This window comes from Oncorhynchus gorbuscha, unplaced genomic scaffold (assembly GCF_021184085.1).
Source record: "Oncorhynchus gorbuscha isolate QuinsamMale2020 ecotype Even-year unplaced genomic scaffold, OgorEven_v1.0 Un_scaffold_1047, whole genome shotgun sequence".
Taxonomy (NCBI): domain Eukaryota; kingdom Metazoa; phylum Chordata; class Actinopteri; order Salmoniformes; family Salmonidae; genus Oncorhynchus; species Oncorhynchus gorbuscha.
Window position 1 is genome coordinate 91,626 of NW_025745948.1, and position 71,919 is coordinate 163,544.

The 71,919-nt window shown below is 48.2% G+C and overlaps 2 protein-coding genes and 1 long non-coding RNA gene across 4 annotated transcripts; 1 reads left to right on the top strand and 2 right to left on the bottom strand.

Moving 5' to 3' along the window:
- Window positions 1-9,109: 9,109 nt before the first annotated feature.
- Window positions 9,110-42,335, top strand: LOC124021093 (epsin-2-like; the record flags this gene model as incomplete). The annotated part of the gene is made up of 10 exons (XM_046336420.1): window positions 9,110-9,461; window positions 17,661-18,253; window positions 19,506-19,671; window positions 24,730-24,900; window positions 30,911-31,023; window positions 31,994-32,110; window positions 33,782-33,896; window positions 35,486-35,623; window positions 37,058-37,237; window positions 41,851-42,335. Coding segments are annotated over exons 2-10 (1,743 nt in total), but the record flags the coding sequence as incomplete, so codon positions are not given.
- Window positions 42,336-54,892: 12,557 nt separating this feature from the next.
- LOC124021095 lies at window positions 54,893-55,566 on the bottom strand. Its single transcript, XR_006836193.1, has 3 exons — window positions 55,435-55,566; window positions 55,106-55,229; window positions 54,893-54,959 (listed from the first exon to the last, which is right to left on the bottom strand). It is a non-coding gene; the product is annotated as an uncharacterized LOC124021095 (long non-coding RNA).
- Window positions 55,567-64,213: 8,647 nt separating this feature from the next.
- b9d1 (B9 protein domain 1) lies at window positions 64,214-69,988 on the bottom strand. 2 transcript variants are annotated; one of them, XM_046336421.1, is made up of 5 exons: window positions 69,746-69,988; window positions 66,061-66,129; window positions 65,600-65,711; window positions 65,357-65,453; window positions 64,214-64,317 (listed from the first exon to the last, which is right to left on the bottom strand). In XM_046336421.1, exons 1-5 carry the CDS (start codon window positions 69,806-69,808, stop codon window positions 64,251-64,253), a joined length of 408 nt encoding a protein of 135 aa, XP_046192377.1. In that variant the 5' UTR covers window positions 69,809-69,988; the 3' UTR covers window positions 64,214-64,250. The 2 variants fall into 2 exon arrangements, with proteins under 2 accessions (XP_046192377.1, XP_046192378.1); XM_046336422.1 differs by lacking the exon at window positions 66,061-66,129.
- Window positions 69,989-71,919: the final 1,931 nt, after the last annotated feature.

Genomic DNA, 71,919 nt, shown 5'->3' on the forward strand with positions numbered 1-71,919 from the left:
GTTTCAACATGACAATTGCTCTCGTGCGCAAAGTGAGGTCCATACAGAAACGGTTTAGTGCCAAACACATGTACTGATCTTTCTGATTTCTTTCAGATACAGGACAGAACTTCCTTTTGATTTTTTTGGGGGGCTATCTGTTTTTCCAAGTAGTGAATCTGTTATTCAATGTATCTGCATGAGTTTAATAACAATGAGATGTTTTATTTTTTAAAGATACTTCAAGTGGTCTTAAATAAAATAGCTAATGACCATTGCTATGACTTTCTTAAAACAATTCCATATTGCTATAATCTTCTTAAATCAATTCCATATAGCTATGACCTTCTTAAATCAATTTCATATAGCTATGACCTTCTTAAATCAATTCCATATAGCTATGACCTTCTCAAAACAATTCCATATAGCTATGACCTTCTTTTAAAAAATCCATATAGCTATGGCTTTCTTAAAACAATTCCATATAGCTATTACTTGCTTAAAACAATTCTATATAGCTATGACCTTTTAAAAACAATTCCATATAGCTTAGTAGAACCCTCCCCCGACACAAAAGCTGTATCCGTACCCCATTGGATGCAGTGATCACAATATAGTGGCTATATCCAGGAAAGACAAAGTTCCAAAAGCTGGGCCTAAAACAGTGTATATAAAAGATTTAGCTGTGACTCTTAGTCGGATGATGTTAAACAAAAAAAGATTGTTGGTCTGATGTGATTAATGGGGAGTATCCAGACGCTGCACTTGATTAATTTATGAAAATTGCTTCTTCCAATTATTGATAAACATTCGCCTGTTAATTAAGAAACTGTCTGTTAGAACTGTTAAAGCTCCATGGGATTGATGAGGAATTGAAAAACTGTATTGGTTGAAAGAGATTGTTACGATTCTCGTCCTCGTCTGATGACGAGGAATATGAAAGATCGGACCAAAACGCAGCGTGGTAAGTGTTCATCGTAAATTTAATAAAGAATACACTGAACACTGGAAGACCAAAACAACACCAGAGAATGAACGAGACCGAAACAGTTCTGTCTGGTAAGGATACAAAGACCGAAAACAACTACCCACAACCCATAGTGGGAAAACAGGCTGCCTAAGTGTGGTTCTCAATCAGAGACTGATTGACACCTGCCTCTGATTGGGAACCATACCAGGCCAAACACCTACAAATACAAAACATAGAACGAACACATAGAATGCCCAACCCAACTCACGCCCTGACCAAACTAAAATAGAGACATAAAAAAGGAACTAAGGTCAGGATGTGACACAGATGGGGCAACAGAAAGTGGCTAATCAGTCTGGCTGCACATCTGATTGGCTAACTAACTGTTAGAACCTGTATCATGAAGATCAATGCTATAAAGAACAGCATGTTGTGTTTGCTAATCCAAGTTTATCATTTTTAAAAGGCTAATTGATCAATAGAAAACCCGTTTTAAATTATATTAGCACAGCTGAAAACTGTTGTTCTGATTAAAGAAGCAATAAAACTGGCCTTCTTTAAACTAGTTGAGTATCTGGAGCATCAGCATTTTGTGGGTTCGATTACAGGTTCAAAATGGCCAGAAACAAAGGCCTTTCTTCTGAAACTCGTCAGCCTATTCATGTTCTGAGAAATGAAGGCTATTCCATGTGAGAAATTGCCAAGATCTCGTACAGCGCTGTGTACTACTCTCTTCACAGAACAGCGTGAACTGGCTCTAACCAGAATAGAAAGAGGAGTGGGAGGCCCCGGTGCACCACTGAGCAAGAGGATAAGTACATTAGAGTGTCTAGTTTGAGAAACAGACGCCTCACAAGTCCTCAACTGGCAGCTTCATTAAATAATACCCGCAAAACACCAGTCTCAACGTCAACAGAATCTCTGCCTTCTAGACACAGAGACTCCAATGCTGTCGAAGAGGCGACTCTGGGACTCTGAGAGATGCTGTCTCAGGTCTGAATCTCTGCCTTCTAGACAGAGAGACTCAAATGCTGTCTCAGGTCTGAATCTCTGCCTTCTAGACACAGAGACTCCAATGCTGTCTCAGGTCTGAATCTCTGCCTTCTAGACACAGAGACTCCAATGCTGTCTCAGAATCTCTGTCTGAATCAGGTCTGCCTTCTAGACACAGAGACTCCAATGCTGTCTCAGGTCTGAATCTCTGCCTTCTAGACACAGAGACTCCAATGCTGTCTCAGGTCTGAATCTCTGCCTTCTAGACACAGAGACTCCAATGCTGTCTCAGGTCTGAATCTCTGCCTTCTAGACACAGAGACTCCAATGCTGTCTCAGGTCTGAATCTCTGCCTTCTAGACACAGAGACTCCAATGCTGTCTCAGGTCTGAATCTCTGTCCTTCTAGACACAGAGACTCCAATGCTGTCTCAGGTCTGAATCTCTGCCTTCTAGACACAGAGACTCCAATGCTGTCTCAGGTCTGAATCTCTGCCTTCTAGAACAGAGACTCCAATGCTGTCTCAGGTCTGAATCTCTGCCTTCTAGACACAGAGACTCCAATGCTGTCTCAGGTCTGAATCTCTGCCTTCTAGACATGCTGTTGCAAAGACACAGAGACTCCAAAAAATGCTGCAGGTCTATCTCAGACTGGCCAAGAGACTCCAATGCTAGAAAAGCCTTCTAGACACAGAGGCGTATCTCAGTCTGGCCAATAGAAAAGGGCGTATCTCAGTCTGGCCAATAGAAAAGGGCGTATCTCAGACTGGCCAATAGAAAAGGGTCTGTATCTCAGACACTGGCCAATGCTGTCTCAGTCTGGCCAATATCTCAGACTGGCCAATAGAAAAGGGCGTATCTCAGTCTGGCCAATAGAAAAGGGCGTATCTCAGACTGGCCAATAGAAAAGGCCGTATCTCAGACTGGCCAATAGAAAAGGCCGTATCTCAGACTGACTGCATCACTTCTTATTTTTATAAGAAACATTAATGTGTTGAAAAATCCCAAATTGTTTTGCATAGTCAACTTCCACACAGCTCTGACACACACATGTACCCCACCAGACATGCCACCAGGGGTCTTTTCACAGTCCCCAAATCCAGAACAAATTCAAGATAAACGTACAGTATTATATAGAGCCCTTATTGCATGGATCTTCCTTCCATCTAATATTGCTCAAATAAACAGTAAACCTGGTCTCAGAAAACAGATAAAGCAAAACCTCACGACACAACGCCTCTCCCCTGTTGGACCTACAGTAGATAGTTTGTGTGTATTGATATGTAGGTTACATGTCTCTTTAAAACGGTATGTAGTTCTGTCCTTGAGCTGTTCTTGTCTATTGATGTCCTGTATTATGTTCTGTGTTCTGTGTTCTGTGTTCTGTATTATGTTCTGTGTTCTGTGTTCTGTATTATGTTCTGTGTTCTGTGTTCTGTATTATGTTCTGTGTTCTGATAGTTTGTGATGTAGTTCTGTCCTTGAGCTGTTCTTGTCTACTAATGTTCTGCATTATGTTCTGTGTTCTGTGTTCTGTGTTCTGTGTTCTGCATTATGTTCTGTGTTCTGTATTATGTTTTATGTTTTGCCAGGAAGAGTAGTTGCTGCTTTCGCAACAGCTAATGGGGATCCTAATGACATACTAAATACCCCCCAGCTTAGAATGTAAAAGCATTTTAACTTGTCATAACTAGTGTTATATTAAATACACAATACCAGTCAAATGTTTCGACCTAATCATTTAAGGGCTATTATTTATTTTAAAGACATAAAATCTATAAAATTAACACGTGTCAAAGTCACGCCCTGACCTTAGAGAGACGTTTTATTTCTCTATTTGGTTAGGTCAGGGTGTGTTGTGGGTGGGTGGGTATGCTTGTTTTGGCTTGTCTAGGGTTTTGTATATCTAGGTTTTTATTTGTCTATGGTAAATGTAGGTCTATGGTGGCCTGATTTGGTTAGGTCAGGGTGTGGTGTGGGTGGGTGGGTATGCTTGTATTGGTTAGGTCAGGGTGTGTTGTGGGTGGGTATGCTTGTTTTGTCTTGTCTAGGGTTTTGTATATCTAGTTTTTATTTGTAAGTCTAGGTAAATGTAGGTCTATGGTGGCCTGAATTGGTTAGGTCAGGGTGTGGTGTGGGGTGGGTATGCTTGTTTTGACTTGTCTAGGGTTTTGTATATCTAGGTTTGTAAGTCTAGGTAAATGTAGGTCATGGTGGCCTGATTTGGTTCCCAATCAGAGGCCGCTGTTTATCGTTGTCTCTGATTGGGGAATCCTATTTAGGCAGCCATTATCCCTTTTGGTTTTGTGGGTTCTTGTCTGTGTGTAGTTGCCTATCAGCACTCGTTTATATAGCGTCACGGTTAGTTTTTGTTGTTTTTGTTAGTTTGTTCAGTGTTCATTCGTCTAATAAAAGAGATTGTACGAATGCCACGCTGTGCCTTGGTCTCCTCCATACAACAACCGTGACAATGGAATCATTACCAACAAAAGTGTTAAACAAATCAAAATATATTTTATAAATATATAAATATAAATATATAATATAAATATGTTTTATATTTGAGATTCTTCAAATGACCACCTTTTCACAGATAAACATCTTTGCACACTCTTAGCATTCTCTCAACCAGCTTCATGAGGTAGTCACCTGGAATGCATTTCAATTGACAGGTGTGCCTTCTTAAAAGTTAATTTGTGGAATTTCTTTCCTTCTTAACCTCTTGCTCCCATCTAGACATCTGGAAATTCAAATGCGCTACGGTAAATGCTAATAGCACTCGTTAAAACTCAAACGTTCATTAAAATACACATGCAGGGTATTGAATTAAAGCTACACTCGTTGTGAATCCAGGCAACAAGTCAGATTTTTAAAATGCTTTTCGGTGAAAGCATGAGAAGCTATTATCTGATAGCATGTAACACCCCAAAAGACCCGCAGGGAACGTAAACAAAATAATTAGCATAGTCGGCACTACACAAACCGCACAAATAAAATATAAAACATTCATTACCTTTGACCATCTTCTTTGTTGGCACTCCTAGATGTCCCATAATCACTATTGGGTCTTTTTTTTCCGATTAAATCGGTCCATCTATAGCCTAGATATCGATCTATGAAGACTGTGTGATCAACGGAAAAAAATAGCGTCTTATAACGTAATGTCATTTTTTTAAATTAAAAAAGTCGACGATAAACTTTCACAAAACACTTCGAAATACTTTTGTAATGCAACTTTAGGTAATAGTAAACGTTAATAAGCGATCAAATTGATCACGAGGCGATGTGTATTCTATAGCTGTACGTCTGGAAATAATGTCCGGGTAAATCTCAACCAAAATATCCGGTCGGAGACCTGAAGAAATGGGCTGTCTCTTCTTCGTTTGACCAAGAAACAAAGCCTAGGCAAATGACAAGACTGTTGACATCGTGTGGAAGCTGTAGGAATTGCAATCTCGGCTAGGTAATTTGCTTTCCCATGGACAATACATGCAAGTGGCGCATTGATATATTTTCCAATTTTCAGTGATCAGATTTTCCTGCGCTTTCTCGATGAAACGCACATTCTGTTATAGTCACAGCCGTGATTTAACCAGTTTTATAAACGTCTGAGTGTTTTCTATCCACACATACTAATCATATGCATATACTATATTCCTGGCATGAGAAGCAGGGCGCTGAAATGTTGCGCGATTTTTAACAGAATGTTCGAAAAAGTAGAGGGTCGACTTAAGAGGTTAATGCATTTTTGAGCCAATCAGTTTTTGTTAAAAGACCAAGTTCATATTATGGCAAGAACAGCTCAAATAAGCAAAGAGAAATGACAGTCCATCATTACTTTACGACATGAAGGTCAGTCAATTCGGAAAATTTCAAGAACTTTGAATATTTCTTCAGGTGCAGAGAATAAATTAATTAGAGTTACATTTTGATTTAATAATTATTATTATTTTACATTTTGCCGCCCAAATAAATAAATGCTTCACAGAGTTCAAGTAACACATCTCAACATCAGCTGAGACATTCACGACTGCGTGAATCAGGCCTTCATGGTCAAATTGCTGCAAGTAAACCCCAACTAAAGGACACCAATAAGAAGAAGAGACTTGCTTGGGCCAAGAAATACGAGCAATGGACATTAGACCGGTGGAAATCTGTCCTTTCCCAATTTGAGATTTTTTGGTTCCAACAGTGTCTTTGTGAGACGTAGAGTAGGTGAACGGATGATCTCTGCATGTGTGGTTCCCACCGTGAAGCATGGAGGAGGAGGTGTGATGGTGTGGGGGTGCTTTGCTGGTGACACTGTCAGTGATTTATTTGGAATTCAAGGCACACTTAACCAACATGGCTACCACAGCATTCTGCAGTGATACGCCATCCCATCTGGTTTGTTGGGACTATCATTTGTTTTTCAGGTTGTGTAAGGGCTATTTGAATAAGAAGGAGAGTGATGGAGTGCTGCATCAGATGACCTGGCCTCCAAAATCACCCCACCCCAACCCAGTTGAGATGGTTTGGGATGAGCTGGACAGCAGAGTCAAGGAAAATCAGCCAACATAAAATATATTTTGATTTTTTTTAAAAAAAAAATTGGTTACTACATGATTCCATATGTGTTATTTCATAGTTTTGATGTCTTCACTGTTATTCTACAATGTAGAAAATAGTTTTAATAAATAAAGAAGGTGTGGTGTGTTCAAACTTTTGACTGGTACTGTATGTATGTATGTATGTATGTATGTATGTATGTATGTATGTATGTATGTATGTATGTATGTATGTATGTATGTATGTATGTATGTATGTATGTATGTATGTATGTATGTATGTATGTATGTATGTATGTATGTATGTATGTATGTATGTATGTATGTATGTATGTATGTATGTATGTATATGTATGTATGTATGTATGTATGTATGTATGTATGTATGTATGTATGTATGTATAAAACTAAAAATCCAAGCCATGAGGTCGAAGGAATTGTCCGTAGAGCTCAGAGACAGGATTGTGTCAATGCACAGGTCTGGGGAAGGGTACCAAAACATTTCTGCAGCATTGAAGGTCCCCAGGAACACAGTGGACTATATCAGTCTCAAATGGAAGAAGTTTGGAACCACCAAGACTCTCCAAGTCTCTCCTAGCGCCGGCCAAACTAAGCAAGCGGTGAAGAAGGACCTTAGTCAGGGAGGTGACCAAGAACCCGACGGTCACTCTGACAGAGCTCTAGAGTTCCTCTGTGGAGATGGGAGAACCTTCCAGAAGGACAACCATCACTACAGCACTCCACCAATCAGACCTTTGTGGTAGACAGAAGCCACTCCTCACTGAATGGCACATGACAGCTTGGGAACTTGGAGTTTTCAAAAAGGCACCTAAAGGACGTTCAGACCATGAGAAACAAGATTCTGGTCTGGTCTGATGAAACCAAGATTGAACTCTTTGGCCTGAATGCCAAGCATCACATCTGGAGGAAACCTGCCACCATCCCTACTGTGAAGCATGGTGGTGGCAGCATCATGCTGTGGGGATGATTTTCAGTAGCAGGGACTGGGAGACTAGTCAGGATCGAGGGAACGATAAACGTAGCAAAGTACAGAGAGATCCTTGATGAAAACCTGCTCCAGAGCACTCAAGACCTCAGCCTGGGTGAAGGTTCACCTTCTAACAGGACAATGACCTTAAGCACACAGCCAAGACAATGCAGGAGTGGCTTAGGGACAGGTCTCAGAATATTATTCAGTGGCCCAGCCAGAACACTTGAAAATAGCAGCGACTCTTCCCATCCAACCTGACAGAGCATTGGAGAATCTGCAGAGAGGAATGTGAGAAACTCCCCAAATACAGGTGTGTCAAGCTTGTAGCGTCATACCCAAGAAGACTTGAGGCTGTAATCGCTGCCATTTACTTACGTAAATGTGATATTTCTGTTTTTTATTTTTATTTTTATAAGTTAGCAATATTTCTAAAAAACTGTTTTCCTTTGTCGTTAAGGGTTATTGTGATGTCATTATAGGGTATTGTGGCATCATTATGGGGTATTGTGATGTCATTATGGGGTATTGTGACGTCATTATGGGTTATTGTGGCGGCATTATGGGGTATTGTGATGTCATTATGGGGTATTGTGACGTCATTATGGGTTATTGTGTGTAGATTGATGAGGGGAAAAAAAACAGATTTCATCCATTTTACAATAAGGCTGTAACGTAACAGACATGTGTAAACAAAAGGTCAAGGGAGTCTGAATACTTTCCGAATGCGCTGTATATTTGTATACAGGAGAATAGAGATCATGTTTCAAGATTGTGAGATTTCTAGCTGACGATAACTGAAGGCACCAGAGTTATAGCCTTCTCACTTTGACAGAAATTCAAAACATAAACAGTCTAATTTTATTTTAGTTTTTGTCAGCGTTAAACTGTTACATTTTCAACTTTGAACTTTGGTCGTTCAAAAAAAAACTGTATTACTGTTAACTCTGTAATTTACAATTTTTTGTACATTAAAAAAAAAAATCTAATATAGTATGTTTTGTTGTAGTCTATATGCAATACGATTTTGAGGTGTTAGACATTAGTTTATTAGGATTGTTTCATTGCGTTACATAATGATACATCCTCATTCTGATAAATAGTTTTGAATCATGCGCCATCCACCGAGTCATGCAAAGAAACAGTGCAATTCGCGTCATATGTAAAAGCATTCATTTAAAACGAGTAACTAGGATACTGAACCAATGGCGGGTAATCAACGGACTGACGAATGACAGCCACGCGCTTTTACACGGATTACACGGAACGCCCATATCAAGAAACACCCCGAATTGCGATAATGCAATTAATTACACCATATTGAGTTGTCTTGAAACCAACATGTGAAATCTCACATTTTAAAATCCCATCTCGTTTTTTTTTGTCTCCATCTCCAAATCTATTGGATGAGAAAACCCATCCCTTCTTAACCTTCTTCTCCAATGGGTTTTGAGAAGGAGACTAAGGAGCTATGATTTTTAAACATTTTATATTCTTCCCCCATGTCCTCTAGCCTTGCACACTGTTCCTTCTTCTCCAATGGGTTTGAGAAGGAGACTAAGGAGCTATGATTTTTAAACATTTTATATTCTTCCCCCAATGTCCTCTAACCTTTGCACACTGTTGCTCAAAACGGGTTTTCCTCCGACAGGAGGAGGTGTTGGTAGGAAGGAAAAGGATGTATTTCTGCATCAGCAAGTCAAGCAGCTTTGGTCACACCCTTCCCCGCCTACATGTCCCCCCTCCCGGGACGAGAAGAGGAGCTTTATACCGCCCGCCATGTTGATGAGAGCAAGAAGTCAGAGACGGTTACACATTAGAAAACAACATTTATCCAACAACCATAACAAATAAGTCAACTTTCCTGGTAATTTTTTTGTTTTTGTTTTGGATAATAGTGACTTCTTTGATCGTATTGGGGTTTGTACAATTCCTGGGATATTCATTTACTCTGGAGAATAACTCGGGGGGGAAAAAAGGACATGGTAAGTTATTCATTGTTTTTTTGCTTTCCAGGTTGTTTCGAATCTCCTTGGGTGAATGTCTCCACCTAGCACTTAAACCTAGCTAGCTAACGGTAGCCAGTTAGTTAGCTAACAAGGGTTAGCCAGTTAGTTAGCTAACAAGGTTTAGCCAGTTAGTTAGCTAACAAGGTTTAGCCAGTTAGTTAGCCAGTTTGTTCGCTAACAAGGGTTAGCCAGTTAGTTAGCTAACAAGGGTTAGCCAGTTTGTTAGCTAACAAGGGTTAGCCAGTTTGTTAGCTAACAAGGGTTAGCCAGTTTGTTAGCTAACAAGGGTTAGCCAGTTAGTTAGCTAACAAGGGTTAGCCAGTTAGTTAGCTAACAAGGTTTAGCCAGTTAGTTAGCTAACAAGGTTTAGCCAGTTAGTTAGCTAACAAGGTTTAGCCAGTTAGTTAGCCAGTTTGTTCGCTAACAAGGGTTAGCCAGTTAGTTAGCTAACAAGGTTTAGCCAGTTAGTTAGCCAGTTTGTTAGCTAACAAGGGTTAGCCAGTTAGTTAGCTAACAAGGGTTAGCCAGTTTGTTAGCTAACAAGGGTTAGCCAGTTTGTTAGCTAACAAGGGTTAGCCAGTTAGTTAGCTAACAAGGGTTAGCCAGTTAGTTAGCTAACAAGGGTTAGCCAGTTAGTTAGCTAACAAGGGTTAGCCAGTTAGTTAGCTAACAAGGGTTAGCCAGTTAGTTAGCTAACAAGGTTTAGCCAGTTAGTTAGCCAGTTTGTTAGCTAACAAGGGTTAGCCAGTTAGTTAGCTAACAAGGGTTAGCCAGTTAGTTAGCCAGTTTGTTAGCTAACAAGGGTTAGCCAGTTTGTTAGCTAACAAGGGTTAGCCAGTTAGTTAGCTAACAAGGGTTAGCCAGTTAGTTAGTTAACAAGGGTTAGCCAGTTAGTTAGCTAACAAGGGTTAGCCAGTTAGGTAGCCAGTTTGTTAGTTAGCTAACAAGGTTTAGCCAGTTAGTTAACAAGGGTTAGCCAGTTAGTTAGTTTACAAGGTTTAGCCAGTTAGTTAGTTTACAAGGTTTAGCCAGTTAGTTAGCTAACAAGGGTTAGCCAGTTAGTTAGCTAACAAGGGTTAGCCAGTTAGTTAGCTAACAAGGGTTAGCCAGTTAGTTAGCTAACCAGGGTTAGCCAGTTAGTTAGCTAACCAGGGTTAGCCAGTTAGTTAGCTAACCAGGGTTAGCCAGTTAGTTAGCTAACCAGGGTTAGCCAGTTAGTTAGCTAACCAGGGTTAGCCAGTTAGGTAGCCAGTTTGTTAGCTAACAAGGGTTAGCCAGTGAGTTAGCTAACAAGGGTTAGCCAGTGAGTTAGCTAACAAGGGTTAGCCAGTGAGTTAGCTAACAAGGGTTAGCCAGTGAGTTAGCTAACAAGGGTTAGCCAGTGAGTTAGCTAACAAGGGTTAGCCAGTGAGTTAGCTAACAAGGGTTAGCCAGTGAGTTAGCTAACAAGGGTTAGCCAGTGAGTTAGCTAACAAGGGTTAGCCAGTGAGTCAGCTAACACGGGTTAGCCAGTGAGTCAGCTAACACGGGTTAGCCAGTGAGTCAGCTAACACGGGTTAGCCAGTGAGTTAGCTAACAAGGGTTAGCCAGTGAGTTAGCTAACAAGGGTTAGCCAGTGAGTTAGCTAACCAGGGTTAGCCAGTGAGTTAGCTAACCAGGGTTAGCCAGTTAGGTAGCCAGTTTGTTAGCTAACAAGGTTTAGCCAGTTAGTTAACAAGGGTTAGCCAGTTAGTTAGCTATCAAGAGTTAGCCAGTTAGTTAACAAGGTTTAGCCAGTTTGTTAGCCAGTTAGTTAGCTAACAAGGTTTAGCCAGTTAGTTAGTTTACAAGGGTTAGCCAGTTAGTTAGTTTACAAGGGTTAGCCAGTGAGTCAGCTAACACGGGTTAGCTAGTGAGTTAACAAATGCTAAACCGTGTTAGCTATCTTTTTTTAGTATCGTTGTAGCTAAGCTAACAGTATTGAGAAGGTGTTGTAGTTAGCTAGTGGCCTAGCTACTGTGTTGGGGTGACTCCCTAATTATAAACCCAGATAAAATGCAACAATTTAAATCCTAAAACATGTTCAAACAACAAAATTGTTGGAACTTTAAAAATTTTTAAAAATATTTTTTTACTGTAAACCGAAGGAGTATGAAGTAGGGAAGAGGGGTGGTTGTATTGGTGAGGATATTGTTTGTTGTTGTTCCAACAACTTTTTTGGGGGGGGGAGATTTTTCATTCAATAAGTTCTTGTAACTAACATGCTAATTTGTTAGCTAAGTTTGTAGATAACCATAACTTTAAAAACATATTTCAAATGAAGTTAGTTAGATGTTGTAGTGAATTCACACAGATTTTCAACCATTTTAAATGTGACAGAAAATGTAAATTTTTTTTGTTAATGTTTACCTATGTAGTTTGTTTCCAAAATATTTTGGATTTATTTTTTAGCTAACTAGCCGGCTAGCTGGATATGCATTTCAGAAAGGCGTTAATGACAATTTTGTTAGTCCGTCGATCCAACATAACTGGTTTAAAAACTAAAAACTGCTCAACTCAAATGTTTATTGTTTTAGGACACACTTTAGCTTTAGTTCGTATACAAAGCTACTAGTGTGTGAGAGAAAGTTGTCTTTACCATTTTAGGTAACCTTTCGGGGGCTGGGTTGTTAGCTTGTTAGCTCGTTAGCTTGTTAGCTCGTTAGCTAGTTAGCTCGTTAGCTAGTTAGCTCGTTAGCTAGTTAGCTCGTTAGCTTGTTAGCTAGTCAGCTCGTTAGCTTGTTAGCTAGTCAGCTCGTTAGCTTGTTAGCTAGTCAGCTTGTTAGCTCGTTAGCTAGTTAGCTTGTTAGCTAGTCAGCTTGTTAGCTAGTTAGCTGGTTAGCTCGTTAGCTAGTTAGCTAGTTGGCTTGTTAGCTTGTTAGCTACCGGCTCTTCTTGTTTTCATGGCAAAACGATGCTAACTAGACAACCTGGGGAATCGTTGTTTCTCATAATTAGCTTATAATATCAGCTGATTTGATGTGGTTGATGAATCACTGTAAGCAAGAAATACCATTGACATGTCCATTAAACTATCTGTACAGTTTTGGTAACTAGCTAACAGTGAAGCGGAACATAATTCACTATAAGAGCGGTTGGGTGTATGTTCACTTTATTGCAGTGGCCATAATGTTTGTCCAGGTGGGGGTGCTGTTTTACCTCTGTCACCATGTATCAATCGCTGTAACATTTATCTCTCAGCACGGAAACATGGTGCAGGACACTGAGCTGGAGTAATGCCCCCTGGGTGTAGCCGGGATGCTGCCCCCTGGGTGTAGCCGGGATGCTGCCCCCTGGGTGTAGCCGGGATGCTGCCCCCTGGGTGTAGCCGGGATGCTGCCCCCTGGGTGTAGCCGGGATGCTGCCCCCTGGGTGTAGCCGGGATGCTGCCCCCTGGGTGTAGCCGGGATGCTGCCCCCTGGGTGTAGCCGGGATGCTGCCCCCTGGGTGTAGCCGGGATGCTGCCCCCTGGGTGTAGCCGGGATGCTGCCCCCTGGGTGTAGCCGGGATGCTGCCCCCTGGGTGTAGCCGGGATGCTGCCCCCTGGGTGTAGCCGGGATGCTGCCCCCTGGGTGTAGCCGGGATGCTGCCCCCTGGGTGTAGCCGGGATGCTGCCCCTGGGTGTAGCCGGGATGCTGCCCCCTGGGTGTAGCCGGGATGCTGCCCCCTGGGTGTAGCCGGGATGCTGCCCCCTGGGTGTAGCCGGGATGCTGCCCCCTGGGTGTAGCCGGGATGCTGCCCCTGGGTGTAGCCGGGATGCTGCCCCCTGGGTGTAGCCGGGATGCTGCCCCCTGGGTGTAGCCGGGATGCTGCCCCCTGGGTGTAGCCGGGATGCTGCCCCCTGGGTGTAGCCGGGATGCTGCCCCTGGGTGTAGCCGGGATGCTGCCCCCTGGGTGTAGCCGGGATGCTGCCCCCTGGGTGTAGCCGGGATGCTGCCCCCTGGGTGTAGCCGGGATGCTGCCCCCTGGGTGTAGCCGGGATGCTGCCCCCTGGGTGTAGCCGGGATGCTGCCCCCTGGGTGTAGCCGGGATGCTGCCCCCTGGGTGTAGCCGGGATGCTGCCCCCTGGGTGTAGCCGGGATGCTGCCCCCTGGGTGTAGCCGGGATGCTGCCCCTCTGCCCAGGCTTGGGATGCTGCCCCTCTGCCCAGGCTTGGGATGCTGCCCCTCTGCCCAGGCTTGGGATGCTGCCCCTCTGCCCAGGCTTGGGATGCTGCCCCTCTGCCCAGGCTTGGGATGCTGCCCCTCTGCCCAGGCTTGGGATGCTGCCCCTCTGCCCAGGCTTGGGATGCTGCCCCTCTGCCCAGGCTTGGGATGCTTCCCCTCTGCCCAGGCTTGGGATGCTTCCCCTCTGCCCAGGCTTGGGATGCTGCCCAGGCTTGGGATGCTGCCCAGGCTTGGGATGCTGCCCAGGCTTGGGATGCTGCCCAGGCTTGGGATGCTGCCCCTCTGCCCAGGCTTGGGATGCTGCCCCTCTGCCCAGGCTTGGGATGCTGCCCCTCTGCCCAGGCTTAGGGGAGCCGCTAGACCCATGGTGGGGTTAGCAGGCAGGCTTTGTCTATTGTATGTGTGTGTGGTCAGTTTGCGTAAAGGCAGGTTGGGGAGGGAGGGGGGGTGACCGATGCACCTGTAGCCGACTCTCGGGGCGGTATCTCCGGCTTTGTCTTGTGCTGGGGAGGACAAAAGGGAGACGTCTCGGGGCATGGGAAGGGAAGGGTGAGTGTGAGAGAGAGAGAAGGGTGCTTGGACATTACATTATGTTAGTATGGATTGATCTCTGAATTGAACTGATAAGCAGTTCTTGACTTGGGCAGGAGCTCACTGAGCACAGTTGATAGTGAGTTGAAGATTTCTTGCGTGTTTATGTGAATGGTAGATGAGTGATGAGGAACTCTTCTGTCTGTGAACATGTCCCAGTTTACTGCTTCTGAAAACATTCTAGATTCCAACAGTCCGGTTCTTTAGAATGGTGAAAGAACCGGTTGGATTTGCTTGTACACACACACACACACACACACACACACACACACACACACACACACACACACACACACACACACACACACACACACACACACACACACACACACACACACACACACACACACACACACACACACACACACACACACACACACACACACACACACACACACACACACACACACACACACACACACGAGAGAAAGATGAACTTGAGGAAACCATTCTTTTATAATGTGTTTTACAGCCCAGAGTGGTTAGCATCACGCTAGGCTAGCTGCTACATAGTGTTTTACAGCTCAGATGGGTTGGCATCACGCTAGGCTAGCTGCTACATAGTGTTTTACAGCTCAGATGGGTTGGCATCACGCTAGGCTAGCTGCTACATAGTGTTTTACAGCTCAGATGGGTTAGCATCACGCTAGGCTAGCTGCTACATAGTGTTTTACAGCTCAGATGGGTTAGCATCACGCTAGGCTAGCTGCTACATAGTGTTTTACAGCTCAGATGGGTTGGCATCACGCTAGGCTAGCTGCTACATATTGTTTTACAGCTCAGATGGGTTAGCATCACGCTAGGCTAGCTGCTACATAGTGTTTTACAGCTCAGATGGGTTGGCATCACGCTAGGCTAGCCAGGCTAGCTGCTACATAGTGATTTACACCTGGTAGTTTGGTGCAGAGGACTACCAGCTCTCTGTGACCTAGAGGACAACCAGTGGGTCCATCTCCTCTATACCACCCACCTGGTAGTGTGGTGGATGGGACTACCAGCTCTCTGTAACCTAGAGGTCAACCAGTGGGTCCATCTCCTCTATACCACCCACCTGGTAGTGTGGTGGATGGGACTACCAGCTCTCTGTAATCTAGAGGGTAACCAGTGGGTCCATCTCCTCTATACCACCCACCTGGTAGTGTGGTGGATGGGACTACCAGCTCTCTGTAACCTAGAGGGTAACCAGTGGGTCCATCTCCTCTATACCACCCACCAACTCTCTGTAACCTAGAGGACAACCAGTGGGTCCATCTCCTCTATACCACCCACCTGGTAGTGTGGTGGATGGGACTACCAGCTCTCTGTAACCTAGAGGTCAACCAGTGGGTCCATCTCCTCTATACCACCCACCTGGTAGTGTGGTGGATGGGACTACCAGCTCTCTGTAATCTAGAGGGTAACCAGTGGGTCCATCTCCTCTATACCACCCACCTGGTAGTGTGGTGGATGGGACTACCAGCTCTCTGTAATCTAGAGGGTAACCAGTGGGTCCATCTCCTCTATACCACCCACCTGGTAGTGTGGTGGATGGGACTACCAGCTCTCTGTAACCTAGAGGGTAACCAGTGGGTCCATCTCCTCTATACCACCCACCAGCTCTCTGTAACCTAGAGGACAACCAGTGGGTCCATCTCCTCTATACCACCCACCTGGTAGTGTGGTGGATGGGACTACCAGCTCTCTGTAACCTAGAGGTCAACCAGTGGGTCCATCTCCTCTATACCACCCACCTGGTAGTGTGGTGGATGGGACTACCAGCTCTCTGTAATCTAGAGGGTAACCAGTGGGTCCATCTCCTCTATACCACCCACCTGGTAGTGTGGTGGATGGGACTACCAGCTCTCTGTAATCTAGAGGGCAACCAGTGGGTCCATCTCCTCTATACCACCCACCAGCTCTCTGTAACCTAGAGGACAACCAGTGGGTCCATCTCCTCTATACCACCCACCTGGTAGTGTGGTGGATGGGACTACCAGCTCTCTGTAACCTAGAGGGTAACTAGTGGGTCCATCTCCTCTATACCACCCACCTGGTAGTGTGGTGGATGGGACTACCAGCTCTCTGTAACCTAGAGGACAACCAGTGGGTCCGTCTCCTCTATACCAGGTTTCTTGTAGGATGACAATGTCTGTATTTCTGATTTCTTTGGCGAAGTCTGGGTTCCTGCTCTTTAAGCCAAAGGCAGATGACCTCTGACCTTGTATATTCCAAGGATGAGATAGTAAAAGCCTTGTGTTCCATAGTGTCTAGTGTTGGTTTAGGCCCAGACCATCTCTCTGTCACTGTGCTCTGACAGACCCTGTCTGTGCAGTCCTCCTGGGCTGGGGGTGAGGAGGGGGGTTGTTCCGGGGGAGACAGACGGGGCTCTTCCTCTAGTCGTGTGAATAAGTGATTTTAAAGCTGCAGATGTCCTTAGGTCAGTGATGTATTCATAGTGGCAGGAGGTGGGAGGCAGGGTGAGGAGGGAGGCAGGGTGAGGAGGGAGGCAGGGTGAGGAGGGAGGCAGGGTGAGGAGGGAGGGTTGGAGGGTTGGCAGGGTGAGGAGGGAGGGTTGAGGGGAGGCAGGGTGAGGAGGGAGGGATGGGGGAGGCAGGGTGAGGAGGGAGGGTTGGGGTGAGGAGGGAGTTTTGAGGGTAGGCAGGGTGAGGAGGGAGGGTTGGGGGAGGCAGGGTGAGGAGGGAGGGTTGAGGGGAGGCAGGGTGAGGAGGGTGGGTTGGGGGAGGCAGAGTGAGGAGGGGGTTGGCAGGAGGGGGCGGCAGGGTGAGGAGGTAGGGTTGGTGGGAGGCAGGGTGAGGAGGTAGGGTTGGTGGGAGGCAGGGTGAGGAGGTAGGGTTGGTGGGAGGCAGGGTGAGGAGGGAGGGTTGGTGGGAGGCAGGGTGAGGAGGGAGGGTTGGTGGGAGGCAGGGTGAGGAGGTAGGGTTGGTGGGAGGCAGGGTGAGGAGGGAGGGTTGGGGGAGGCAGGGTGAGGAGGTAGGGTTGGCGGGAGTCAGGGTGAGGAGGTAGGGTTGGTGGGAGGCAGGGTGAGGAGGTAGGGTTGGTGGGAGGCAGGGTTGGCAGGAGGGGGGGAGGGGTGAGGAGGGATGTTTGGCAGGAGGGGGCGGCAGGGTGAGGAGGGAGGGTTGGTGGGAGGCGGGGTTGGCAGGAGGGGGGGGTGAGGAGGGGGGTTGGTGGGAGGCAGGGTTGGCAGGGGGGGGGGGATGTTTGGCAGGAGGGGGCGGCAGGGTGAGGAGGGAGGGTTGGGGGAGGCAGGGTGAGGAGGGAGGTTTGAGGTCTCCACAGGAGTCACATTTCTGGGCCCTTAAATTGATATGAGGCCCCTTCTGTCTCTCTCTTGTTTCTCTGTCTCGGGTCTGTCTCTGTCTCTCACTACTAACCCCCCCCTCTCTCTCTCTCTCCTCAGGTGATGGCGTGGCTGTGTGTGTGTCCAGCTCTGTGTTTGTGGAGATGTTTCTAACAGGCTGTTGTCTGTGAGGACTGTGGAACACACTGCTGGCCCGCGGAGGCACCCTGAACACACACACACACACACTCCGTGACACGGTGACCACACACACACACACACACACACACACACACACACACTCAGTGACACGGTGACCACACACACACACACTCAGTGACACGGTGACCACGCACAACGCTGCCGGTGCAGCGAGAACGGATTCGGACACACAAACTCTTGACTGTGTGTCCCAGTCGTGGTAGCGTGTGTGTGTGTGTGTCACCACCACCACTATGCCGAGCTCCACTATCAGACGTTCTGTGAAGAACATGGTGAACAACTACTCCGACGCGGAGAAGAAGGTCCGAGAGTCCACCTCCAACGACCCCTGGGGCCCCTCGTCCTCTCTGATGTCAGAGGTGGCCGACCTGACCTACAACGTCGTGGCGTTCAGTGAGATCATGAGTATGATCTGGAGACGCCTCAACGACCACGGGAAGAACTGGCGACACGTTTACAAGGCTCTGACGCTGCTAGACTACCTGATTAAGGTAACGCCCCTGATACCAATAATAAATAACAACATTAATAATAATAATAACAATCATAAATAACAACATTAATAATAATAATACCAATAATAAATAACAACATTAATAATAATAATACCAATAATAAATAACAACATTAATAATAATAATAACAATAATAAATAACAACATTAATAATAATAATACCAATAATAAATAACAACATTAGACACGTTGACAAGGCTCTGACGCTGCTAGACTACCTGATTAAGGTAACGCCCCTGATACCAATATAATAATAATAAAAACAGTAATAAAAAATATTATAATAATAATTAATATGAATAATAATACATCGTATGAATAAAATAATAATAGTTAATAATCGGGTGTAGACTTGAACTGTGAAACGCTGACTGGATGTTCGCCTCTGTAGCGCCTTACGGTCCTCTGTAGCTCAGTTGGTAGAGCATGGCGCTTGTAACGCCAGGGTAGTGGGTTCGATTCCCGGGACCACCCATACGTAGAATGTATGCACACATGACTGTAAGTCGCTTTGGATAAAAGCGTCTGCTAAATGGCATATATTATATTATTATGGTCAGATGCCGAGCATACCAGGCGGTGATGCAACCGGTCAGGATGCTCTCGATGGTGCAGCTGTAGAACATGAGGAACCCGTGACTGATTTTGTCTCCCTACGAGGGGAGACTCATCCTAACTCAAACAAAGGAACTCCTCCCAGCGTTTTTGGCTTCGTTGTCTTTAAACTCTTTAGTCAGAATCCTAACTGGTATCCGTAACGTCTGAGCTCAACATGTAGATCTCCTTGGGTTCGACTCGTTTTCTCCCCTATTTTTCTCCAATTGGTAGTTAAAGTCTTGTCTCATCGCTGCAACTTCCGTACGGACTCGGGGAGTGGCGAAGGTCGAGAGCTATGCGTCCTCCGGAAACCCAACCAAGCCGCACTGCTTCTTAACACAGCGCCCATCCAACCCGGAAGCCAAGCCGCACCAATGTGTCGGAGGAAACACCGTGCACCTGGCGACCTGGTTAGCGTGCACTGCACCAGGAGTCGCTATGAGACAAGGATATCCCTGCCGGGCCAAGCCTTCCCGTAACCCGGACGACGCTGGCTTCTGGCCTCCCGATCGTGGCCCGCTGCGAACCCAGAGTCTGGTGGCACGGATGCAGTGCCTTAGACCACTGCGCCACCCGGGAGGTTTCTGCAGTGTTAATGTGTTAATATGTTGTGTGTGTGTGTGTGTTCCAGACGGGGTCAGAGCGTGTGGCTCTGCAGTGTAAAGAGAACATCTTCGCCATCCAGACTCTGAAGGACTTTCAGTACATAGACAGAGACGGAAAAGACCAGGGAATCAACGTCAGAGAGAAGAGCAAACAGCTGGTGGTCCTGCTGAAAGATGAGGAGAGACTGAAAGGTGAGGAGGAGGAGGAGGGAGGTGGTGGTGGTCCTGCTGAAAGATGAGGAGAGACTGAAAGGTGAGGAGGAGGAAGAGGGAGGTGGTGGTGGTCCTGCTGAAAGATGAGGAGAGACTGAAAGGTGAGGAGGAGGAGGAAGAGGGAGGTGGTGGTCCTGTTGAAAGATGAGGAGAGACTGAAAGGTGAGGAGGAGGAGGAGGGAGGTGGTGGTGGTCCTGCTGAAAGATGAGGAGAGACTGAAAGGTGAGGAGGAGGAAGAGGGAGGTGGTGGTCCTGTTGAAAGATGAGGAGAGACTGAAAGGTGAGGAGGAGGAGGAGGGAGGTGGTGGTGGTCCTGCTGAAAGATGAGGAGAGACTGAAAGGTGAGGAGGAGGAAGAGGGAGGTGGTGGTCCTGTTGAAAGATGAGGAGAGACTGAAAGGTGAGGAAGAGGGAGGTGGTGGTGGTCCTGTTGAAAGATGAGGAGAGACTGAAAGGTGGGGAGGAGGAGGAAGAGGGAGGTGGTGGTCCTGTTGAAAGATGAGGAGAGACTGAAAGGTGAGGAGGAGGAGGAAGAGGGAGGTGGTGGTCCTGTTGAAAGATGAGGAGAGACTGAAAGGTGAGGAGGAAGAGGGAGGTGGTGGTGGTCCTGTTGAAAGATGAGGAGAGACTGAAAGGTGAGGAAGAGGAAGAGGGAGGTGGTGGTTGTCCTGTTGAAAGATGAGGAGAGACTGAAAGGTGAGGAAGAGGGAGGTGGTGGTGGTCCTGTTGAAAGATGAGGAGAGACTGAAAGGTGAGGAAGAGGGAGGTGGTGGTGGTCCTGTTGAAAGATGAGGAGAGACTGAAAGGTGAGGAGGAGGAGGAGGGAGATGGTGGTCCTGCTGAAAGATGAGGAGAGACTGAAAGGTGAGGAAGAGGGAGGTGGTGGTCCTGTTGAAAGATGAGGAGAGACTGAAAGGTGAGGAAGAGGGAGGTGGTGGTCCTGTTGAAAGATGAGGAGAGACTGAAAGGTGAGGAGGAGGGAGGTCGTGGTCCTGTTGAAAGATGAGGAGAGACTGAAAGGTGAGGAGGAGGGAGGTCGTGGTCCTGTTGAAAGATGAGGAGAGACTGAAAGGTGAGGAGGGAGGTGGTGGTGGTCCTGTTGAAAGATGAGGAGAGACTGAAAGGTGAGGAAGAGGGAGGTGGTGGTCCTGTTGAAAGATGAGGAGAGACTGAAAGGTGAGGAAGAGGGAGGTGGTGGTCCTGTTGAAAGATGAGGAGAGACTGAAAGGTGAGGAGGAGGGAGGTCGTGGTCCTGTTGAAAGATGAGGAGAGACTGAAAGGTGAGGAGGAGGGAGGTCGTGGTCCTGTTGAAAGATGAGGAGAGACTGAAAGGTGAGGAGGGAGGTGGTGGTGGTCCTGTTGAAAGATGAGGAGAGACTGAAAGGTGAGGAAGAGGGAGGTGGTGGTCCTGTTGAAAGATGAGGAGAGACTGAAAGGTGAGGAAGAGGAAGAGGGAGGTGGTGGTCCTGTTGAAAGATGAGGAGAGACTGAAAGGTGAGGAGGAGGAGGAGGGAGGTGGTGGTCCTGCTGAAAGATGAGGAGAGACTGAAAGGTGAGGAGGAAGAGTGAGGTGGTGGTGGTCCTGTTGAAAGATGAGGAGAGACTGAAAGGTGAGGAGGAGGGAGGTGGTGGTCCTGTTGAAAGATGAGGAGAGACTGAAAGGTGAGGAGGAAGAGGGAGATGGTGGTGGTCCTGTTGAAAGATGAGGAGAGACTGAAAGGTGAGGAGGAGGAGGAAGAGGAAGGTGGTGGTGGTCCTGTTGAAAGATGAGGAGAGACTGAAAGGTGAGGAGGAGGAGGAAGGTGGTGGTGGTCCTGTTGAAAGATGAGGAGAGACTGAAAGGTGAGGAGGAGGAGGAAGAGGGAGGTGGTGGTCCTGTTGAAAGATGAGGAGAGACTGAAAGGTGAGGAAGAGGGAGGTGGTGGTCCTGCTGAAAGATGAGGAGAGACTGAAAGGTGAGGAGGAGGAAGAGGGAGGTGGTGGTGGTCCTGTTGAAAGATGAGGAGAGACTGAAAGGTGAGGAAGAGGGAGGTGGTGGTCCTGCTGAAAGATGAGGAGAGACTGAAAGGTGAGGAGGAGGAAGAGGGAGGTGGTGGTGGTCCTGTTGAAAGATGAGGAGAGACTGAAAGGTGAGGAAGAGGGAGGTGGTGGTGGTCCTGTTGAAAGATGAGGAGAGACTGAAAGGTGAGGAGGAGGGAGGTGGTGGTCCTGCTGAAAGATGAGGAGAGACTGAAAGGTGAGGAGGAGGAAGAGGGAGGTGGTGGTGGTCCTGTTGAAAGATGAGGAGAGACTGAAAGGTGAGGAGGAGGAAGAGGGAGGTGGTGGTCATGCTGAAAGATGAGGAGAGACTGAAAGGTGAGGAGGAGGAAGAGGGAGGTGGTGGTCCTGTTGACAGATGAGGAGAGACTGAAAGGTGAGGAGGAGGAAGACGGAGGTGGTGGTCCTGTTGAAAGATGAGGAGAGACTGAAAGGTGAGGAAGAGGGAGGTGGTGGTCCTGTTGAAAGATGAGGAGAGACTGAAAGGTGAGGAGGGAGGTGGTGGTCCTGCTGAAAGATGAGGAGAGACTGAAAGGTGAGGAAGAGGGAGGTGGTGGTCCTGTTGAAAGATGAGAGACTGAAAGGTGAGGAAGAGGGAGGTGGTGGTGGTCCTGTTGAAAGATGAGGAGAGACTGAAAGGTGAGGAGGAGGAGGAAGAGGAAGGTGGTGGTGGTCCTGTTGAAAGATGAGGAGAGACTGAAAGGTGAGGAGGAGGAGGAAGGTGGTGGTGGTCCTGTTGAAAGATGAGGAGAGACTGAAAGGTGAGGAAGAGGAAGAGGGAGGTGGTGGTCCTGTTGAAAGATGAGGAGAGACTGAAAGGTGAGGAAGAGGAAGGTGGTGGTCCTGTTGAAAGATGAGGAGAGACTGAAAGGTGAGGAGGAGGAAGAGGGTGGTGGTGGTCCTGCTGAAAGATGAGGAGAGACTGAAAGGTGAGGAGGAAGAGTGAGGTGGTGGTGGTCCTGTTGAAAGATGAGGAGAGACTGAAAGGTGAGGAGGAGGGAGGTGGTGGTCCTGTTGAAAGATGAGGAGAGACTGAAAGGTGAGGAGGAAGAGGGAGATGGTGGTGGTCCTGTTGAAAGATGAGGAGAGACTGAAAGGTGAGGAGGAGGAGGAAGAGGAAGGTGGTGGTGGTCCTGTTGAAAGATGAGGAGAGACTGAAAGGTGAGGAGGAGGAGGAAGGTGGTGGTGGTCCTGTTGAAAGATGAGGAGAGACTGAAAGGTGAGGAGGAGGAGGAAGAGGGAGGTGGTGGTCCTGTTGAAAGATGAGGAGAGACTGAAAGGTGAGGAAGAGGGAGGTGGTGGTCCTGCTGAAAGATGAGGAGAGACTGAAAGGTGAGGAGGAGGAAGAGGGAGGTGGTGGTGGTCCTGTTGAAAGATGAGGAGAGACTGAAAGGTGAGGAAGAGGGAGGTGGTGGTCCTGCTGAAAGATGAGGAGAGACTGAAAGGTGAGGAGGAGGAAGAGGGAGGTGGTGGTGGTCCTGTTGAAAGATGAGGAGAGACTGAAAGGTGAGGAAGAGGGAGGTGGTGGTGGTCCTGTTGAAAGATGAGGAGAGACTGAAAGGTGAGGAGGAGGGAGGTGGTGGTCCTGCTGAAAGATGAGGAGAGACTGAAAGGTGAGGAGGAGGAAGAGGGAGGTGGTGGTGGTCCTGTTGAAAGATGAGGAGAGACTGAAAGGTGAGGAGGAGGAAGAGGGAGGTGGTGGTCATGCTGAAAGATGAGGAGAGACTGAAAGGTGAGGAGGAGGAAGAGGGAGGTGGTGGTCCTGTTGACAGATGAGGAGAGACTGAAAGGTGAGGAGGAGGAAGAGGGAGGTGGTGGTCCTGTTGAAAGATGAGGAGAGACTGAAAGGTGAGGAAGAGGGAGGTGGTGGTCCTGTCTGGCACTAGGTCTGTCTGGAGTCATGTACTGTCTGTCTGGAGTCATGTACTGTCTGTCTGGAGTCATGTACTGTCTGTCTGGGGTAATGTACTGTCTGTCTGGGGTAATGTACTGTCTGTCTGGAGTCACGTACTGTCAGTCATAGACCACTAGGTCTGTCTGGAGTCACGTATTGTCTGTCTGGAGTCACGTACTGTCTGTCTGGAGTCACGTACTGTCTGTCTGGTGTCATGTACTGTCTGTCTGGTGTCATGTACTGTCTGTCTGGTGTCATGTACTGTCTGTCTGGAGTCACGTACTGTCTGTCTGGAGTCACGTACTGTCTGTCTGGAGTCACGTACTGTCAGTCATAGACCACTAGGTCTGTCTGGAGTCACGTACTGTCTGTCTGGAGTCACGTACTGTCTGTCTGGAGTCACGTACTGTCTGTCTGGAGTCACGTACTGTCAGTCATAGACCACTAGGTCTGTCTGGAGTAATGTACTGTCTGTCTGGAGTCACGTACTCTCTGTCTGGAGTCACGTACTGTCAGTCATAGACCACTAGGTCTGTCTGGAGTAATGTACTGTCTGTCTGGAGTCATGTACTGTCTGTCTGGAGTCATGTACTGTCTGTCTGGAGTCATGTACTGTCTGTCATAGACCACTAGGTCTGTCTGGAGTAATGTGCTGTCTGTCTGGGGTAATGTACTGTCTGTCATAGACCACTAGGTCTGTCTGGAGTCACGTACTGTCTGTCTGGAGTCACGTACTGTCTGTCTGGAGTCACGTCTGGAGTCACGTACTGTCTGTCTGGAGTCACGTACTGTCTGTCTGGAGTCACGTACTGTCTGTCTGGAGTCACGTACTGTCTGTCTGGAGTCACGTACTGTCTGTCTGGAGTCACGTACTGTCTGTCTGGAGTCACGTACTGTCTGTCTGGAGTCACGTACTGTCTGTCTGGAGTCACGTACTGTCTGTCTGGAGTCACGTACTGTCTGTCTGGAGTCACGTACTGTCTGTCTGGAGTCACGTACTGTCTGTCTGGAGTCACGTACTGTCTGTCTGGAGTCACGTACTGTCTGGCATAGACCACTAGGTCTGTCCAGGTGAGGTTAATGATGATGATGATGTTCCTGTCCAGGTGAGCGTTCCCAGGCTCTGAAGACGAAGGAGAGGATGGCTCAGGTCACCACTACAGGGGCGGTGACACCGGGTCAGGGTTTTGGCCGAGGTTCGTCTCAACCCAACCTGTCGACCTCCTACAGCGAGGAGTACGGCAAGCCGGAGGGGTCACCTGCATCTTACCACGGCTGTGAGTAGATCTAACTATATTGCACACACACCACGCACCACGCACCACGCACCACGCACCACGCACCACGCACCACGCACCACGCACCACACACACCACACACCACACACCACGCACACAGGCTTAGACGCTAAGGGTTTAAGATTGTGTTGGAGGTTTGATCTTTCTGTTTCCTAAAACTACCGTCCAATCAAAACTCTTCTTTCTACCTTTTCAGCTCGTTTCACGTTAATTTAGTTTTTAGGGACCTTCGGAAACAACTTTTCAGACGAAGACCACAACAAACCCCCCCCCCCCCCAAAAAGGCAGACTTAGTGCCACCTCTCTGTCAACAGAGCTCGGTGCTTATTATGGGATGTTTTAGGTTACACAGTCCCACCTTTTGGGGGGGGGGGGGGGGGTAGCATGTTAATGACATGTTGGAGATAGACCCTGCTGAACCATTCGGGAACACAAATAATTATAATTGTCTTGTTAAAATGTATTTTATAACATAAGGAAGGGACATTTAGTCACCAAAGTGTGTTTTCCCTGGGCAGAGGGGAGACACTCATGTTCCCGTTCTGGAGTCTGTTCCCTCCTTCACGTGACTGGAGTCTGTTCCCTCCTTCACGTGACTGGAGTCTGTTCCCTCCTTCACGTGACTGGAGTCTGTTCCCTCCTCCACGTGACTGGAGTCTGTTCCCTCCTTCACGTGACTGGAGTCTGTTCCCTCCTCCACGTGACTGGAGTCTGTTCCCTCCTCCCGTGACTGGAGTCTGTTCCCTCACCTGACTGGAGTCTGTTCCCTCCTCCGCGTGACTGGAGTCTGTTCCCTCCTCCACGTGACTGGAGTCTGTTCCCTCCTCCACGTGACTGGAGTCTGTTCCCTCCTCCGCGTGACTGGAGTCTGTTCCCTCCTTCAGGTGACTGGAGTCTGTTCCCTCCTCCGCGTGACTGGAGTCTGTTCCCTCCTCCACGTGACTGGAGTCTGTTCCCTCCTTCACGTGACTGGAGTCTGTTCCCTCCTTCCACGTGACTGGAGTCTGTTCCCTCCTTCCACGTGACTGGAGTCTGTTCCCTCCTCCGCGTGACTGGAGTCTGTTCCCTCCTCCGCGTGACTGGAGTCTGTTCCCTCCTTCGCCGTGACTGGAGTCTGTTCCCTCCTCCGCGTGACTGGAGTCTGTTCCCTCCTCCGCGTGACTGGAGTCTGTTCCCTCCTCCGCGTGACTGGAGTCTGTTCCCTCCTCCACGTGACTGGAGTCTGTTCCCTCCTCCACGTGACTGGAGTCTGACGTGACTGGAGTCTGTTCCCTCCTCAGGTGACTGGAGTCTGTTCCCTCCTTCACGTGACTGGAGTCTGTTCCCTCCTTCACGTGACTGGAGTCTGTTCCCTCCTTCAGGTGACTGGAGTCTGTTCCCTCCTCCTCTGGAGTCTGTTCCCTCCTTCACGTGACTGGAGTCTGTTCCCTCCTTCACGTGACTGGAGTCTGTTCCCTCCTCCACGTGACTGGAGTCTGTTCCCTCCTCCACGTGACTGGAGTCTGTTCCCTCCTCCACGTGACTGGAGTCTGTTCCCTCCTCCGCGTGACTGGAGTCTGTTCTTCCTCCTTCACGTGACTGGAGTCTGTTCCCTCCTCCACGTGACTGGAGTCTGTTCCCTCCTCCACGTGACTGGAGTCTGTTCCCTCCTCCACGTGACTGGAGTCTGTTCCCTCCTCCACGTGACTGGAGTCTGTTCCCTCCTCCGCGTGACTGGAGTCTGTTCCCTCCTCCGCGTGACTGGAGTCTGTTCCCTCCTTCACGTGACTGGAGTCTGTTCCCTCCTCCACGTGACTGGAGTCTGTTCCCTCCTTCACGTGACTGGAGTCTGTTCCCTCCTTCAGGTGACTGGAGTCTGTTCCCTCCTTCAGGTGACTGGAGTCTGTTCCCTCCTTCACGTGACTGGAGTCTGTTCCCTCCTTCACGTGACTGGAGTCTGTTCCCTCCTTCACGTGACTGGAGTCTGTTCCCTCCTTCACGTGACTGGAGTCTGTTCCCTCCTTCACGTGACTGGAGTCTGTTCCCTCCTTCACGTGACTGGAGTCTGTTCCCTCCTTCAGGTGACTGGAGTCTGTTCCCTCCTTCACGTGACTGGAGTCTGTTCCCTCCTTCACGTGACTGGAGTCTGTTCTTCTTCTCTCCTTCACGTGACTGGAGTCTGTTCTTCTTCCCTCCTTCACGTGACTGGAGTCTGTTCTTCTTCTCTCCTTCACGTGACTGGAGTCTGTTCTTCTTCTCTCCTTCACGTGACTGGAGTCTGTTCCCTCCTTCACGTGACTGGAGTCTGTTCCCTCCTTCACGTGACTGGAGTCTGTTCCCTCCTTCACGTGACTGGAGTCTGTTCCCTCCTCCACGTGACTGGAGTCTGTTCCCTCCTTCACGTGACTGGAGTCTGTTCTTCTTCTCTCCTTCACGTGACTGGAGTCTGTTCTTCTTCTCTCCTTCACGTGACTGGAGTCTGTTCTTCTTCTCTCCTTCACGTGACTGGAGTCTGTTCTTCTTCTCTCCTTCACGTGACTGGAGTCTGTTCCCTCCTCACGTGACTGGAGTCTGTTCCCTCCTTCACGTGACTGGAGTCTGTTCCCTCCTTCACGTGACTGGAGTCTGTTCCCTCCTCCACGTGACTGGAGTCTGTTCCCTCCTCCGCGTGACTGGAGTCTGTTCCCTCCTCCACGTGACTGGAGTCTGTTCTTCCTCCTCCGCGTGACTGGAGTCTGTTCTTCTTCTCTCCTTCGCGTGACTGGAGTCTGTTCTTCTTCTCTCCTTCGCGTGACTGGAGTCTGTTCTTCTTCTCTGGAGAGCTCCGTGTTTATCTCCCCTTAACGTGGAGAGAGAGTAGAAACAGTTCCTCTCTCTCTGGCCCCAGTCACCTCTGACCTCTAACCTTTAGGTCACAGCAGTGGTGCTCCAAGGTCTCACGTGTGTGTGTGTGTGTGTGTGTGTGTGTGTGTGGTTTTGATACATGTGGTGGAAACTGTAGCAGCTGAATCATCATCGTCCTCCTCTGAAGGAAGCAGAGATCAGCCAATAGAAACGAGGCTGGACAGGCACTGGCCAATGAGAGCGGGGCTGGAGGGTGTTGCCAGGGAACATTTTTGAGATTCCAGACAGTGGAAGGTTCTGGGTATTATTGTTCACCAAGGCTGTGAAGTAACTCCCTCTCTCTCCTCTGGCATCTCATTGGTCTCTGCCTCTCCTTAGGGTTAATATAATATATATATAATGAGGTTATAATGAGGTTATAATGAGGTTATAATGAGGTTATAATGCAAGGTGTGTAGTGTCTTTATGAGAGGGTTAGTATAATGTACCAGTAGATGGTCCATGTGTCTTTATGATAAGTACCAGTAGATGGTCTGAGGTTGTCATGTGTAGATAATGTACCAGTAGATGGTCTGAGGTTATAATGTGTCTTTATGAGAGGGTTAGTATAATGTATCAGTAGATGGTCTGAGGTTATAATGTGTCTTTATTAGGGTTAGTTATAAGTAGATGGTTAGGTTATATAATGTATAGTAGATGGTATAATGCAGTAGAGGTGAGGTTATAATGTGTCTTTATGAGAGGGTTAGTATAATGTACCAGTAGATGGTCTGAGGTTATAATGTGTCTTTATGAGAGGGTTAGTATAATGTACCAGTAGATGGTCTGAGGTTATAATGTGTCTTTATGAGAGGGTTAGTATAATGTACCAGTAGATGGTCTGAGGTTATAATGTGTCTTTATGAGAGGGTTAGTATAATGTACCAGTTATAGATGGTCAGTATAATTATAGATGGTCTGAGGTTTATAATGTACCAGTAGATGGTCTGAGGTTATAATGTATAGTGTCTTTATGAGAGGGTTAGTATAATGTATAGTGTCTTTATGAGAGGGTTAGTATAATGTACCAGTAGATGGTCTGAGGTTATAATGTGTCTTTATGAGAGGGTTAGTATAATGTACCAGTAGATGGTCTGAGGTTATAATGGAAGGTATAATTATAATAATATATTATTATTATAATGCACCTTGTTTCAGCACTTCATTAGCATATTTATTATTACCAGGATTAAATGCAGTTTATTTTTGTTTTTTCCTTTTTCATGGTTTGTTGTACTGAGAGATACTGGAGCTATATTTATACATCACTAGGATATCTGACTGACTGGCTGGCTGGCTGACTGCTGGCTGGCTCACTGGCTGACTGACTGGCTGGCTCACTGGCTGACTGACTGGCTGGCTGGCTGACTGGCTGGCTCACTAGCTGGCTGGCTCACTGGCTGACTGGCTCACTGGCTGACTGGCTGGCTCACTGGCTGACTGGCTGACTGGCTGGCTGGCTGGCTCACTAGCTGGCTGGCTCACTAGCTGGCTGGCTCACTAGCTGGCTCACTGGCTGGCTTACTGGCTGGCTTACTGGCTGGCTGGCTGATATTAGCACATCACTAGGATCTCTGTTGTGTTCAGCCTTAGACTGAACAGACACCAAGACTACCAATGTGTACTCAGTAGGGATTAGGATGGAGTCAGACTGAATATGTAGTGGGTTAGGATGGAGTCTGTGAATATGTAGTGGGTTAGGATGGAGTCTGTGAATATGTAGTGGGTTAGGATGGAGTCTGTGAATATGTAGTGGGTTAGGATGGAGTCTGTGAATATGTAGTGGGTTAGGATGGAGTCTGACTGAATGTGTAGTGGGTTAGGATGGAGTCTGTGAATATGTAGTGGGTTAGGATGGAGTCTGACTGAATGTGTAGTGGGTTAGGATGGAGTCTGACTGAATATGTAGTGGGTTAGGATGGAGTCAGACTGAATATGTAGTGGGTTAGGATGGAGTCAGACTGAATATGTAGTGGGTTAGGATGGAGTCAGACTGAATATGTAGTGGGTTAGGATGGAGTCTGACAACAGCACAAAGGGCAAGAAGGTAGAGACAACAATACATCACACAAAGCAGCCACAACTGTCAGTAAGCGTGTCCGTGATTGAGTCTTTGAATGAAGAGAGATGGAGATAAAACTGTCCAGTTTGAGTGTTTGTTGCATCTCGTTCCAGTCGCTAGCTGCATCGAACTGAAAAGACGAGCGACACAGGAATGTGTTCGCTTTGGGGACTTTTTAACAGAATGATTCTGATTTTATGACATCTAAATGTGAACGGCTCAGTGCTGCCCCCTTTCATTGAGTAACTCCAGTGGAAGGCCGTCAGGGGTACTGCAGGGGGAGACGGCTCAGTGCTGCCCCCTTTCATTGAGTAACTCCAGTGGAAGGCCGACTGGGGTACTGCAGGGGGAGACGGCTCAGTGCTGCCCCCTTTCATTGAGTAACTCCAATGGAAGGCCGTCCGGGGTACTGCAGGGGGAGACGGCTCAGTGCTGCCCCCTTTCATTGAGTAACTCCAATGGAAGGGGAGTACTGCAGGGGAGACGGCTCAGTGCTGCCCCCTTTCATTGAGTAACTCCAGTGGAAGGCCGTCAGGGGTACTGCAGGGGGAGACGGCTCAGTGCTGCCCCCTTTCATTGAGTAACTCCAGTGGAAGGCCGTCAGGGGTACTGCAGGGGGAGACGGCTCAGTGCTGCCCCCTTTCATTGAGTAACTCCAGTGGAAGGCCGTCAGGGGTACTGCAGGGGGAGACGGCTCAGTGCTGCCCCCTTTCATTGAGTAACTCCAATAGAAGGCTGTCAGGGGTACTGCAGGGGGAGACTGGATATACAGAGGGGAAAGGGGGGGAGGCAGCAAAGCAAGGTAGACCGAAAGTAGAAAATGTATGATGTCATCAGTCTCCGACCATGCTGTCGTCGTCTACTCCTGCCCCCGCCTCTGTTCCCACGGAAACATCACACTCACTGTTTCCAGCCACAGTCTCATAGAAGTGTGTGTGTGTGTGTGTGTGGTTTAGCAGTCATAATGTCGTCTGTTTGATCTCTCTAGTCTTGTACTACAGTGTCCGTTCTGCTGAGGCATGTCTAACGTCTGTGTGTCTGGTGTGTGTGTGTGTGTATGTGTAGCCACGTCTCCGGTTCCAGGCTCAGAGTTGGAGCAGGCCCGCCCCCAGACCAGCGGAGAGGAGGAGCTACAGCTGCAGCTAGCCCTGGCCATGAGCAGAGAGGCTGCAGAACAGGTACACACACACACACACACACACACACACACACACACACACACACAGGCCTGGCCATGACAGGCACACACACACACACACACACACGGCAAGCTTGTGTGGACCTTCGTGGCGTGAGCAGAGAGGCTGCAGTCCCTGGTTCTATACTCTCTGTCCCTGGTTCTCTGAGCTCCCTGTGTGGCTCCCTGTGTGTCCCTGTCTCTCTCTCTCTCTCTCTCTCTCTCTCTCTCTCTCTCTGGCTCTCTCTCTGAACTCTCTCTCTCTCTGTCCCTGGTTCTCTCTCTCTCTGTCCCTGGTCTCTCTCTCTCTCTCTCTCCCTGTCTGTGTCTCTCTCTCTCTCTGTCTCTCTCTCTCTGTGTCTCTCTGTCTCTCTCTCTCTCTCTGTCTCTCTCTGTGTCTCTGTCTCTGTCTCTCTCTGTCCCTGGTTCTCTCTCTCTCTGTCCCTGGTTCTCTCTCTCGCTCCCTGTGTGTCCCTGTCTCTCTCTCTGTGTCTCTCTGTGTCCCTGTCTCTCTCTGTGTGTCTCTCTGTCTCTGTGTGTCTCTCTGTCTCTGTCTCTCTCTGTCTCTGTCTCTCTCTGTCTCTGTCTCTGTCTCTCTCTGTCTCTGTCTGTCTCTCTCTGTCTCTGTCTCTCTCTGTCTCTGTCTCTCTGTGTCCCTGTCTCTGTCTCTCTGTCTCTCTGTCTCTCTGTCTCTCTCTCTCTCTCTCTCTGTCTCTCTCTCTCTCTCTCTCTCTCTGTCTCTCTCTCTCTCTCTGTCTCTCTCTCTCTCTCTGTGTCTCTCTCTCTCTCTCTCTCTCTGTCTCTCTGTGTCCCTGTCTCTCTCTCCCTGTCTCTCTCTCTCTCTCTCTCTCTCTCTCTCTCTCCTCTCTCTCTCTCTCTCTCTCTCTCTCTCTCTCTCTCTCTCTCTCTCTCTCTCTCTCTCTCTCTCTGTCTCTCTCTGTCTCTCTGTGTCCCTGTCTCTCTCTGTGTAGGAGGACAGGATGCGTCGGGGAGATGACCTGAGACTCCAGATGGCACTCGAGGAGAGTCGTAAAGGAAAAGCCCTGGGTGACACCGGCTCTGGAAAACTAGCCAAGAAGAAGAGAGAGGTACAGACAGAACTATCTCAGTGTTTCCCATGTTATGGCTGTAGGTTGGTAGTCTGTTTTTCTCATAGCTGATTGACCCCTCATGAGACTGCTGCTGGGCTGACTGATTGACCCTCATGAGACTGCTGCTGGGCTGACTGATTGACCCTCATGAGACTGCTGCTGGGCTGACTGATTGACCCTCATGAGACTGCTGCTGGGCTGACTGATTGACCCTCATGAGACTGCTGCTGGGCTGACTGATTGACCCCTCATGAGACTGCTGCTGGGCTGACTGATTGACCCTCATGAGACTGCTGCTGGGCTGACTGATTGACCCTCATGAGACTGCTGCTGGGCTGACTGATTGACCCTCATGAGACTGCTGCTGGGCTGACTGATTGACCCTCATGAGACTGCTGCTGGGCTGACTGATTGACCCTCATGAGACTGCTGCTGGGCTGACTGATTGACCCTCATGAGACTGCTGCTGGGCTGACTGATTGACCCTCATGAGACTGCTGCTGGGCTGACTGATTGACCCTCATGAGACTGCTGACTGATTGGCCCTCATGAGACTCCTGCTGGGAGGGCTGTTGATGGGTGGACCCTCCTCCCAGCAGGCCCAGTCCTCTCTGTTGGATCTAATGGGTGGTCATGAGACTCCTCCCAGAGGCCCAGTCCTCTCTGTTAGGATCTAATGGGTGGTCATCTCTCTCTCTCTCTCCTCCCAGCAGGCCCAGTCCTCTCTGTTAGGATCTAATGGGTGGTCATCTCTCTCTCTCTCCTCCCAGCAGGCCCAGTCCTCTCTGTTAGGATCTAATGGGTGGTCATCTCTCTCTCTCTCTCCTCCCAGCAGGCCCAGTCCTCTCTGTTAGGATCTAATGGGTGGTCATCTCTCTCTCTCTCTCCTCCCAGCAGGCCCAGTCCTCTCTGTTAGGATCTAATGGGTGGTCATCTCTCTCTCTCCTCCCAGCAGGCCCAGTCCTCTCTGTTAGGATCTAATGGGTGGTCATCTCTCTCTCTCTCTCCTCCCAGCAGGCCCAGTCCTCTCTGTTAGGATCTAAAGGGTGGTCATCTCTCTCTCTCTCTCTCTCCTCCCAGCAGGCCCAGTCCTCTCTGTTGGATCTAATGGGTGGTCATCTCTCTCTCTCTCTCCTCCCAGCAGGCCCAGTCCTCTCTGTTAGGATCTAAAGGGTGGTCATCTCTCTCTCCTCTCCTCCCAGCAGGCCCAGTCCTCTCTGTTAGATCTAATGGGTGGTCATCTCTCTCTCTCCTCCCAGCAGGCCCAGTCCTCTCTGTTAGGATCTAATGGGTGGTCATCTCTCCTCCCAGCAGGCCCAGTCCTCTCTGTTAGGATCTAATGGGTGGTCATCTCTCTCTCTCCTCCCAGCAGGCCCAGTCCTCTCTGTTAGGATCTAATGGGTGGTCATCTCTCTCTCTCTCCTCCCAGCAGGCCCAGTCCTCTCTGTTAGGATCTAATGGGTGGTCATCTCTCTCTCTCTCCTCCCAGCAGGCCCAGTCCTCTCTGTTAGGATCTAATGGGTGGTCATCTCTCTCTCTCTCTCTCCTCCCAGCAGGCCCAGTCCTCTCTGTTAGATCTAATGGGTGGTCATCTCTCTCTCTCTCCTCCCAGCAGGCCCAGTCCTCTCTGTTAGGATCTAATGGGTGGTCATCTCTCTCTCCTCCCAGCAGGCCCAGTCCTCTCTGTTAGATCTAATGGATGTTCCAGAATCGGACTTGGCTGACCCCTGGGGGGCGAGAGGAGGAGGCGCTGCCGCCGCACCAGACCCCTGGCAGGCCTACGGTACACACACACACATACACACACACCACACACACCACACCGTGTCTGAATCCCCTTGTGCGCTAAATATCAGTTATGTTGGTAATGTGTAAATATGTTTTATAGGATGTGAAATGTAGATAATGGAGTGCTTTAAAATGCCAGGATGTAAAACTCATTTTGAGGGTTTTCATCTAGTAGAATTCACCAGTGGGGGACGGGGACCAGTGGGGGACGGGGGACCAGTGGGGGGTGGGGGACAGGGGACCGGTGGGGGACGGGGGACGGTGGGGGACCAGTGGGGGAGGGGACGGGGACCAGTGGAAGGGGGACCAGTGGGGGACCAGTGAGGAAGGACAAGGACAGGGACCAGTGGGGGAAGGGGGACCAGTGGGGACCAGTGGGGGAAGGGGGACCAGTGGGGGAAGGGGGACCAGTGTGGAAGGACAGGGACCAGTGGGGGAAGGGGGACCAGTGGGGGACCAGTGTGGAAGGACAGGGACCAGTGGGGGAAGGGGGACCAGTGTGGAAGGACAGGGACAGGGACCAGTGTGGAAGGGGACAGGGACCAGTGGGGGAAGGACAGGGACTGTCTTTGTCTCCTCTACACCTGCAGTTGTCAGAACAGTGGCTCTTTGTTCAGCAGGAATGCTGCTATACTGGTTCTGACATATCTACTGAGAGGGGGAGAGAGAGAGAAGGGAGGGGAGGCGGGGGGGGGACCAGATGGGGGAGAGGAGAGACTGGGGGAGAGGGAGAGAAGGTGGGTGGAGAGAGAGAGATGTGGGGGTGGAGAGGGACGGAGAGAGGGGGGAGAGGCGGGGGAGAGAGAGACTGGGGGAGAGAGATGGGGAGGCCGGAGAGAGAGGGGGAGAGGAGAGAGACTGAGGGGAGGACAGACGGAGTGGAGGCCGGAGAGAGGACTGGGGGAGAGAGTGGGGGAAGGAGGGGTGGGAGAGAGAGAGGGACTGAGAGAGGGGTGGGAGAGAGAGAGACTGAGGGGAGGACTGTCGGAGAGGGGAACGGAGAGAGAGGGGTGAGAGAGAGGAGAGACTGAGGGGAGGACTGACGGAGAGGGGGATCCGGAGAGAGAGGGGTGGAGAGAGAGAGAGACTGAGGGGAGGACTGACGGAGAGGGGGAGGCCGGGGAGAGAGGGGTGGAGAGAGAGAGAGACTGAGGGGAGGACTGACGGATGGGGAGGCCGGAGAGAGAGGGGTGGAGAGAGAGAGAGACTGGGGGAGGACTGATGGAGAGGGGGAGGCCGAGAGAGAGTGGGGGTGGGGAGAGAGAGAGACTGAGGGGAGGACTGACGGAGGGGGAGGCCGGAGAGAGAGGGGAGAGAGATGGGGAGGGCGGAGAGAGAGCAGGGGTGGGAGAGAGAGAGTCTGAGGGGAGGACTGACGGGAGGGGGGGCCGGAGAGAGAGGGGGAGAGAGAGAGACTGAGGGGAGGACTGACGGAGAGGGGGAGGCCGGAGAGAGAGGGGGGAGAGATGCTAGTCGTCCAGAACAGTAGTGATCTGTAAACGAGGGAACAGCACTGTGACAGACAGCAGGAATGACTTGTCATCTGTCTACTGGGGGGGACTCATGTTGTGTCTCTGTGTCCAGGTGCAGCCCCAAAGCCAGTGGCTCCAGTAGACCCCTGGGGGCCCCCGTCCTCCTCTGTTTCCCCCATGAAGAGCAGTGATCCCTGGGGAACCAACCCTGCTCCCGACCCCTGGGGTTCTGGAGGAACCTCCTACGCAGGTACACCTCAACACCAGGGTTTAGTTAGCCGGTAGTAGCTGGTATACCTCAACACCAGGGTTTAGTTAGCCGGTAGTAGCTGGCTCCTACACCTCAACACCAGGGTTTAGTTAGCCGGTGTAGCTGGCTCCTACACCTCAACACCAGGGTTTAGTTAGCCGGTAGTAGCTGGCTCCTACACCTCAACACCAGGGTTTAGTTAGCCGGTAGTAGCTGGCTCCTACACCTCAACACCAGGGTTTAGTTAGCCGGTAGTAGCTGGCTCCTACACCTCAACACCAGGGTTTAGTTAGCCGGTAGTAGCTGGCTCCTACACCTCAACACCAGGGTTTAGTTAGCCGGTAGTAGCTGGCTCCTACACCTCAACACCAGGGTTTAGTTAGCCGGTAGTAGCTGGCTCCTACACCTCAACACCAGGGTTTAGTTAGCCGGTAGTAGCTGGCTCCTACACCTCAACACCAGGGTTTAGTTAGCCGGTAGTAGCTGGCTCCTACACCTCAACACCAGGGTTTAGTTAGCCGGTAGTAGCTGGCTCCTACACCTCAACACCAGGGTTTAGTTAGCCGGTAGTAGCTGGCTCCTACACCTCAACACCAGGTTTAGTTTTAGTTAGCCGGTAGTAGCTGGCTCCTACACCTCAACACCAGGGTTTAGTTAGCCGGTAGTAGCTGGCTCCTACACCTCAACACCAGGGTTTAGTTAGCCGGTAGTAGCTGGCTCCTACACCTCAACACCAGGGTTTAGTTAGCCGGTAGTAGCTGGCTCCTACACCTCAACACCAGGGTTTAGTTAGCCGGTAGTAGCTGGCTCCTACACCTCAACACCAGGGTTTAGTTAGCCGGTAGTAGCTGGCTCCTACACCTCAACACCAGGGTTTAGTTAGCCGGTAGTAGCTGGCTCCTACACCTCAACGCCAGGGTTTAGTTAGCCGGTAGTAGCTGGCTCCTACACCTCAACGCCAGGGTTTAGTTAGCCGGTAGTAGCTGGCTTTTACACCTCAGGGCCCAGGGTTTAGTTAGCCGGTTGTAGCTGGCTCCTACACCTCAACGCCAGGGTTTAGTTAGCCGGTAGTAGCTGGCTTTTGTATTGAGGGCCCCGGATTTGTATTGAGGGCGGGCCCCGGTCTGTATTGAGGGCGGGCCCCGGTCTGTATTGAGGGCGGGCCCCGGTCTGTATTGAGGGCGGGCCCCGGTCGGTATTGAGGGCGGGCCCCGGTCGGTATTGAGGGCGGGCCCCGGTCGGTATTGAGGGCGGGCCCCGGTCGGTATTGAGGGCGGGCCCCGGTCGGTATTGAGGGCGGGCTCAAATGTCTGAGTCAATAAGTTTTCAACCCACAGTTGAAACTGGAGCAGCAGCATGACCAGGTGGACTGGGGACAACAAGGACTCATCATCCAGGGGTAACCTGTCTCTCTCTCTCTCTGTAATCCTCTAGGTGATGGTCGGGGTCTCTCCTCCCTGACTAGTGGTACCGGGGACCTGTTTGACCCTCTGCCCAACAGGAAGACCCCAGAGTCCTTCCTGGGTCCTAATGCAGCATTGGTCAACCTGGATTCACTGGTTACCAAGCCTCCTCAGCCTGCTCCTATTGTCAACCCCTTCCTCGCTGCCGCAGGTACCGACACCCCCGTACCGACACCCCCGTACCGACACCCCCACCGACACCCCCGTACCGACACCCCTGTACCGACACCCTGTACCGACACCCTGTACCGACACCCCGTACCGACACCCCCGTAATGGGCAGATGGTACACCAGCGGTCCTCTGGGACCCCCCTAAGGTGTACACGTTTTGGGATTTTGGCCAAAGCTTATCAAAGCTTAATGATTAGTTATATTTAAATCAGCTGTGTATTGCTCGGGGGACAAAACCCAAACCGTGTTCCCCTTGGGTCCCCCAGAACTGAGTTTGGGAAACTTCTGTGGTACACACACAGTACGGAGACCGATGTTGAAAATCTCCTCTCTCTCTCTCTCTCATATTTGAATACAATCTCTCTGTTCTCTCAATTCAAGGGGTCTTCATCGTCATGGGAGACTTATGTTCAATTTGCCCAAGCAAGTGAAATAGATAATTAACCAAATAATATAAAATGAACAGTAAACATTACACTCACAGAAGAATAAATACATTTAAAATGTCATTCTGTACAAATATAGAAATAGTTCACTTCTTAGTGATCCCTTCCCGCTCAGATCCCGGTGATAAGACATCATCCAGTCAAATAGCAGCGTGCCAAATTTAAAAAACAGAAATACTCATAATGAAACATTCACAAAACATGCATGTATATAATATAACATACATGCATAACAAATATTAATAAAAACATGAAATACATGTATATAATATAACATAATGTATATAATATAAAACATGTATATAATTAACATACATGTATATAATATAAAACATGCATGTATATAATATAACATACATGTATATAATATAACATACATGTATATAATATAACATACATGTATATAATATAACATACATGTATATATAACATACATGTATATAATATAACATGTATATAATATAACATACATGTATATATATAACATGTATATAATAACATACATGTATATATAACATACATATAACATACATGTATATAATATAACATACATAACATACATGTATATAATATAACATACATGTATATAATATAACATACATGTATATAATATAACATACATGTATATAATATAACATACATGTATATAATATAACATACATGTATATAATATAACATACATGTATATAATATAACATACATGTATATAACATAACATACATGTATATAACATAACATACATGTATATAACATAACATACATGTATATAACATACATGTATATAATATAACATACATGTATATATATAACATACATGTATATAAATACATGTATATAATATAACATAACATACATGTATATAACATATATGTATATATAACATACATGTATATAATATAACATATAACATACATACATATAACATACATGTATATAATATAACATACATGTATATAATATAGGCATCAGGATAGATTATAATAAGGTATTTGAGGTAGATACAGTGCCTTGCGAAAGTATTCGGCCCCCTTGAACTTTGCGACCTTTTGCCACATTTCAGGCTTCAAACATAAAGATATAAAACTGTATTTTTTTGTGAAGAATCAACAACAAGTGGGACACAATCATGAAGTGGAACGACATTTATTGGATATTTCAAACTTTTTTTTAACAAATTAAAAACTGAAAAATTGGGAGTGCAAAATTATTCAGCCCCCTTAAGTTAATACTTTGTAGCGCCACCTTTTGCTGCGATTACAGCTGTAAGTCGCTTGGGGTATGTCTCTATCAGTTTTGCACATCGAGAGACTGAAATTTTTCCCCATTCCTTCTTGCAAAACAGATTAAGCTCAGTGAGGTTGGATGGACACGTTAGCCTGTCCTAGACTAACTAACACGTTAGCCTGTCCTAGACTAACTAACATTAACACGTTAGCCTGTCCTAGACTGACTAACATTAGCACGTTAGCCTGTCCTAGACTAACTAACATTAGCACGTTAGCCTGTCCTAGACTAACTAACATTAGCACGTTAGCCTGTCCTAGACTAACATTAATATAATAATAATAATAACATTTACGCTTTTACACGTTAGCATACATTCCTGTCCTAGACTAACTAACATTAACACGTTAGCCTGTCCTAGACTGACTAACATTAACACGTTAGCCTGTCCTAGACTAACTAACATTAACACGTTAGCCTGTCCTAGACTAACTAACATTAACACGTTAGCCTGTCCTAGACTAACTAACATTAACACGTTAGCCTGTCCTAGACTAACTAACATTAACACGTTAGCCTGTCCTAGACTGACTAACATTAACACGTTAGCCTGTCCTAGACTAACTAACATTAACACGTTAGCCTGTCCTAGACTAACTAACATTAACACGTTAGCCTGTCCTAGACTGACTAACATTAACACGTTACTAGACTAACATTAACACGTTAGCCTGTCCTAGACTAACTAACATTAACACGTTAGCCTGTCCTAGACTAACTAACATTACACGTTAGCCTGTCCTAGACTAACTAACATTAACACGTTAGCCTGTCTAGACTAGACTAGCCTGACTAACTAACATTAACACGTTAGCCTGTCCTAGACTAACTAACATTAACACGTTAGCCTGTCCTAGACTAACATTGTCCTAGACTAACTAACACGTTAGCCTGTCCTAGACTGACTAACACGTTAGCCTGTCCTAGACTAACTAACATTAACACGTTAGCCTGTCCTAGACTAACTAACATTAACACGTTAGCCTGTCCTAGACTAACTAACATTAGCACGTTAGCCTGTCCTAGACTAACTAACATTAACACGTTAGCCAGTGTCAGATAAAAAAAGGCTTTACGGTGAAAAGCAGACGATTTATCTGAGGACAGGCTAACATGTTAATGTTAGTCCAACGCTCTAACCACTAGGCTACCCTGCCGCCCCAGCAGACCATGCGTCTGAAAGCAGACGATTTATCTGAGGCCAGCGCATACAAACACATGACAGTCATATTTCATCCCGTCAGGTGCGACACAAAAGTCAGAAATAGCGATATAATAAATACCATTGAAGATCTTCTTCTGTTGGCGATCCAAAATGTCCCAGAAACATCGCAAATGGTCTTCTTGTTCGCTAAATTCCTTCTTTATATCCCCAAAATCTAAATTTATTTGGCTCGTTTGATTCAGAAATACACCGGTCCCAACATGCCTACAAATGACCTAATAAGTTACCTGTAAACTTGATGCAAATATTTCAAACAACTTTCCTAATCCAAACTTAGGTATCCTAAGACGTAAATAATCGATCAAATTTAAGATGGGATAAACTGCGTTCAGTATCGGACGAAAAACAAAGTGAAGCACGTTCCAGGTCGCGCGCACCAGAAGAGCCCCTCTGAGTGACACATGGAAAGAACAGGACTACTTCTTCATTTCTCAAAAGAAAAACATCAACCAATTTCTAAAGATTGCTGACATCTAGTGGAAGCCATAGGAACTGCAAGCAAATTCCTATTAAAACGAATGGAAAACGCATTGAGCTCAAAACAACATTTTCCCTGGATGGATTGTGCTCGGGGTTTTGCCAAATCAGTTATACTCACAGACATTTAGAAACTTCAGAGGTTTCAGTTAATGTTGTTCACAGTCAAACAGTCCCCCCCCCCAATTTCGTGGTGTCTAATTGTTTTCTAGTAGCTACTATCCCGTACGGGCTCGAGAGACGAAGGTTGAAAGTCATGCGTCCTCCGATACACAACCAAACCAAGCCGCACTGCTTCTTAACACAGCGCGCATCCAACCCGGAAGCCAGCCACACCAATGTGTTGGAGGAAACACTGTGCACATGACAACCTTGGTTAGCGCGCACTGCGCCCGGCCCGCCACAGGAGTCGCTGGTGTGCGAAGAGAAACACCCCTACCGACCAAGCCCTCCCTAACCCGGACGGTCGCCCCACGGACCTCCCGGTCGCGGCCGGTTACGACAGAGCCTGGGCGCGAACCCAGAGTCTCTGGTGGCACAGCTGGTGCTGCAGTTAAACTTCCCTAAGAAGTGTTAAAGAACACAAGGGAAATTAAATAAGCATAAATATGGGTTGTATTTACAATGGTGTTTGTTCTTCACTGGTTGCCCTTTTCTTGTGGCAACAGGTCACAAATCTTGCTGCTGTGATGCACACTGTGGAATTTCACCCAGTAGATATGGGAGTTGATCAACATTGGGTTTGTTTGTGGGTCTGTGTAATCTGAGGGAAATATGTCTCTCTAATATGGTCATACATTGGGCAGGAGGTTAGGAAGTGCAGCTCAGTTTCCACCTCATTTTGTGGGCAGTGAGCACATAGCCTGTCTTCTCTTGAGAGCCACGTCTGCCTACGGCGGCCTTTCTCAATAGCAAGGCTATGCTCACTGAGTCTGTACATAGTCTCTCCTTTCTCAATAGCAAGGCTATGCTCACTGAGTCTGTACATAGTCTCTCCTTTCTCAATAGCAAGGCTATGCTCACTGAGTCTGTACATAGTCTCTCCTTTCTCAATAGCAAGGCTATGCTCACTGAGTCTGTACATAGTCTTTCCTTTCTCTGGTGTTTGGTAATGCTGACGTCTTCTCTGTGTTCTGTTTGTCTCTCCTGTGTCTCCTTAGGAGCCGACCCTGTAGCCGCCCCCCAGGCCAACCCCTTCCAGATGGGCCAGCCTAACCCCCCTACCCTAAACCAGATGAGGGTCAGCCCTATGCCAGGCCTGAGTCTGGGAGGGGGAGCAGGGTTCAGCAGCTTGTCCTCCATGGTAGACCCTCTGCCCCCCCTGACGGGCCACATGGTGCCCGGGGTTGGAGGGATGGGGGGTTTCCCGGCCTCTATGCCTCTGACCCAGCCCCTCTTCGGCTCAGCTCTGCCCCCCACAGCTGGCGCACAGCCCCCGGGACCACTAACCCCTTCTTGTTGTGAGGAACACCTCAACTACACCCCCCCCCCAACCACCCCCTTCAAGACAACACCCCTGGACTCCTCTCCTGTCTTTCCAACCCCCCTCTCCTCTTCCTCTCTCTCTCTCCTCTTCCTCTCTCTCCTCTTCTGTCCTCTCTCTCCTCTTCCTCTCTCTCCTCTACCTCTCTCTCTCCTCTCCCTCTCTCTCTCTCTCTCTCTTCCTCTTCCTCTCCTCTTCCTCTCTCTCCTCTACCTCTCTCTCTCTCTCCTCTCCCTCTCTCTCTCTCCTCTCCCCTATTCCTCTTCCTCTCCTCTACCTCTCTCTCTCTCTCTCCTCTCTCTCTCTCCTCTCCCCTATTCCTCTTCCTCTCCTCTTCTGTCCTCTCTCCTCTTTCTCTCTCTTTCTCCTCTTCCTCTCTTTCTCCTCTTCCTCTCTTTCTCCTCTTCCTCTCTTTCTCCTCTTCCTCTCTCTCTCCTCTTCCTCTCTCTCCTCTACCTCTCTCTCTCCTCTCCCCTATTCCTCTTCCTCTCCTCTTCCTCTCTCTCCCTCTCTCTTATATCAGATACTGTGTCCTGTAGACAGTATTCCTGGCTGTTCTGACTGTTTTTAATGCTAGTCTGATCATGGAGTGAATCTAACTAAACCTGCACAACCCCAGTGAGGTGTGTGTTGCTTCACCGTTAGTCCTTAGTTGGAGACGACTCCACTGCCTGGTACACTGTGTTACTACCCCCCCACCCCGTTACCGGCCACAACTTGTGAGGTCACTGCTTATAGCGACCCTGACCTATGACCCTGACACACAGCCACATATGAATTTTCACCCCCCGAGGTCAACGTGTGAATTTTCACCCCCCCCCGAGGTCAGCGTGTGAATTTTCACCCCCCCGAGGTCAACGTGGGAATTTTTCACCCCCCCGAGGTCAACGTGTGAATTTTCACCCCCCCCCCCGAGGTCAACGTGGGAATTTTTCAACGGGGTCAACGTGGGAATTTTCACCCCCGAGGTCAACGTGTGAATTTTCACACCCCTGCAAATGTACATATGAACTTTAACCCCTGAGGTCAACGTATATGTGAACTTTAACCCCTGAGGTCAACGTATATGAACTGGTGACTGGGTGGAGGAACTTTCTCAGAAGAGGAAGAGACGGTGTTTATTTGGGAGTGAAAGACTCAAGGGACTTGTTTCTGTCGACTAAAGATGTCTGTTATTATACAACTGTCTGGAGTCCTTTAGGTCCCCCCCGGCTGGAGTCCTTTAGGGCCCCCCGGCTGGAGTCCTTTAGGGCCCCCCCGGCTGGAGTCCTTTAGGGATGTCTGGAGTCCTTTAGGGCCCCCCGGCTGGAGTCCTTTAGGGCCCCCCCCGGCTGGAGTCCTTTAGGGCCCCCCGGCTGGAGTCCTTTAGGGCCCCCCGGCTGGAGTCCTTTAGGGCCCCCCGGCTGGAGTCCTTTAGGGCCCCCCGGCTGGAGTCCTTTAGGGCCCCCGGCTGGAGTCCTTTAGGGCCCCCCGGCTGGAGTCCTTTAGGGCCCCCCGGCTGGAGTCCTTTAGGGCCCCCCGGCTGGAGTCCTTTAGGGCCCCCCCCCCGGCTGGAGTCCTTTAGGGCCCCCCCGGCTGGAGTCCTTTAGGGTCCCCCCCGGCTGGAGTCCTTTAGGTCCCCCCCCGGCTGGAGTCCTTTAGGTCCCCCCCCGGCTGGAGTCCTTTAGGTCCCCCCCCGGCTGGAGTCCTTTAGGTCCCCCCCCGGCTGGAGTCCTTTAGGTCCCCCCCCGGCTGGAGTCCTTTAGGGCCCCCCGGCTGGAGTCCTTTAGGTCCCCCCCCGGCTGGAGTCCTTTAGGGCCCCCCGGCTGGAGTCCTGGAGTCCTTTAGGGCCCCCCCCGGCTGGAGTCCTTTAGGGCCCCCCCCGGCTGGAGTCCTTTAGGGCCCCCCGGCTGGAGTCCTTTAGGGCCCCCGGCTGGAGTCCTTTAGGGCCCCCCGGCTGGAGTCCTTTAGGGCCCCCCGGCTGGAGTCCTTTAGGGCCCCCCGGCTGGAGTCCTTTAGGGCCCCCCCCGGCTGGAGTCCTTTAGGGCCCCCCGGCTGGAGTCCTTTAGGGCCCCCGGCTGGAGTCCTTTAGGGCCCCCGGCTGGAGTCCTTTAGGCCCCCCGGCTGGAGTCCTTTAGGGCCCCCCGGCTGGAGTCGGCTGGAGTTAGGCCCCCCCCGGCTGGGTCCTTTACGGGGCCCCCCCGGCTGGAGTCCTTTAGGCCCCCCGGCTGGAGTCCTTTAGGCCCCCCCCGGCTGGAGTCCTTTAGGCCCCCCGGCTGGAGTCCTTTAGGCCCCCCCCGGCTGGAGTCCTTTGGCCCCCCGGCTGGAGTCCTTTAGGCCCCCCCCTCCTCCATTTAGGACGGCTGGAGTCATCTGAGGGCCCCCAGGACTGGGTTAACTGGGCCCCCACCTGGAGTCCATTTAGAGACTGGAGTTAACATCTGGCTCCAGGACTGTGGTTAGGGCCCCCCCCCCCGGCTGGAGTCCTTTAGGCCCCCCACGGCTGGAGTCATTTAGGCCCCCGGCTGGAGAGTTAGCATCTGACTCCAGGACTGTGGTTAACTGGCCCTAACCTCCTCCATTTAGAGACGGGAGTTAACATCTGACTCCAGGACTGTGGTTAACTGGGCCCTCACCTCCTCCATTTAGAGACGGGAGTTAACATCTGACTCCAGGACTGTGGTTAACTGGGCCCTCACCTCCATTTAGTCTGTCTGTCACATCTGATCAGGACTGTGGTTAACTGGCTGAATATTAGTATTTAATCTCACATCTTATAATCATCTTTATATTACTACGACACTGTCTGTCTGTCACCACCTGTCTGTCTGTCACCACCTGTCTGTCTGTCACCACCTGTCTGTCTGTAACCACCTGTCTGTCTGTCACCACCTATCTCTTAGTGGAACTGACCTGTCTGTCTGTCACCACCTGTCTGTCTGTCACCACCTGTCTGTCTGTCACCACCTGTCTGTCTGTCACCACCTGACCTGTCTGTCTGTCACCACCTGTCTGGTCTACAGTGAGACAGACAGGGGGCCCTGTCTGTCTGTACCCTCCCCTGTCTGTATTCAGCTGAGACCACCTATCTCCTAGTGGAACTGACCTGTCCTAGACTACACTGACTGGTATTACAGCTGAGACAGACAGGGGGCCCTTTCTACCTAGTACCCTCCCCTGGACTGGTATTACAGCTGAGACAGACAGGGGGCCCTTTCTACCTAGTACCCTCCCCTGGACTGGTATTACAGCTGAGACAGACAGGGGGCCCTTTCTACCTAGTACCCTCCCCTGGACTGGTATTACAGCTGAGACAGACAGGGGGCCCTTTCTACCTAGTACCCTCCCCTGGACTGGTATTACAGCTGAGACAGACAGGGGGCTCAGAACCTGGGTGAGGGGGGGTTGTTGTTTGTGGTCCTGAGTGATTCTCTGCAACAACAACTGAAGTGGATTTAAAAATTGAAATTGGCTGAAAATGTGGTTTTGTCAGGTCTTCCTCTTCTGATGCTATGATGCCCAGTTCTGTCTGTGTGTAGTCTGGTGCTGTGAGGTTACTAGGCTTCACAGACAACAGTCTGGTTACTAGGCTTCACAGACAACAGTCTGGTTACCAGGCTTCACAGACAACAGTCTGGTTACTAGGCTTCACAGACAACAGTCTGGTTACTAGGCTTCACAGACAACATTATGACACTCCTTCCTGTCTGAAAGCGTCCCCATGTTCAGAATTATATTTGTATTCTCACTCTAGTCTTTATTTACACACGTAATATTTCTTGGGAGCTGCTTGTGTCTGGATGGTGTGCTAACCTGTTTTGACATTATAATAATGTAATATAATTTATATCGTTTTGTATTATCCTAACATAATATTGTGGGTCTTGTTATTCTGTAATTTCTTCCTGGGGGGTTTTATAGGATCAGGGGGAGGGGGGGGTATATTAACACCAGTCTAAACCAGCTTCACCTGGAGCTGCTATGGGACAATAAAAACGGATCACTTTCAGCGCTGACGTCTCCATGTGTGGCCTGTTCCTCTTCTCTCTCTCTCTCTCTCTGTCTCCTGTTTCTCTCTCTCGTGTGTGGCCTGTTTTCTCTCTCTCGTGTGTGGCCTGTTTCTCTCTCTCGTGTGTGGCCTGTTTCTCTCTCTCGTGTGTGGCCTGTTTCTCTCTCTCTCGTGTGGCCTGTTTTTCTCTCTCGTGTGGCCTGTTTTTCTCTCTCGTGTGGCCTGTTTCTCTCTCTCTCGTGTGGCCTGTTTCTCTCTCTCTCGTGTGGCCTGTTTCTCTCTCTCTCGTGTGTGTGTGTGTGGCCTGTTTCTCTCTCTCTCGTGTGTGTGTGTGGCCTGTTTCTCTCTCTCGTGTGGCCTGTTTCTCTCTCTCGTGTGTGTGGCCTGTTTCTCTCTCTCTCGTGTGTGTGGCCTGTTTCTCTCTCTCGTGTGTGTGTGTGGCCTGTTTTCTCTCTCTCTCGTGTGTGTGGCCTGTTTCTCTCTCTCGTGTGTGTGGCCTGTTTCTCTCTCTCGTGTGTGTGGCCTGTTTCTCTCTCTCGTGTGTGTGGCCTGTTTCTCTCTCTCTCGTGTGTGTGGCCTGTTTCTCTCTCTCTCGTGTGTGTGTGTGTGTGGCCTGTTTCTCTCTCGTGTGTGTGTGTGTGGCCTGTTTCTCTCTCTCTCGTCTGTGTGTGGCCTGTTTCTCTCTCTCTCGTGTGTGTGTGTGTGTGGCCTGTTTTTCTCTCTCGTGTGTGTGTGTGTGTGGCCTGTTTCTCTCTCTCGTCTGTGTGTGTGTGTGGCCTGTTTCTCTCTCTCGTCTGTGTGTGTGTGTGGCCTGTTTCTCTCTCTCGTCTGTGTGTGTGTGTGGCCTGTTTCTCTCTCTCGTCTGTGTGGCCTGTTTCTCTCTCTCTCGTGTGTGTGTGGCCTGTTTCTCTCTCTCTCGTGTGTGTGTGGCCTGTTTCTCTCTCTCTCGTGTGTGTGTGTGGCCTGTTTCTCTCTCTCGTGTGTGTGTGTGTGGCCTGTTTCTCTCTCTCTCGTCTGTGTGTGTGTGTGTGGCCTGTTTCTCTCTCTCTCGTGTGTGTGTGTGTGGCCTGTTTCTCTCTCTCTCGTGTGTGTGTGTGTGGCCTGTTTCTCTCTCTCGTGTGTGTGTGTGTGTGTGTGTGGCCTGTTTCTCTCTCTCTCGTGTGTGTGTGTGGCCTGTTTCTCTCTCTCTCGTGTGTGTGTGTGGCCTGTTTCTCTCTCTCTCTCTCTGTGTGTGTGTGTGGCCTGTTTCTCTCTCTCTCTCTCTCGTGTGTGTGTGTGGCCTGTTTCTCTCTCTCTCTCTCGTGTGTGTGTGTGGCCTGTTTCTCTCTCTCTCTCTCTCGTGTGTGTGTGTGGCCTGTTTCTCTCTCTCTCGTCTGTGTGTGGCCTGTTTCTCTCTCTCTCGTCTGTGTGTGGCCTGTTTCTCTCTCGTGTGTGTGGCCTGTTTCTCTCTCTCTCGTGTGTGTGGCCTGTTTCTCTCTCTCTCTCGTGTGTGTGGCCTGTTTCTCTCTCTCTCTCGTGTGTGTGGCCTGTTTCTCTCTCTCTCTCGTGTGTGTGGCCTGTTTCTCTCTCGTGTGTGTGGCCTGTTTCTCTCTCGTGTGTGTGGCCTGTTTCTCTCTCGTGTGTGTGGCCTGTTTCTCTCTCGTGTGTGTGGCCTGTTTTCTCTCTCTCTCGTGTGTGTGGCCTGTTTCTCTCTCTCTCGTGTGTGTGGCCTGTTTCTCTCTCTCTCGTCTGTGTGTGGCCTGTTTTTTCTCTCTCTCTCGTCTGTGTGTGGCCTGTTTCTCTCTCGTCTGTGTGTGTGTGTGTGTTACTGATGTGCGGCTGGAAACACACAGTAAAACCACGGGTGTATTCGTTTAGTCTAAATGTTTTGCAACGGAAATCATTCACTCCAAAACCGGATCAGGTTTCGCAACAGGGAAAATAAAATAAGAGTTTCTATTGGACAAATTCAGGTAGGTCCCGTTTAGTTGCTAGAGTTAAAACGGTTTTCCCTTTGCCAAACCATTTGGGTCTGTGACCCGCGACTGGTCGTCCCCTCTCACCTTCTACTGTAACGGAAACAGAGGTCGTAGAGACACAACACAGACTACACCTTGTTCATGATACACAGTACCATTTGGGTTTCTGGTCGTCCCCTCTCACCTTCTACTGTAACGGAAACAGAGGTCGTAGAGACACAACACAGACTACACCTTGTTCATGAAACACATTTTATTATCAGTCCAAAAATTACAACACAGAACACATCGGATCAAGCGCTAACCGGCATAAACTAGGCCAATGTTTATTTTTTGGGAGGTTGGGTGGCTGTCCAATCGGTGATCGTTGTCAGGAAGCCACGCCCCGTCCTACCTATCGCTAAGACGCTCAGGAGGAGAAAGTGGATAGAAAATAAAGACTCAGGAGGAGAAAGTGGAGGATATATAGAAAATAAAGACTCTCAGGAGGAGAAAGTGGAGGATATATAGAAAATAAAGACTCAGAAGGAGAAAGTGGAGGATATATAGAAAATAAAGACTCAGGAGGAGAAAGTGGAGGATATATAGAAAATAAAGACTCAGAAGGAGAAAGTGGAGAAAATATATAGAAAATAAAGAAAATAAAGAAAGTGGAGGATATATAGAAAATAAAGACTCAGAAGGAGAAAGTGGAGGATATATAGAAAATAAAGACTCAGGAGGAGAAAGTGGAGGATATATAGAAAATAAAGACTCAGAAGGAGAAAGTGGAGGATATATAGAAAATAAAGACTCAGGAGGAGAAAGTGGAGGATATATAGAAAATAAAGACTCAGAAGGAGAAAGTGGAGGATATATAGAAAATAAAGACTCTCAGTAGGAGAAAGTGGAGGATATATAGAAAATAAAGACTCTCAGGAGGAGAAAGTGGAGGATATATAGAAAATAAAGACTATCAGGAGGAGAAAGTGGAGGATATATAGAAAATAAAGACTCAGGAGGAGAAAGTGGAGGATATATAGAAAATAAAGATGCTCAGGATTTGAAAAATCTTTCTGCTAACCTTAACCAGTTACTTATCAACAGGGGCGGCAGGTAGCCTAGTGGTTAGAGCGTTGGACTAGTAACCCGAAAGGTTGCTGGATCGAATCCCCGAGCTGACAAGGTACAAAATCTGCCCCTGAACAGGCAGTTTAAACCCCACTGTTCCCCGTCATTGTAAATAAGAATTTGTTCTTAACTGACTTGCCTAGTTAAATGAAGGATACATTAAAAAAACAATGTCTGATGTCTTTAAACCAGCCTGATGTCTTATTATAGAGGATCAGCAGGTCCTAAACCAGTCTGATGTCTTTAAACCAGCCTTATTATAGAGGATCAGCAGGTCCTGGATCAGTCTGATGTCTTTAAACCAGCCTTTATTATAGAGGATCAGCAGGTCCTGGATCAGTCTGATGTCTTTAAACCAGCCTTTATTATAGAGGATCAGCAGGTCCTGGATCAGTCTGATGTCTTTAAACCAGCCTTATTATAGAGGATCAGTAGATCAGCAGGTCCTGGATCAGTCTGATGTCTTTAAACCAGCCTTATTATAGAGGATCAGCAGGTCCTGGATCAGTCTGATGTCTTTAAACCAGCCTTTATTATAGAGGATCAGCAGGTCCTGGATCAGTCTGATGTCTTTAAACCAGCCTTATTATAGAGGATCAGTAGATCAGCAGGTCCTGGATCAGTCTGATGTCTTTAAACCAGCCTTTATTATAGAGGATCAGCAGGTCCTGGATCAGTCTGAATGGAAGTGGGGGGGTTAAGAAGCTCCCCTGTTCCTCGAGGCGAGAGACCAGACATCAACCAACACCTACAGTATCCAGCTGCTACTGATGGGACCACACACAGGGGTCCGGGAGGGAGATGGTATTGTCTTTGGTCCCTGTGTGTGTGTCTGCTACTGATGGGACCACACACAGGGGTCAGGGAGGGAGATGGTATTGTCTTTGGTCCCTGTGTGCGTGTCTGCTACTGATGGGACCACACACAGGGGTCGGGGAGGGAGATGGTATTGTCTTTGGTCCCTGTGTGCGTGTCTGCTACTGATGGGACCACACACAGGGGTCAGGGAGGGAGATGGTATTGTCTTTGGTCCCTGTGTGTGTGTTTCCGTCACGTGCTGTAGGCCTGGTCTCCCGGTCCGATGCCTGCAGTGTGTGTGTGTTTCCATCACGTGCTGTAGGCCTGGTCTCCCAGTCCCATGCCTGCAGCAGCAGTGTGTGAGGTCTCGGAAGGTGTGGTGTCGTAACCCAGTCTCTTCATGTCTTTAGTCACAATGTGGAAGGAGAGGGAGACGAAACCCTGAGAACGGACCCTGGTGACTGAGACAGACGGAGAGACACGCAGGAGGGAGAGAGAGACACGCAGGAGGGAGAGAGAGACACACAGGAGGGAGAGAGAGAGACACACAGGAGGGAGAGACACACAGGAGGGAGAGACACACAGGAGAGAGAGACACACAGGAGAGAGAGACACATAGGAGAGAGAGACACATAGGAGGGAGAGACACATAGGAGGGAGAGACACACGCAGGAGGGAGAGACAGAGACACGCAGGAGGGAGAGACAGAGACACGCAGGAGGGAGGGAGAGACACGCAGGAGGGAGAGGGAGAGACACGCAGGAGGGAGAGGGAGAGACACGCAGGAGGGAGAGGGAGAGACACAGGAGGGAGAGGGAGAGACACGCAGGAGGGAGAGGGAGAGACACGCAGGAGGGAGAGGGAGAGACACGCAGGAGGGAGAGGGAGAGACACGCAGGAGGGAGAGGGAGAGACACGCAGGAGGGAGAGGGAGAGACACGCAGGAGGGAGAGGGAGAGACACGCAGGAGGGAGAGGGAGAGACACGCAGGAGGGAGAGGGAGAGACACGCAGGAGGGAGAGGGAGAGACACGCAGGAGGGAGAGGGAGAGACACGCAGGAGGGAGAGGGAGAGACACGCAGGAGGGAGGAGGGGAGGGAGAGACACGCAGGAGGGGAGGGAGAGACACGCAGGAGGGGAGGGAGAGACACGCAGGAGGGAGAGACACGCAGGAGGGAGAGGGAGAGACACGCAGGAGGGAGAGACACGCAGGAGGGAGAGACACGCAGGAGGGAGAGACACGCAGGAGGGAGAGACACGCAGGAGGGAGAGACACGAGGAGGGAGAGACACGCAGGAGGGAGAGACACGCAGGAGGGAGAGACACGCAGGAGGGAGAGACACGCAGGAGGGAGAGACACGCAGGAGGGAGAGACAGACAGGAGGGAGAGACAGGCAGGAGGGAGAGACAGACAGGAGGGAGAGACAGACAGGAGGGAGACAGACAGGAGGGAGACAGACAGGAGGGAGACAGACAGGAGGGAGACAGACAGGAGGGAGACAGACAGGAGGGAGAGACACACAGGAGGGAGAGACACAGGAGGGAGAGACACAGGAGGGAGAGACACACAGGAGGGAGAGGGAGAGAGACACAGGAGGGAGAGGGAGAGAGACACAGGAGGGAGAGGGAGAGAGACACAGGAGGGAGAGGGAGAGAGACATAGGAGGGAGAGACACATAGGAGGGAGAGACACATAGGAGGGAGAGACACATAGGAGGGAGAGACACATAGGAGGGAGAGACACACAGGAGGGAGAGAGAGAGACACACAGGAGGGAGAGAGAGAGACACACAGGAGGGAGAGAGAGACACACAGGAGGGAGAGAGAGAGACACACAGGAGGGTGAGAGAGAGACACACAGGAGGGAGAAAGAGACACACACAGGAGGGAGAAAGAGACACATAGGAGGGAGAGACACATAGGAGGGAGAGACACATAGGAGGGAGAGACACATAGGAGGGAGAGACACATAGGAGGGAGAGACACATAGGAGGGAGGAGACATAGGAGGGAGAGAGAGACACATAGGAGGGAGAGACACAGGAGGGAGGGACGGAGAGACATATGAGGGAGAGACACAGGAGGGAGAGACACAGGAGGGAGAGACACATAGGAGGGAGGAGACATAGGAGGGAGAGACACATAGGAGGGAGGGACATAGGAGGGAGGAGACATAGGAGGGAGAGACACATAGGAGGGAGAGAGAGACACATAGGAGGGAGAGACACACAGGAGGGAGGGACGGAGAGACATATGAGGGAGAGACACAGGAGGGAGAGACACACAGGAGGGAGGGACACACAGGAGGGAGGGACACACAGGAGGGAGGGACACACAGGAGGGAGGGACACACAGGAGGGAGGGACACACAGGAGGGAGAGACACACAGGAGGGAGAGACACACAGGAGGGAGACACACAGGAGGGAGGGACACACAGGAGGGAGGGACACACAGGAGGGAGGGACACACAGGAGGGAGAGAGAGAGACACATAGGAGGGAGAGAGACACATAGGAGGGAGAGAGACACACAGGAGGGAGAGACACATAGGAGAGAGAGACAGACACATAGGAGCGAGAGACACATAGGAGGGAGGGACACATATGAGGGAGAAATGGAGGCACACATGGTAGTGAGAAGACACCAGGATACATTTAAAGACCCTACCAACTTTACAATGTGCTTTTTTAAAAGGGATTTATGCTTCAGTCGACCTGCACAGTGTTTTACCATGAATAGGATCTACGAATGTTTAGTGCAAATAATATATATATATATATAAATAATATGGAAACTGAAGCAACACATCTTTGAATGAAGCCTACCTTCTCTACCACACAGAAACACAGCCTACCTTCTCTACCACACAGAAACACAGCCTACCTTCTCTACCACACACAGCCTACCTTCTCTACCACACACAGAAACACAGCCTACCTTCTCTACCACACACAGAAACACAGCCTACCTTCTCTACCACACAGAAACACAGCCTACCTTCTCTACCACACACAGCCTACCTTCTCTACCACACACAGAAACACAGCCTACCTTCTCTACCACACACAGAAACACAGCCTACCTTCTCTACCACACAGAAACACAGCCTACCTTCTCTACCACACAGAAACACAGCCTACCTTCTCTACCACACAGAAACACAGCCTACCTTCTCTACCACACACAGCCTACCTTCTCTACCACACACAGAAACACAGCCTACCTTCTCTACCACACACAGAAACACAGCCTACCTTCTCTACCACACACAGAAACACAGCCTACCTTCTCTACCACACACAGAAACACAGCCTACCTTCTCTACCACATACAGAAACACAGCCTACCTTCTCTGCCACACACAGAAACACAGCCTACCTTCTCTACCACACACAGAAACACAGCCTACCTTCTCTACCAGAAACACAGCCTACCTTCTCTACCACACACAGAACCACAGCCTACCTTCTCTACCGCACACAGAAACACAGCCTACCTTCTCTACCGCACACAGAAACACAGCCTACCTTCTCTACCGCACACAGAAACACAGCCTACCTTCTCTACCGCACACAGAAACACAGCCTACCTTCTCTACCGCACACAGAAACACAGCCTACCTTCTCTACAGAAACACAGCACACAGAAACACAGCCTACCTTCTCTACCACACAGAAACACAGCCTACCTTCTCTACCACACAGAAACACAGCCTACCTTCTCTGCCACACACAGAAACACAGCCTACCTTCTCTGCCACACACAGAAACACAGCCTACCTTCTCTACCACACACAGAAACACAGCCTACCTTCTCTACCAGAAACACAGCCTACCTTCTCTACCACACACAGAACCACAGCCTACCTTCTCTACCGCACACAGAAACACAGCCTACCTTCTCTACCACACACAGAAACACAGCCTACCTTCTCTACCGCACACAGAAACACAGCCTACCTTCTCTGCCGCACACAGAAACACAGCCTACCTTCTCTACCACACACAGAAACACAGCCTACCTTCTCTACCAGAAACACAGCCTACCTTCTCTACCACACACAGAACCACAGCCTACCTTCTCTACCGCACACAGAAACACAGCCTACCTTCTCTACCGCACACAGAAACACAGCCTACCTTCTCTACCGCACACAGAAACACAGCCTACCTTCTCTACCGCACACAGAAACACAGCCTACCTTCTCTACCGCACACAGAAACACAGCCTACCTTCTCTACCACACACAGAAACACAGCCTACCTTCTCTACCACACACAGAAACACAGCCTACCTTCTCTACCACACAGAAACACAGCCTACCTTCTCTACCACACAGAAACACAGCCTACCTTCTCTACCACACAGAAACACAGCCTACCTTCTCTACACAGAAACACAGCCTACCTTCTCTACACACAGAAACACAGCCTACCTTCTCTACCTTCACACACAGAAACACAGCCTACCTTCTCTACCACACACAGAAACACAGCCTACCTTCTCGACCACACACAGAAACACAGCCTACCTTCTCTACCACACACAGAAACACAGCCTACCTTCTCTACCACACACAGAAACACAGCCTACCTTCTCTACCAGAAACACAGCCTACCTTCTCTACCACACACAGAACCACAGCCTACCTTCTCTACCGCACACAGAAACACAGCCTACCTTCTCTACCTTCTCGCACACAGAAACACAGCCTACCTTCTCTACCGCACACAGAAACACAGCCTACCTTCTCTACCGCACACAGAAACACAGCCTACCTTCTCTACCGCACACAGAAACACAGCCTACCTTCTCTACCGCACACAGAAACACAGCCTACCTTCTCTACCGCACACAGAAACACAGCCTACCTTCTCTACCACACACAGAAACACAGCCTACCTTCTCTACCACACACAGAAACACAGCCTACCTTCTCTACCACACAGAAACACAGCCTACCTTCTCTACCACACAGAAACACAGCCTACCTTCTCTACCACACACAGCCCACCTTCTCTACCACACAGCCTACCTTCTCTACCACACAGCCTACCTTCTCTACCACACACAGCCTACCTTCTCTACCACACACAGAAACACAGCCTACCTTCTCTACCACACACAGAAACACAGCCTCACCTTCTCTACCGCACACAGAAACACAGCCTACCTTTCTACCGCACACAGAAACACAGCCTACCTTCTCTACCACACACAGAAACACAGCCTACCTTCTCTACCACACACAGAAACACAGCCTACCTTCTCTACCACACACAGAAACACAGCCTACCTTCTCTGCCACACACAGAAACACAGCCTACCTTCTCTACCACACACAGAAACACAGCCTACCTTCTCTACCAGAAACACAGCCTACCTTCTCTACCAGAACCACAGCCTACCTTCTCTACCGCACACAGAAACACAGCCTACCTTCTCTACCGCACACAGAAACACAGCCTACCTTCTCTACCGCACACAGAAACACAGCCTACCTTCTCTACCGCACACAGAAACACAGCCTACCTTCTCTACCGCACACAGAAACACAGCCTACCTTCTCTACCGCAAACAGAAACACAGCCTACCTTCTCTACCGCACACAGAAACACAGCCTACCTTCTCTACCGCACACAGAAACACAGCCTACCTTCTCTGCTGCACACAGAAACACAGCCTACCTTCTTACCGCACACAGAAACACAGCCTACCTTCTCCCGCACACAGAAACACAGCCTACCTTCTCCGCACACAGAAACACAGCCTACCTTCTCTACCGCACACAGAAACACAGCCTACCTTCTCTACCGCACACAGAAACACAGCCTACCTTCTCTACCGCACACAGAAACACAGCCTACCTTCTCTAAACACACCCTCTCCCTGGGCCACACTTTAGTCCCCCGGTAAACTCACACACTTAGTCCCCCACATTAGACACACACACTTAGTCCCCCAACATTAAACACACACACTTAGTCCCCCAATATTAAACACACACACTTAGTCCCCCAGCATTAAACACACACACTTAGTCCCCCAACATTAAACACACACACTTAGTCCCCCAGCATTAAACACACACACTTAGTCCCCCCAGCATTAAACACACACACTTAGTCCCCCAGCATTAAACACACACACTTAGTCCCCCAGCATTAAAACACACACTTAGTCCCCCAGCATTAAACACACACACTTAGTCCCCCAGCATTAAACACACACACTTAGTCCCCCAATATTAAACACACACACTTATTAAACACACACCCCCAGCATTAAACACACATACTTAGTCCCCCAGCATTAAACACACACACTTAGTCCCCCAGCATTAAACACACACACTTAGTCCCCCAGCATTAAACACACACACTTAGTCCCCCAATATTAAACACACACACTTAGTCCCCCAATATTAAACACACACACTTAGTCCCCCAATATTAAACACACACACTTAGTCCCCCAATATTAAACACACACACTTAGTCCCCCAATATTAAACACACACTTAGTCCCCCACTTAGTCCCCCAGCCCACATTAAACACACACACTTAGTCCCCCAATATTAAACACACACACTTAGTCCCCCCCACTTAGTCCCCCAATATTAAACACACACACTTAGTCCCCCAATATTAAACCACACTTAGCCCCCAGCATTAAACACACCCCATTAAAACACACACTTAGCCCCCCACTAAAGTCCCCCAGCATTAAACACACACACTTAGCCCCCAGCAGTAAACACACACACTTAGCCCCCAGCAGTAAACAACACACTTAGCCCCCACATTAAACCCACACTTAGCCCACAGTAAGACACACACACTTAGCCCCCCAGCAGTAAACACACACACTTAGCCCCCAGTAACACACACACTTAGCCCCCCAGCAGTAAACACACACACTTAGCCCCCAGTAAAAACACACACTTAGCCCCCCAGTAAACACACACACTTAGCCCACAGTAAACACACACACTTAGCCCCCCAGCATTAAACACACACACTTAGTCCCCCAGCATTAAACACACACACTTAGTCCCCCAATATTAAACACACACACTTAGTCCCCCAGCATTAAAACACACACTTAGTCCCCCAGCATTAAACACACACACTTAACATTAAACACACACACTTACCCCCAGCATTAAAACACACACACTTAGTCCCCCAGCATTAAACACACACACTTAGCCCCCAGCATTAAACACACACACTTAGCCCCCCAGCATTAAACACACACACTTAGCCCCCAGCATTAAACACACACACTTAGCCCCCCACAGTAAACACACACACTTAGCCCCCCAATATTAAACACACACACTTAGCCCCCAGCATTAAACACACACACTTAGCCCCCAGCATTAAACACACAACTTAGCCCACAGTAAGACACACACACTTAGCCCCCCAATATTAAACACACACACTTAGCCCCCAGCATTAAACACACAAACTTAGCCCTCAGCAAGACACACACACTTAGCCCCCCAATATTAAAACACACACACTTAGCCCACAGTAACACACACACTTAGCCCCCCAATATTAAACACACACACTTAGCCCCCAGCATTAAACACACAAACTTAGCCCACAGTAAGACACACACACTTAGCCCCCAGCATTAAAAACACACACACTTAGCCCCCACAGTAAACACACACACTTAGCCCCCCCAGCAGTAAACACACACACTTAGTCCCCCAATATTAAACACACACACTTAGCCCACAGTAAGACACACACACTTAGCCCCCCAATATTAAAACACACACACTTAGCCCCCAGCATTAAACACACACACTTAGCCCCCTGCATTAAACACACACACTTAGCCCACAGTAAAACACACACACTTAGTCCCCCAATATTAAACACACACACTTAGCCCCCAGCATTAAACACACACACTTAGCACACAGTAAGACACACACACTTAGCCCCCCAGCATTAAACACACACACTTAGCCCACAGTAAACACACACACTTAGCCCCCCAGCAGTAAACACACACACTTAGTCCCCCAATATTAAACACACACACTTAGCCCACAGTAAACACACACACTTACACCCCCCAATATTAAACACACACACTTAGCCCCCAGCATTAAACCCCAGCATTAAACACACACACTTAGCCCCCAGCATTAAACACACACACTTAGCCCCCTGCATTAAACACACACACTTAGCCCACAGTAAAACACACACTTAGTCCCCCAATATTAAACACACACACTTAGTCCCCCAATATTAAACACACACACTTAGTCCCCCAGCAGTAAACACACACACTTAGCCCCCAGCATTAAAAACACACACACTTAGTCCCCCAATATTAAACACACACACTTAGTCCCCCAGCATTAAACACACACACTTAGTCCCCCAGCAGTAAACACACACACTTAGCCCCCAGCATTAAACACACACCTTAGCCCCCTGCATTAAACACACACACTTAGTCCCCCCCCCAGCATTAAACACACACACTTAGCCCCCAGCATTAAACACACACACTTAGCCCCCAGTAAAACACACACACTTAGTCCCCCAATATTAAACACACACACTTAGTCCCCCAATATTAAACACACACACTTAGCCCCCCAGCAGTATTAAACACACACACTTAGTCCCCCAGCATTAAACACCCCAGCATTAAAAACACACACACTTAGTCCCCCAGCATTAAACACACACACTTAGTCCCCCAGCATTAAACACACACACTTAGCCCCCCAGCAGTAAACACACACACTTAGCCCCCCAGCAGTAAACACACACACTTAGCCCCCAGCAGTAAACACACACACTTAGCCCCCAGCATTAAAAACACACACACTTAGCCCCCAGTAAACACACACACTTAGCCCACAGTAAACACACACACTTAGCCCCCCAGCAGTAAACACACACACTTAGCCCCCAGTAAACACACACACTTAGCCCCCCCAGCAGTAAACACACACACTTAGCCCACAGTAAGACACACACACTTAGCCCCCCCCAGCAGTAAACACACACACTTAGCCCCCCAGCATTAAAAACACACACACTTAGTCCCCCAATATTAAATACACACACTTAGTCCCCCAGCAGTAAACACACACACTTACCCCCCAGCATTAAACACACACACTTAGCCCCCCAGCAGTAAACACACACACTTAGCCCCCAGCATTAAACACACACACTTAGCCCCCCAGCATTAAACACACACACTTAGCCCCCCAGCATTAAACACACACACTTAGCCCCCACAGTAAGACACACACACTTAGCCCCCCCCCAATATTAAAACACACACACTTAGCCCCCAGCATTAAACACACACACTTAGCCCCCAGCATTAAACACACACACTTAGCCCACAGTAAGACACACACACTTAGCCCCCCAATATTAAACACACACACTTAGCCCCCAGCATTAAACACACAAACTTAGCCCTCAGCTTAAGACACACACACTTAGCCCCCCAATATTAAAACACACACACTTAGCCCACAGTAAACACACACACTTAGCCCCCAATATTAAACACACACACTTAGCCCCCAGCATTAAACACACAAACTTAGCCCCCCACAGTAAGACACACACACTTAGCCCCCAGCATTAAACACACACACTTAGTCCCCCCACAGTAAGACACACACACTTAGCCCCCCAGCAGTAAACACACACACTTAGTCCCCCAATATTAAAAACACACACTTAGCCCACAGTAAGACACACACACTTAGCCCCCCAATATTAAACACACACACACTTAGCCCCCAGCATTAAACACACACACTTAGCCCCCTGCATTAAACACACACACTTAGCCCCCACATTAAAACACACACACTTAGCCCCCAATATTAAACACACACACTTAGCCCCCAGCATTAAACACACACACTTAGCCCACAGTAAACACACACACTTAGCCCCCCAGCATTAAACACACACACTTAGCCCACAGTAAGACACACACACTTAGCCCCCAGCAGTAAACACACACACTTAGTCCCCCAATATTAAACACACACACTTAGCCCACAGTAAGACACACACACTTAGCCCCCCAATATTAAACACACACACACTTAGCCCCCAGCATTAAACACACACACTTAGCCCCCAGCATTAAACACACACACTTAGCCCCCAGCATTAAACACACACACTTAGCCCACAGTAAAACACACACACTTAGTCCCCCAGCATTAAACACACACACTTAGTCCCCCAATATTAAACACACACACTTAGCCCCCCAGCAGTAAACACACACACTTAGCCCCCCAGCAGTAAACACACACACTTAGCCCCCCACATTAAAAACACACACACTTAGTCCCCCAATATTAAACACACACACTTAGTCCCCCAGCATTAAACACACACACTTAGTCCCCCCAGCATTAAACACACACACTTAGCCCCCTGCATTAAACACACACACTTAGCCCCCAGCAGTAAACACACACACTTAGCCCACAGTAAAACACACACACTTAGCCCCCAGCATTAAACACACACACTTAGCCCCCCAGCAGTAAACACACACACTTAGCCCCCCAGCATTAAACACACACACTTAGCCCCCAGCATTAAACACACACACTTAGCCCCCAGCATTAAACACACACACTTAGCCCCCAGTAAACACACACACTTAGCCCCCCAGCAGTAAACACACACACTTAGCCCACAGTAAGACACACACACTTAGCCCCCAGCATTAAACACACACACTTAGCCCCCTGCATTAAACACACACACTTAGCCCACAGTAAGACACACACACTTAGCCCCCCCAGCAGTAAACACACACACTTAGCCCACAGTAAACACACACACTTAGCCCCCAGCATTAAACACACACACTTAGCCCACAGTAAACACACACACTTAGCCCCCCAGCAGTAAACACACACACTTAGCCCCCCAGCATTAAAAACACACACACTTAGTCCCCCAATATTAAACACACACACTTAGTCCCCCAGCAGTAAACACACACACTTACCCCCAGCATTAAACACACACACACTTACACACTTAGCCCCCAGCATTAAACACACACACTTAGCCCCCCCCACAGTAAACACACACACTTAGCCCCCAGCATTAAACACACACACTTAGCCCACAGTAAGACACACACACTTAGCCCCCAGCATTAAAAACACACACACTTAGTCCCCCAGCAGTAAACACACACACTTAGCCCCCCAGCATTAAACACACACACTTAGTCCCCCAGCAGTAAACACACACACTTAGCCCACAGTAAGACACACACACTTAGTCCCCCAGCAGTAAACACACACACTTAGCCCACAGTAAGACACACACTTAGCCCCCCAGCAGTAAACACACACACTTAGCCCCCAGCATTAAAACACACACACTTAGCCCCCAGCATTAAACACACACACTTAGCCCACAGTAAGACACACACACTTAGCCCCCCAGCAGTAAACACACACACTTAGCCCACAGTAAACACACACACTTAGCCCCCCAGCAGTAAACACACACACTTAGCCCCCAGCATTAAACACACACACTTAGCCCCCAGCATTAAACACACACACTTAGCCCCCCAGCATTAAAAACACACACACTTAGTCCCCCAGCATTAAACACACACACTTAGTCCCCCAGCATTAAAAACACACACACTTAGTCCCCCAGCAGTAAACACACACACTTAGCCCCCAGCATTAAACACACACACTTAGCCCCCAGCATTAAACACACACACTTAGCCCCCCAGCAGTAAACACACACACTTAGCCCACAGTAAGACACACACACTTAGCCCCCAGCAGTAAACACACACACTTAGCCCCCCCCCCAGCAGTAAACACACACACTTAGCCCCCAGCAGTAAACACACACACTTAGCCCCCAGCATTAAACACACACACTTAGCCCCCTGCATTAAACACACACACTTAGCCCCCAGTAAGACACACACACTTAGGCCCCCCAGCAGTAAACACACACACTTAGCCCACAGTAAACACACACACTTAGCCCCCAGCATTAAACACACACACTTAGCCCCCAGCATTAAACACACACACTTAGCCCCCACAGTAAACACACACACTTAGCCCCCCAGCAGTAAACACACACACTTAGCCCACAGTAAGACACACACACTTAGCCCCCAGCATTAAACACACACACTTAGCCCACAGTAAGACACACACACTTAGCCCCCCAGCAGTAAACACACACACTTAGCCCCCCAGCATTAAAACACACACACTTAGTCCCCCAGCATTAAACACACACACTTAGTCCCCCAGCAGTAAACACACACACTTACCCCCCAGCATTAAGTCCCCACATTAAACACACACTTAGCCCCCAGCATTAAACACACACACTTAGCCCACAGTAAACACACACACTTAGCCCCCAGCATTAAACACACACACTTAGCCCACAGTAAGACACACACACTTAGCCCCCAGCATTAAACACACACACTTAGTCCCCCAGCAGTAAACACACACACTTAGCCCCCAGCATTAAAACACACACACTTAGTCCCCCAGCAGTAAACACACACACTTAGCCCCCAGTAAGACACACACACTTAGTCCCCCAGCAGTAAACACACACACTTAGCCCCCAGCAGTAAACACACACACTTAGCCCCCAGCAGTAAACACACACACTTAGCCCCCAGCATTAAACACACACACTTAGCCCCCAGCATTAAACACACACACTTAGCCCCAGTAAGACACACACACTTAGCCCCCAGCAGTAAACACACACACTTAGCCCACAGCAAGACACACACTTAGCCCCCCAGCAGTAAACACACACACTTAGCCCCCAGCATTAAACACACACACTTAGCCCCCAGCAGTAAACACACACACTTAGCCCCCAGCAAAACACACACACTTAGCCCCCCAGCATTAAACACACACACTTAGCCCCCCAGCAGTAAACACACACACTTAGCCCCCCAGCATTAAACACACACACTTAGCCCACAGTAAGACACACACACTTAGCCCCCAGTAAACACACACACTTAGCCCCCAGCAGTAAACACACACACTTAGCCCCCCAGCAGTAAGACACACACACTTAGCCCCCCAGCAGTAAACACACACACTTAGCCCCCAGCATTAAACACACACACTTAGCCCCCAGCATTAAACACACACACTTAGCCCCCAGTAAGACACACACTTAGCCCCCCAGCAGTAAACACACACACTTAGCCCCCAGCATTAAACACACACACTTAGCCCCCAGTAAACACACACACTTAGCCCCCAGTAACACACACACTTAGCCCCCAGTAAGACACACACTTAGCCCCCCAGCATTAAACACACACACTTAGCCCCCCAGCATTAAACACACACACTTAGCCCACAGTAAACACACACACTTAGCCCCCAGTAACACACACACTTAGCCCCCTGCATTAAACACACACACTCAGCCCCCAGTAACACACACACTTAGCCCCCAGTAACACACACACTTAGCCCCCTGCATTAAACACACACACTCAGCCCCCAGTAACACACACACTTAGCCCCCAGTAACACACACACTTAGCCCCCAGTAACACACACACTTAGCCCCCAGTAACACACACACTTAGCCCCCTGCATTAAACACACACACTCAGCCCCCAGTATTTAGCCCACTGTAAGACACACACACTTAGCCCCCAGCATTAAACACACACACTTAGCCCACAGTAAGTAAGTAACACACACACTTAGCCCCCAGTAACACACACACTTAGCCCCCTGCATTAAACACACACACTCAGCCCCCAGTAACACACACACACTTAGCCCCCAGTAACACACACACTTAGCCCCCAGTAACACACACACTTAGCCCCCAGTAACACACACACTTAGCCCCCAGTAACACACACACTTAGCCCCCAGTAACACACACACTTAGCCCCTGCATTAAACACACACACTCAGCCCCCAGTATTTAGCCACTGTAAGACAGCACACACTTAGTAACACACACACTTAGCCCCCTGCATTAAACACACACACTTAGCCCCCAGTAAACACACACTTAGCCCCCAGTAAACACACACACTCAGCCCCCAGCATTAAACACACACACTTAGCCCCCAGTAAACACACACACTCAGCCGCCCAGTATTTAGCCCACAGTAAGACACACGTTACCTTGTGAATTTCTGAAGTCTTGATGTGGATTCAGGAACAAACATTGGGATGGTTCTGTTGTGTCTGAAAACAAGAGATTACGTTAGAGGAGAGATACTGACTGTCCAGGAGAGATGAAGAGGAGAAGAGATACTGACTGTCCAGGAGAGAGGAGGAGGAGGAGAGAGGAGGAGGAGAAGAGATACTGAATGTCCAGGAGAGGAAGAGGAGAGGGGAAGAGAGAGAGATACTGACTGTCCAGGAGAGGAAGAGGAGAGATGAAGAGGAGAAGAGATACTGACTGTCCAGGCGAGGAAGAGGAGAGAGGAAGAGGAGGAGAGATACTGACTGTCCAGGGGAGAGGAGGAGAGATACTGACTGTCCAGGAGAGGAAGAGGAGAGATGAAGAGGAGAGATACTGACTGTCCAGGAGTGGAAGAGGAGAGAGGAAGAGAAGAGATACTGACTGTCCAGGAGAGGAAGAGGAGAGAGGAAGAGGAGGAGAGATACTGACTGTCCAGGAGAGGAAGAGGAGGCTAGATACTGACTGTCTAGGAGAGGAAGAGGAGAGATACTGACTGTCCAGGAGAGAAGGGGATGGAGAGAGGAAGAGGAGGAGAGATACTGATTGTCTAGGAGAGAAGGGGATGGAGAGAGGAAGAGGAGGAGAGATACTGATTGTCTAGGAGAGAGGAAGAGGAGAGATACTGACTGTCCAGGAGAGAAGGGGATGGAGAGGGGAAGAGGAGAGATACTGACTGTCCAGGAGATGAAGAGGAGGGGAGATACTGACTGTCTAGGAGAGAGGAAGGAGGGGAGATACTGACTGTCTAGGAGAGAGGAAGAGGAGGAGAGATACTGACTATCCAGGAGTGAAGGGGATGGAGAGGAAGAGGAGGAGAGAGACTGTCCAGGAGAGAGGAAGAGGAGAGATACTGACTGTCCAGGAGAGAAGGGGATGGAGAGAGGAGGAAGAGGAGGAGAGACTGTCCAGGAGATGAAGAGGAGGAGAGATACTGACTGTCCAGGAGAGGAAGAGGAGGAGAGAGAGACACTGACTGTCCAGGAGAGAGGAAGAGGAGAGAGAGACTGTCCAGGAGAGAGGAAGAGGAGAGATACTGACTGTCCAGGAGTGAAGGGGATGTGTGTTGCTCCGTATCCTCTGACCACATCGTTACCAAACGTATCAGGACCGTAGACACTCACCACGATCTGAGGCCCTGGGTACACACAACACAGTGTTAGCTATGGTATCATCAACTGTCTGCTACGGTAAGAAGGGTGTGGGTGTGTGTGTGTGTGTGTGTGTGTGTGTGTGTGTGTGTGTGTGTGTGTGTGTGTGTGTGTGTGTGTGTGTGTCTCTCACAGCCTAATGGGTTGGTGCTCTTAAAGGTGATCTCCAGAGGAAAATTCCAGATCATTCTCTGAGGAGAGTCTCTGCCTTTCGACGTAATCTGAGATATACCCTCCTCTAGACCCTGGAGAGAGGAGAGGGAGGAAGAGAGAGAGAGGGGAGATGTCTCTTTAAACAACTGGGAACTCTGGAAAATCTGTGAGAGTCTGTGATCTTCAGGTCGGAGCTGTAGAAAGAGGCCCGAATTCCCGAGTTGGACGAATGTTCAAATGTTTTTTTTTTACCACTAGTTTTCGTCCGAGTTCCCAGTCGTTTTGAACGCTCTGAAAGTCAAAACCTTTACCAGTGCATCCCTGGACATGCAGCTATTTAAGTACTTAGTAGTTGCTAGCTTAGTAGAACAAGTGTATTATGTTATATCTATCCACAGTAAGGGAACTTCAACATGTTCCAGATGACTCGGAGTCACTCACCGAGGTGGGAGCCCAGTCGTGTCCGTAGACGAAGCAGTATTTACAGTACAGGTCATCATACTCTGGAAACTGACAACGCAACACATCAGTCAGATCAGAGAGAATAAACAAGGCAGTTTTATAGAACATGTTAATGCTCACTAAACCAATTATTCAAAAAGCGGTCAAGTTATCCAATATGATCCGCCTCATTTTACCTTGTTAACGTTAGATGCTTAGCTAGTTAACTCGTTACTAACGTTAGATGCTTAGCTAGTTAACTCGTTACTAACGTTAGATGCTTAGCTAGTTAACTCGTTACTAACGTTAGATGCTTAGCTAGTTAACTCGTTACTAACGTTAGATGCTTAGCTAGTTAACTTGTTACTAACGTTAGATGCTTAGCTAGTTAGCTCGTTACTAACGTTAGATGCTTAGCTAGTTAAATCGTTACTAACGTTAGATGCTTAGCTAGTTAACTCGTTACTAACGTTAGATGCTTAGCTAGTTAGCTAGTTACTAACATTAGATGCTTAGCTAGTTAGCTAGTTACTAACATTAGATGCTTAGCTAGTTAGCTAGTTACTAACATTAGATGCTTAGCTAGTTAACTAGTTACTAACATTAGATGCTTAGCTAGTTAACTAGTTACTAACATTAGATGCTTAGCTAGTTAGCTAGTTACTAACGTCAGCTGCTTAGCTAGTTAGCTAGTTACTAACGTCAGCTGCTTAGCTAGTTACTAGTTACCAACGTTAGATGCTTAGCTAGTTAACTCGTTACCAACGTTAGATGCTTAGCTAGTTAACTCGTTACTAACGTTAGATGCTTAGCTAGTTAACTCGTTACTAACGTTAGATGCTTAGCTAGTTAACTCGTTACTAACGTTAGATGCTTAGCTAGTTAACTCGTTACTAACGTTAGATGCTTAGCTAGTTAACTCGTTACTAACGTTAGATGCTTAGCTAGTTAACTCGTTACTAACGTTAGATGATGCTTAGCTAGTTTAACTCGTTACTAACGTTAGATGTTAGCTAGTTAACTCGTTACTAACGTTAGATGCTTAGCTAGTTAACTCGTTACTAACGTTAGATGCTTAGCTAGTTAACTCGTTACTAACGTTAGATGCTTAGCTAGTTAACTCGTTACTAACGTTAGATGCTTAGCTAGTTAACTCGTTACTAACGTTAGATGCTTAGCTAGTTAACTCGTTACTAACGTTAGATGCTTAGCTAGTTAACTCGTTACTAACGTTAGATGCTTAGCTAGTTAACTCGTTACTAACGTTAGATGCTTAGCTAGTTAACTCGTTACTAACGTTAGATGCTTAGCTAGTTAACTCGTTACTAACGTTAGATGCTTAGCTAGTTAACTCGTTACTAACGTTAGATGCTTAGCTAGTTAACTCGTTACTAACGTCAGCTGCTTAGCTAGTTAACTCGTTACTAACGTTAGATGCTTAGCTAGTTAACTCGTTACTAACGTTAGATGCTAGTTAACTCGTTACTAACGCCAGCTGCTTAGCTAGTTAACTCGTAACTAACGTTAGATGCTTAGCTAGTTAACTCGTTACTAACGTTAGATGCTTAGCTAGTTAACTCGTTACTAACGTTAGATGCTTAGCTAGTTAACTCGTTACTAACGTCAGCTGCTTAGCTAGTTAACTCGTTACTAACGTTAGATGCTTAGCTAGTTAACTCGTTACTAACGTTAGATGCTTAGCTAGTTAACTCGTTACTAACGTTAGATGCTTAGCTAGTTACTAACGTTAGATGCTTAGCTAGTTAACTCGTAACTAACGTTAGATGCTTAGCTAGTTAACTCGTTACCAACGTTAGATGCTTAGCTAGTTAACTCGTAACTAACGTTAGATGCTTAGCTAGTTACTAACGTTAGATGCTTAGCTAGTTAACTCGTAACTAACGTTAGATGCTTAGCTAGTTAACTCGTAACTAACGTTAGATGCTTAGCTAGTTAGCTAGTTACTAACATTAGATGCTTAGCTAGTTAACTCGTAACTAACGTTAGATGCTTAGCTAGTTAGCTAGTTACTAACGTTAGATGCTTAGCTAGTTAACTCGTTACCAACGTTAGATGCTTAGCTAGTTAACTCGTTACTAACGTTAGATGCTTAGCTAGTTAACTCGTTACTAACGTTAGATGCTTAGCTAGTTAACTTGTTACTAACGTTAGATGCTTAGCTAGTTACTAACGTTAGATGCTTAGCTAGTTAACTTGTTACTAACGTTAGATGCTTAGCTAGTTACTAACGTTAGATGCTTAGCTAGTTAACTCGTTACTAACGTTAGATGCTTAGCTAGTAGGCTCGTTACTAACGTTAGATGCTTAGCTAGTTAACTCGTTACTAACGTTAGATGCTTAGCTAGTTACTAACGTTAGATGCTTAGCTAGTTAACTCGTTACTAACGTTAGATGCTTAGCTAGTTAACTCGTTACCAACGTTAGATGCTTAGCTAGTTAACTCGTTACTAACGTTAGATGCTTAGCTAGTTAACTCGTTACCAACGTTAGATGCTTAGCTAGTTAACTCGTTACTAACGTTAGATGCTTAGCTAGTTACTAACGTTACTAACGTTAGATGCTTAGCTAGTAGGCTCGTTACTAACGTTAGATGCTTAGCTAGTTAACTCGTTACTAACGTTAGATGCTTAGCTAGTTACTAACGTTAGATGCTTAGCTAGTTAACTCGTTACTAACGTTAGATGCTTAGCTAGTTACTAACGTTAGATGCTTAGCTAGTTACTAACGTTAGATGCTTAGCTAGTTACTAACGTTAGATGCTTAGCTAGTTAACTCGTTACTAACGTTAGATGCTTAGCTAGTTAACTCGTTACTAACGTTAGATGCTTAGCTAGTTAGCTAGTTACTAACGTTAGATGCTTAGCTACTTAACTCGTTACTAACGTTAGCTGCTTAGCTAGTTAGCTCGTTACTAACGTTAAATGCTTAGCTAGTTAACTCGTTACTAACGTTAGATGCTTAGCTAGTTAACTCGTTACTAACGTTAGATGCTTAGCTAGTTAGCTCGTTACTAACGTTAGCTGCTTAGCTAGTTATCTCGTTACTAACGTTAGATGCTTAGCTAGTTACTAACGTTAGATGCTTAGCTAGTTACTAACGTTAGATGCTTAGCTAGTTACTAACGTTAGATGCTTAGCTAGTTACCAACGTTAGATGCTTAGCTAGTTACTAACGTTAGATGCTTAGCTAGTTAACTCGTTACTAACGTTAGATGCTTAGCTAGTTACTAACGTTAGATGCTTAGCTAGTTAACTCGTTACTAACGTTAGATGCTTAGCTAGTTACTAACGTTAGATGCTTAGCTAGTTACTAACGTTAGATGCTTAGCTAGTTACTAACGTTAGATGCTTAGCTAGTTACTAACGTTAGATGCTTAGCTAGTTACTAACGTTAGATGCTTAGCTAGTTACCAACGTTAGATGCTTAGCTAGTTACTAACGTTAGATGCTTAGCTAGTTACTAACGTTAGATGCTTAGCTAGTTACTAACGTTAGATGCTTAGCTAGTTACTAACGTTAGATGCTTAGCTAGTTACTAACGTTAGATGCTTAGCTAGTTACTAACGTTAGATGCTTAGCTAGTTACCAACGTTAGATGCTTAGCTAGTTACTAACGTTAGATGCTTAGCTAGTTAACTCGTTACTAACGTTACCTAGCTACTCACATTCGCCCCTTCTATCTGTCCGTTTATCATCAACAGAAACACCGATGGGTTGTTGATAGCCATCCCGCTTCATACGATAACTTGAGAATATAGATTGTTTAAAAAAAAAAAGTATATTAGTTAACAAACATAAATATTATAATTTAATACTGTAGAAGCGGTAACGTATTGTTGTTTTGTGTTGTGGGAGATAAGTAGCTTGTTGTTAAATGAAGGTTCTTTCCGCCCCGTTGCTAGGACGCTTTTGACTACGGCTAGTCGTGAGGGCCAAACTGGATCCGGTCGAGTTGATAAAGCGTTTTGTAAATAAACTGTCCACTAGGTGGTAGTCTTGGACAAATTTTAATGGGTTATTGTCACATGCACAAGTATAGTGGGTTTCTTACGAGCTCATTTCCCAACAATTAAGTAATCAATATATAGTACTATAAAATAAAGTAAAGTAGAAAAAAATACACGAGAAATGGAAATAAGAACACAAGAAAGTAAGTAAGCTATATACAGGGTCAGTTCCAGTACCATATTAATAATGTACAGGAGTGATGGAGGTAGATATGTATAGGGTGAAGGAGACAGGGATACTGGAGTGATGGAGGTAGATATGTATAGGGGGAAGGAGACAGGGATACTGGAGTGATGGAGGTAGATATGTATAGGGGGAAGGAGACAGGGATACTGGAGTGATGGAGGTAGATATGTATAGGGGGAAGGAGACAGGGATACTGGAGTGATGGAGGTAGATATGTATAGGGGGAAGGGGACAGGGATACTGGAGTGATGGAGGTAGATATGTAACAGTGAGAGACGTGTTTCTGGAAAGGTGAAGCTCAAATTGTTTGGGTACAGACCTGGATAGTAAAGACAGAACTCTGCAGGCTATATTTGCAGTAGATTCAAGGTATAGTGTACAGACAAAGGTAAGGTAGGATGTGAGTACATTGGAGGTAAACCTAGGCATTGAGTAATGAAGAGAGAGATATAGTCTCTAGAGACGTTTAAACCAGGTGATGTCATCGCATATGTAGGAGGTGGAACAACATGGTTGGTTAAGGCATATTGAGCAGGGCTAGAGACTCTACAGTGAAATAAGACAGTAATCACTAACCAGGACAGTAATGGAAAAGGCATATTGATATTAGAGAGAGGCATGCGTAGCCAAGTGAATATATGGGTCCAGTGAGTGGCTGACAGGGGACACGGCGATTCAGACAGTTAGCAGGCCGATGCTAACAAGCTAACAGTTAACAGATCGGGCCGGCAAGCTAGCAATTAGCAGACCGGGTTAGCAAGCAAGCAGTTAGCAGGGGCTAGCAATTAGCAGACCGGGGCCGGCAAGCGAGCAATTAGCAGACCAGGTTAGCAAGCAAGCAGATAGCAGGGGCAAGCAAGTTAGCCTATATAGAGCTACATCTACTGTCTCTATTATATTATGACAGAAAAGCTAGATCTATTGTCTCAAATATATGATGGGAGACCAGCTACATCTACTTTCTCTATTATATTATGACAGACCAGCTAGATTAACTGTTTCTGTTATCCTTTGACAGACCAGCTAGATCTACTGTCTCTATTATATTATGACAGACCAGCTAGATCTACTGTCTTTACTATATTATGACAGACCAGCTAGATCCACTCTCTCTATTATATTATGACAGACCAGCTAGATCCACTCTCTCTATTATATTATGACAGACCAGCTAGATATCTACTATCTCTATTATATTATGACAGACCAGCTAGATCTACTGTCTCTATTATAATATGACAGACCAGCTAGATCAACTGTCTCTATTATAATATGACAGACCAGCTAGATCTACTGTCTCTATTATATTATGACAGACCAGCTAGATCTACTGTCTCTATTATATTATGACAGACCAGCTAGATCTACTGTCTCTATTATATTATGACAGACCAGCTAGATCTACTGTCTCTATTATATTATGACAGACCAGCTAGATCTACTGTCTCTATTATATTATGACAGACCAGCTAGATCTACTGTCTCTATTATAATATGACAGACCAGCTAGATCTACTGTCTCTATCATATGACAGACCAGCTAGATCTACTGTTTCTATCATATTATGACAGACCAGCTAGATCTACTGTCTCAATTATATTATGACAGACCAGCTAGATCTACTGTCTCTATTATAATATGACA

What these genes read in the sequence shown, in the direction of transcription:
- b9d1 (XM_046336421.1), bottom strand. Translation starts at nt 69,808, where the DNA reads ATGGCTATCAACAACCCATCGGTGTTTCTGTTGATGATAAACGGACAG. An exon ending in ACGACTGGGCTCCCACCTCG is followed by an intron (nt 65,712 to 66,060) that starts GTGAGTGACTCC and finishes TCCTCTCTCCAG; the next exon opens with GGTCTAGAGGAGGGTATATC. An exon ending in ATCCCCTTCACTCCTGGACA is followed by an intron (nt 64,318 to 65,356) that starts GTCAGTATCTCT and finishes TCTTGTTTTCAG; the next exon opens with ACACAACAGAACCATCCCAA.